The sequence below is a fragment of the Capsicum annuum genome, chromosome 7, assembly GCF_002878395.1.
Source record: "Capsicum annuum cultivar UCD-10X-F1 chromosome 7, UCD10Xv1.1, whole genome shotgun sequence".
Classification (NCBI taxonomy): Eukaryota; Viridiplantae; Streptophyta; class Magnoliopsida; order Solanales; family Solanaceae; genus Capsicum; species Capsicum annuum.
Window position 1 is genome coordinate 122,110,611 of NC_061117.1, and position 72,089 is coordinate 122,182,699.

At 36.1% G+C, this 72,089-nt stretch overlaps 1 protein-coding gene across 8 annotated transcripts; it reads right to left on the reverse strand.

The window, feature by feature from the left end:
* Positions 1–18,925: 18,925 nt before the first annotated feature.
* LOC107878022 (probable LRR receptor-like serine/threonine-protein kinase At1g56130) lies at positions 18,926–24,679 on the reverse strand. 8 transcript variants are annotated; one of them, XM_016724884.2, is made up of 9 exons: positions 24,508–24,679; positions 24,224–24,399; positions 22,524–22,594; positions 22,362–22,433; positions 22,165–22,236; positions 20,750–20,821; positions 20,575–20,646; positions 19,308–19,598; positions 18,926–19,190 (listed from the first exon to the last, which is right to left on the reverse strand). In XM_016724884.2, the coding sequence occupies exons 2-8, from the start codon at positions 24,269–24,271 to the stop codon at positions 19,496–19,498; spliced, it is 510 nt and encodes a 169-aa protein (XP_016580370.1). In that variant the 5' UTR covers positions 24,272–24,399; positions 24,508–24,679; the 3' UTR covers positions 18,926–19,190; positions 19,308–19,495. The 8 variants fall into 8 exon arrangements, 7 of the variants coding, with proteins under 7 accessions (XP_016580370.1, XP_047249637.1, XP_016580369.1 ...); XM_047393681.1 differs by having other exon boundaries at positions 19,308–19,647; positions 24,224–24,678; XM_016724883.2 differs by having other exon boundaries at positions 24,224–24,676.
* Positions 24,680–72,089: the final 47,410 nt, after the last annotated feature.

Genomic DNA, 72,089 nt, shown 5'->3' on the forward strand with positions numbered 1-72,089 from the left:
CTGGGCCAAATACCTATTTAAGGTATTTTTGGCGATAGCAGTTCCCACTCGAGTAGGGTGACTGAAAAGGATGCTGTGGATTTCCCACTTCCAGCACGAAAGCATCTGGGGGAAAACCCGTCCTACACTAATGCAACCTCTATTATTTTTTTGACCAAGAACTTCTTATCTAGTATGCCAAGATATATTCGGAGCCTGGACTCATTCCTCTATTAAATGAAGAACGCTATCCAGGTCTAAAGCTCTACTCTCCCTTGCCTATCTGAAAGAAGAGGGCGCTCTAATTTTAGAACCAGGATGGCATACGGAATGGGATGAACCTCTGGCTGGGGAATTAGTGGCTTCCCATCTCTTTGGGAAGGGTCAAAATGGTCAAAGGAGGGAGCCCTCCTCCCGTCACACGCAGAAATGAATCCTTCGAGAATCCCCCTTCCCCTAGTACCAATGAAAAAGGAGGACAAGGAGAAGAGCAAATACCATAAGGTATTTTCTCCAAATTATATCCTCAGTCTTTCATTTCAGATCAATTATTAACTGAAATCGCTTAAATCCACCCCCTCGGTGAAAAACCGTAATACGTCTTAAGGAATTCCTACTAGCAGACTTCCCTGTACTTAAAGTGAATTGGCTAAGTGCTCTCCTTTGTCTCATTGTTTATCTCGTAATTAATCGATTCCACCCCTAAGGCTAGCTCTTACTCCTCCTCCTTCTCCTGAAGGATAGGATCCTCCTTGGTCCTTTTTACATAACACTCTCGGCCGCCCAAAAGGATTGGCTATCTTTCTCTTTACTTACATAATTTTTTTCTTTATTGTTGAAGGAGTCTCTTCTTTTTTGGTTTCTCCCACGACAAGTTCTTTCCGTATTGTAATAATATTGCTTACCACTCTTTGGTCTGGTAAACCAACTCGAACCAAGCCCAACACTTAAGACGACACTAAATCAACATTCAATCGTACAACATTAAAGGTAGCGAGGCTGATAGATTATAACATCAGACCATTGAAAACTTACTTAACCGATCAAGAACTAGACAAACTGCAGCTTGATATAATAGTAGTTCCTTCTAAAGATAAAGTGAAGTTCCAACATTCCTCATAACACCAGACATCTCATACGAGAGATTCCAACAAAGAACGGCTGCTTCGTAACTACTTCTTCTGTAATGAAACATATTACTTCTTAAAGCAACAAAGAATGGCTAAAGCTCATCACAAAATCAGAAAGAACACTAGCCCGTACAGATAATAACGACATGACTTCAAATACAGGTAAAAAAGGGATAACAATTAACTAATAATCCATCCGCTATACTATATAAAACCTAAGATGATAGGAAAGGGTTGTGGCCACCAGGCGAGAAGGACACCAAAATGTGTCTATAGTCTATACCAGTTTCGGCAATAGTGAGGTTTCTTTTTCCTTAGCCAAAGACAAATAAGGCTAGTAGACAACCTTTTTAAAAACCATAAATGAAGAAAGAGCCAATTGAAAAGGCTTTAAAGAAGAGATGAAAGAATTTTTACAAACAAAGCAAAGGGCTTGAAGGACGCCCTCTCATACTTTCTTAACTGATAAAGCGAGCTAGGTTTGAGGGGAATCAGAAAGGGATCAAACGCTCTATTAGTGGTTGACTGCCACCTTTCCTCTTTGGATTCACTATTCCCCCAAAAGAAATATTGATCGTCCTTACCATTTCAGTCCCCACCCTCAAGTGAGAAGGACTCTAGTGATATTATTCATTCGTAGCCCTCAATCAAACAAGCGCAGGGGGCTAGGTTGTAATATAAAATCATAACCATTGATTACCCTATAATTTCTTACCTAAAATGATGGGGTAAGCCAATAAAGGAGGAAGGTCTAAAATGCTATAGTGACTCATCGAAAGAGCTAGAAAAATAGAAGAAAACCGTACTACTATGAGAAGGACAGCTTCATGCTTGGGCTGCGCTCTTGGAGTATTAGTTTACCTTGATTTAAGAGGTTTGTAAAGATCTTTCCATCGATCTTTCCTAGGATATCAAATCCTTTACCAATAGATGGGCTCGATCAACTTGATTCACTCATTTCTGTCTTTACTTTAAAAGAAAAAAGCCTTAATGAAATAGGAGGGATAAGAGTTTATGATAAGACAACGAGAAGGATAGAGTAATAATCAGCTAAGGGAAGAATCTAAGTTGAAAGCTTCCACCATTTGTCTATCGAGAATCTTGCCAATATTGCCTCATGGATCAACTTTTTCTAAGTCTTCCTTAAATGCTCCAAGGATTTCCCCCATCCAAAGCTTTTGTTGGTTTCAGATAGAAACTCCAATTTCTCTTTCTACTCATTAGGAGAACTCTCATTAGCTGATGCTTATTCCTCATATACCGTCATTGCTTCTTATCCAGGAAAAGAAGTTCATGACCCATGGGCTTTCTACCTCCACGCGGCATTGCTCCGTCAGGCTTTCATCCATTGTGGTAAATTCCCCACTGCTGCCTCCCGTAGGTGTCTGGGCCATGTATTAGTCCCAGTGTGGCTGATCATCATCTCGGACCAGCTATTTGCTCCTCAACCTACAAGGTATTAGCAACCGTTTCCAGCTATTGTTCCCCTCCTAAGGGCAGGTTCTTACGCATTACTCATCTATCCGCCACTGGAAACACCATTTCCCATGTTTCCTATCTGACTTGCATGTGTTAAGCATGCCACCAGTGTTCATCCCGAGCCAGGATTGAACTCTCCATGAGATTCATAGTTGCATTACTTATAACTTTCTTGTTCGTTGAAAAAGCAGATTTGGAATTGTTTTTTATTCCAAGGCATAAATTTTATCCATGTGCTTCATATTCGTACGAAGTTATCTCCCATAAATATAGCAATCCCTGACCCCTTCACGTCAATCCCATGAGCCTCTTATCCATTCTTATTGAGAGACGGTGGGGGAGCAAATCCAACTAGGAAAACTCACATTGGGCTTAGGGATAATCAGTCTCAACCTTATGACTTCCACCACATCAAGGTGACACTCTACCACTGAGTTATATCCCTTCCCTGCCCTATCGAGAAATAGAACTAACTAATCCTAAGTCAGTGGGTCGAGAAACTCAACGCCACTATTCTTGAACAACTTGGAACCGAACCTTCTTTTTGCACTATTACGGATACAAAAATAAAGGTTAAAATCAGAATCAATTGTCACCTGCCCCTATTAAAAATAGGATTGACTATCGATTCTGAAGGAACTAGAGTTAATCTCTTTTCCATTCAAGAGTTATTATGCGTTTCTATGCCCCTTTGAGACCCCAAAAAAATGGAGAAATTCCTTTTCTTTGGAACACATATAATATTCATCACTACGAAAAAGGATAATAGTAACCCTACCATTAACTACTTCATTTATGAATTTCATAGTAATACAAATACATGTCCTACCAAGACAGAATTTGGAACTTGCTATCCTCTTGCCAAGAAGGCAAAGATTTACCTCTGTGGAAAGGATGACTCATTCAGATCGATATGAGAGTCCAACAATATTGCTAAAATCTATGTTGTATATTTGAAAGAGGTTGACCTCCTTGCTTCTCTCATGGTACACTTCTCTTCCCGTCGAGCCTTTTTTTTCATCAGTCCACAGAGACAAAATGTAGGACTGGTGCCAACAGTTCATCACGAAAGAAAGGACTCACTAAGTCGGGATCACTAACTAATACTAATCTAATATAATAGTCCAATATATCTAATATACGAATATATCTAATATAATAGAAAAGAACTATCTTTTTTTGTGTACTTTCCCTGGTTCCGTTGCTACCGCGGGCTTTATGCAATCGATCGGATTAGATAGATATCCCTTCAACATAGGACATTGCAAGAATCTTAGAGACCCACCAAAGTACGAAATCCAGGATCTTTCAGAAAATGAATTCCTATTCAAAGAGTGCATAACTGCATGGATAAGCTCATACAAACCCATCAATTTGGGATCCAAATTTGAGATTTTCCTTGGGATGTATCGGGAAGGATTTGGAATGGAATAATATTGATTCATACAGAAGAAAGGGTTCTCTATTGATTCAAACACTGTACCTATGGGATAGGGATCGAGGAAAGGGAAAAACTGAAAATTTCACATGGTACTTTTATAAATCTGATTTATTTCATACCTTTCGTTCAATGAGAAAATGGGTCAAATTCTATTGGATCAAGCGTATGAGACTTAAGGAATGATATAAAAAAAAAGAGGGAAAATATTCATATTAAATAAATATGAAATAGAAGAACCCAGATTCCAAATAAACAAATTCAAATTTGAAAAGGATCTTGAGGTACCTCAAAGGTTATCTTGGCAAAGGGATTGATCAAGAAAGATCTTTTGTTCTTCTTATATATAAGATCGTGATTCAATCCGCATATGTTTGGTAAAGAGAATAATCTTATCCTTTGAGAATGATAAAAAATGGACAGTGTTCAATTGAAACATAAAACGTGACTAAATGGTCCTAGTTACTCTTCCAGGCAGAGTGGAAGAAGGGGTTTATTCCCTCACTTCCTTGAAGTCGGTCGCTAATCGGTTGTTAGCTGATACTTATCTCGCAAACAAATAAATACCTTTATTCATTGGTCTACTATCCGTTGCAACTTGTATTTCTTGTGTAGTACCATACCTCACTGAATGATTATTTTCCCTTGTCTCTGTGAAAGAACTCCCTTGTTTCGTTGGTGCAGCTGCTATTTGGTGATAAAACTCCTTGCTTGTTGATAAGAGGAAATAAGCAACTGTAGTAAGCGAGTAAGGAAGCAAAACTAGTCTTAGATGTCAATAATCTGCTGCTTTTCCTTCCTCTTAGCTCTTAGAATAGCTTATAAATGAGATCGTATAAGCCTAGCCCAATGGTCATCTAATATCGGTAGAAGTGGCTATGGTAAAAGTGCTTTCCAACCCATCACGTCATCCCATACTCCTAATGATATATTGCGAGGAGCTTTACGAAGCCATTCGTGGTCTATTTATATATAGCTTATCCTTTCTTGTTGTGACCTGGGAATAATAAACATATCCAAGACAAGGGGTTAGACCAACCCAAATAGACCATTTTATGGCCGATAGGATAAGGAAAGAAGAAACGGATTGATTAAGCGCACTAGTACGACAGCTGTTGCGCCTTAGTGCATCCCTTTTCTTGCTAGGGCAAGCACGAGGTCTGGTTCAAGGCAAGGTACCCAACCGACTATTATTTTGATGAATGAATGGGGCTTGATTATAGGCCTTATTTAAGCATTCAATTTCATTATCATTATCTTGATGCCCAAGAGAGGGTCTTTGGATTTAAATAATATTATTGATGTTTTACATGACTATTTATTTCAAGGATGCTAGGCGATGACTTATATCATGATTATTGACATGAGTTGATTCTATGCTTATTTATACCTATATTAAATTGATTATTATCCTTTTACTGACTAGTTGTGAGCATTACTTTCTTATTTCATCCATACATATTCATCAGATTTGGTACTACTGAGAAACACTAATTTTGAAAGAAAATTGAATACTTTATATAACCCTTGAATGAGGATGTGCTGGTAAGGTTATTGAGATATAAGAAACACTAATTTTTAAAGAAAATGAAACATTTTATAAAATCCTTGATCGAGGGAAGTACAAGCAAGATGACTAAGATATGAGATTGAGATTGTGAAAGTATATGGGTTGCGAACTCCCCATAGATCGTGTCTTAAAGAGTTGAGGCTCAGAAGGTGTATATAAAGACATTCAATGACTTATTAACATGACCCAAACCAAGGCGTAGTTTTGTCGGGAATCTCAAGTCCAACCAGGACTGGAGACCACCCCTAATACCCATTCATAACCGCCCTGCACCGTATAACGGATGAATTTCGAACATATAATAAGATTTATCAATAACAATTCAAAGACATTAAATAAATTCTATAATCATAATCCAATAAACTCAATCAAGTATCCAAACAGTGCCAACCCTAATGCCAATACAATTACCAACGTTGACATCAATACCGGCACCGTCCATACCCATAGTAGTCTGATAAAGCCTCTAACCAAAATCATATAACATCTGGTCGGGACATACCCCCAAACATAGCCAAAACCAAAATCCAAGAAACAGAAATAATGAAAAGAAGTTCATAGCTTGAAATGGAGTCTTTTGGAGTATGGAAGCTCACCACTTCAATCTGACTCAAAGCTGTCCCCTAAACTAAGTCACAAAGAAAGAGGAATGGTAGTATAGTTGGTTCTTGCATCGCGTGTGGAGATACAACGCCTGAAGACATTTAGCGGACTAAATGCTAGCATATACTCAGGGATAAAGATAAAATAATGCCATTATTCAAAACCAGCCCAAATAGCCAAATGCAATCACACATATACATATTTATCGTGCCGGGATAGGGAACCAGATTTAGCATGTATTTAAAACCTTAACCTAGTCTGAGTATCTTGACCGTCCTAAAACCATCCATCGGCTATATGGGTTCATCTCCCTCTGCTAAAAGGGCCACAATACGTGTTAGCCATACGGCCGGAGAAACTGAACCTGAGATGACTAGTACATCTCCTAAAATATAACGTGTGTCATTATGCACACGGTCACTAAGACTACCTCACATTGGCAAACGTGATTTTTCAGTGTCAGTTCCCTGGAACCCCCACATTCCATGGTTTTGATCCTTAACCCTCCTTAAGTTCATATTAAAACAATTTATATATTCTAACCATTTACCAAGGAGTTTTTTAATTAGGCATTAACCATTGGTATCGTCATACTAAAATTAGAGCTTCGAGTCTATCCTTTTATGCCATACCAAAGCCATCAAACCAAGTTGACTCCAAGTTCCAATTAAACCAAAACTATGTCCACCAAGTCCTTTTTAATCCATTTAAAATCAACCAGACCAATTCATGTTCTATTACCATTTATACAATGTAATGATTTAAAGAGTAGTCAAACTATGTGATAAAATCATTCTCATTGGCATTTTAACAACCAGGTTGAGGGAACCTATGTTTCAAAACCATAACCAAGTAATTGGGGGAAAATCCATAATACCCCAAAATCTATTTACCATTAACATGCATCCCACAATGTCAAAATCACACTAGAAACATGAAGGAAAACATAATTAAACCATAAGAACCATTATTCAACCATAAATATTCAAAACCCCCAACCATTATTTAAAACCACAATAATATCATGAAAATCATACATTAAAACACATGCTCTTTGTAAAATAATAATGAGGGAGGAATAACATGCCTTAGACACCAAAGAAGATGAAGAGTACCACCCTTGAAAGCCTTAATTGATGATCTTGATGAAACCCTAGACTTTTGCTTGAGAGAGATTTTAAGAGTGTTTGATTGAGAATTCACATTTTGAAAATTTGGCACATAACTGTTGCTTTTTCAGGGCCTGCAGCACAATGTAGAGGTGATTAGAATGATCCACCTCCCTCTTAGAATACAACAAAATATCTTCCATGAACATAATAACGAGCAAATCTTGAAACTGTCAAAAGACATTATTCATCAAATCCATGAATGCCAAAAGACATAACTGGAATCTCAAAATGCCCATATCGAGTATGGGAGGTAGTCTTAGGGATATTTGCCTCCCCAATATTTAGCTGATGGTACCTAGCCAAAGATCAATCTTGGAGAAAATCTTAGCACCCTGCAGCTGATCAAACTAATCATCTATCCTTGGAAGAGGATACTTATTATTTACTGTCACCTTATTCAACTACCGATAATAAACACACATCCGAAGGAAACCATTCTTTATATGCATGAATAATACAGGTGCAACCCAAGGAGACACACTAGGGTAGATGGAACCCTTATCTAAAAGATCCTTTAGTTGCTCCTTAAGCTATTTTAACTCAACCGGAGCCATTCTATATAGGGGAATAAAAATCAGACGAGTGTTCGGAACAAGATCTATCTCAAAATCAATCTCCCTATCGGGAGGAACACGAAGAAGGTCGTCAGGGAAGACCTTAGAAAATTCATTTACCACTAAGATGGAATGCAACGAAGGACCCTCTAAGTTAGGATCTTTAACCTGGACTAGATGGTAGAGACACCCCTCGGAGATTAATCTCTGAGCTTTAAGATACGATATGAACCTCCCCTTAAGAGCTAGGAAACCACCCCCCATTCAATAATCGACTCATTAAGGAATTTAAAGATAACCTTACATATTCAACAATATAGAGAAGCATAGCACAAGTGCAACCAATCCATCCCTAATATGACATCGAAATCACCCATGTCAATTCAAACAGATCTACCAAAGTCTCCCGACCACCAAAAAAACCACACAATACCTATAGACTCTTCTAGCCACCACAGAGTCACCCACCGAGGTAGAAATAGAAAAAAGGTATGGAATACACTCGGGACCAAAACGAAAATGCATAGCCACAAATGGGGTCACATAAGAGAGAGTGGACCCTGGATCAAGTAAATAGTACACATCATAGGAAAAGAGTATCAACATTTCAGTAACAATATTAGGCAATGCCTCAAACTCCTGGCGGGTAGTAAGAGCATAGAGATGGTTTTGACTAGTGCCGGAATATATGGTGCACCCTTTGGTGCCGGAGCTAAGAAAAGGCAACAAGAACCTTGTTTGCCCCAAAGACAACTTAACAGCAGGATAGTTTCTAATCATGTGTCGTGGCTGACCACAGTTGAACCACTTGTCCTTTCCTTTATCATAGTAACCCCGATCAATCGACCACAAAATCTGCAAGAAGGATATGATGGAGCTGATTGGGCCCCAATAGCTTGAGATTGTGCACTCTATGTCCTAAAATTATCGCCACCATAAAAATACTTGTCTCTCAATAGTTTATAGTAGGGAGAACTAGCTTTTGAGTAAGACCTAAAATTTCTCCACTTTGTTGAGTAAGACATAGAATTTCCGTACTTCTTCTTAGGCCACTTCCCACCATTCCTTTCACTCTATTGTTTGCCACCACCCTGCTAAAAAAATATGAACTTCTTGCTCTGCCTCTCCACAATCTCCACCTTCTTCTTCTTCACTTTCTCAACCTGCTGCATGTACACAACCAACCTAGAGATGTCCATATCCTTATTCAACAAGGTAACCTTACTCTCAAAAATCTAGTCTCGAGATAACTCAAAAGCAAACTTGCTCATTCTAGCCCTTATACTAGAAACCAACTCAGGATCATACTGAGATAACTGGTGAAACTTCAAGGCATACTTTTTGACTATCATCCTTATACTTCTGAGAAAAGAAGCGGTCCAAGAAAATGATAAAGAAATCATCCCACAGGGCTGACTCAACGTTGTTATCCCTAGTCTTCTCTCATTCCTCATACCATTGCTATGCTACATCCTTCAGTTGATAGGTAGAAAATTCCAAACCCTCCACATTATTAACATGCTTAATGTGGAAGATCTTTTCTACCTCATCCACAAAAGCTTGAAAATCCTCTTCAACCTTAAGACTAGTGAACACAAAAGGGTTCAACCTCATAAATTGGCCAACCCTTGTGGCCTCAGAAAATGGAGTTATAAAAACACCACACTCATCTTAGGAATCTACAAACTGAGCCAACATATGGATAGACTGACGAAACATAAAATTTGTCACATCAGCCTGGGCAGCTCGAGAAGGACTGGAAGGAACTGGTTGAACTCCTAGAGGGTAATTAGAAATTGGTCCCTCAGACCAATTCTGCACCCTATAAGTTGGACGGGTTCCATCAACATTGTCCTTGGGTGGGACGGAGGAGTTTCCATAAACTTCAGATCATCTGGGAGGCATGATCTGAAAAGCAAACAAATGGGTATTAGAGAATATTTTCAAGACCTTAGACTCTGCAGCTTAAACACAGAGCACAAGAAAGAGAAACATTCCTAAATTCCTTGTAGCCTCTCTCTTATGAGTGTGGTGTGCTACACACCCCTAAAAGAGACCCTACTCGACATGGCTTTGTCAGACACCTAATTGACCATAAACCTAGGGCTCTAATACTAATCTAACATGACTAATCGACCATCCTACAACCTAGGCAAGACTAATCGAGAAAATTTTAGATTCAACACATAAAGAAGACTAAGTAGTATACCACACACACATGGCACAGAGTCACATCACAAGCTACTACATATCTAGTTCATGCAATTGTTTACGATGATTATCATATCCTTAATCTTAATTCCATAACAAGATCCACAATGGTTACACATACATACACATCACACAGGGGTACCATTTTTCTCAAAATCAATAAAACAAAACATGTCAGTGGCCCTAGATACTCAATTTTCTCCCTGTTAAACACAAAATATCACAAAATAAAGCACAATATGCCTAAACATAGCAACTCTAAAAGGAACAGAACTCCGGGGGAAAGAAGCACAACAACAAAAGCCCCAAGAGGACATCAAGACCTATAAGTAGCCCCACCCTGAACTTAAAATCATGTATTGTCCTCAATGCATTAGACTGCTACAAAGCAAGAGAGTTAGAAACATACCTATGGCACCATAGGTGAAAAGATCTGATGTTAATCATAATAACTCATAGAAAAAGCAAAATAACTTGACATCGTAGCATGACATGGCTTGGTTGGGTACTCAGACTTTCCCAACAAGCCCATGGGTACCTTGATACTTAGACTTCATCAAAATAGCCCAAGACTTGGCCTCCATTTTTCTATTTTAACTTTGAACTTATGAATTTTACCCTTAATTATTTTTTTGATTTCCCATTATGCTCATGGGGCAGAGGTATAAAAATAAAGGACTCAAGAAACAGAAGTGGCATGTTGTACTTCTTAGCCCTTATATGAGGAATATAATTCTTTGATTCTAGCTTTGTAAATTCAAGAATGTAGACATATGTTTCCTCCTTCTTACACTCCCCTTCAGGTTTAGATGGCTTGATCAAGATCTAACTATCCAAACATAATGTGGAAAAATACTTCGAATGAGGTCCAATATGCCCTAACTCGGGAATTAAAGTCTTATTTACATCCCTACATAACTCTAGTATGCTCTCCTTAAGAGTGATATTATCTATAAGAGTATGAGCAATTTTAGACTCCATCAATTTTAGCTCCTCAAGTTGGCTTCTGAGAAATTTTTTAGTCTTGGACCACCCATAACTAAGTTTTTGGACATTATATGCAATAGCTTTTGCATCCAACTCTATTTGTATATGGTAAATATCCAAACCAACCCTATCAACCTTTTGAATAAGAACATGATTATTATGGACAAGGTATGTCAATGTTTCCAAAAAGCTATCCTTATGTTCACAGACTATTTGCCACACTGCTATAATAACATACTATATCAAAAGGATAAAGATCAATAATCAAGAAGTCTTCATCACCTCATAGTTCCTCTGTCCACGTTGTCATATCAAGAAGAGTAGGCATACACTAGAGTATGCCTAAACAAGAAAAAAAGATAAGAAACTAACCACTTTAACAACTCCAATCAGTTAATCTAGAACAGTATTCCTTGGCAATGATGCCAAATTTTGATAATTCCTAAACTGCCCCTTCTTAGAAGGATAAAGCGATCATTGTAATTGTCAAAATATAGTAACACAACTAGGTTGGGTTCCATACCACAGGGAATACATCAGATATCTTGCTTGAACTTGTTGAAATCACCAGGCAATGAGGAATAGGAAAAAAAGGGGTTTGTAGTAACTAGCGAGAAGTAACAAGAATTGGATACTTTTGGATCTAAACAACCTAAGATGAACACTAGGGATTGTGTTCTCCCTATATTTTAATACCGTAGATTTATCGTGCACTGTCAAACTATTCCAATACCTTGCATGTAGAATCTGATAAGTTATATACAATTAGTTGTCTTATTGACTCATTGACGGATTTCACCCTTTATTTTTGAGTCTCGGGGTTTCACTTTACTAACCTTTATCCTGGATCCCAGTTAACTATTACTTTCAGAGTCTTAAGTTATTACATTAGTCTTACATGGATGATACTAGTTAGGCTAGATCGATAATTAATCTCTAAATTACTATTGCTATTTTTTTTCCTCCCTTTATTTCTCTTGTGAAGCAAGGAGTAAATATAGGCGAGATCTTAATGTTGGCCACCACTAAGAAATCAATAAGGACGAACAAAACCCAATTCATGCAAGAACCTTTATCTTGAACGACTTGACACATCCTCTACTTTGTTAATATGTCAGGGCTCCCACAAACCTAGTTAAGGGAATTAGATGCTCAAAGTTATGAGATTAATCATGGAATCCACAGAAAAAATTATAGAATCAATCTCACAATAATGAAAAAAGAAATCCCAAATTCATATATTAAATAACAAACCAAGAACAGTAAGATCCCAAGATTACAAGTCAATCCTCAAATCAAAATATGTTTTGAATAATGCAAACTTAGCCCCAAAGGGCCTCTCATATCTCTCTAGCATATATCTAACTAAACAAACTCTAAAGAATATTTAAAGATTACTAGAAAATCATAGAAATTAAATTCTAAATAGAATAGGAAAATTGACTAAACGTACATAATAATGACTAAAAACATCATAGAAGTATATATAGGTTACATGGAACCCCTAGGAAATGATGATCTGGGAATTTTGCATTTGTGGCCACTTACTTAGGTCACCTATGGACCAAATATTTTCATTAATAAGTTTCCACCAACCTTTAAAAGAGTTTCAATCCCTACGGACTTTGGCCCTCTTCAACTTACTTTGACACCTATGGACCGTAGATGCTCTTAGTAAGTGTCAAGGTCTTCTTTTTATAGATACCAAGCCTCTGTATTTCAGTATGACACCTACTTAGATACCTACATAAGTACACAACACCTACTCTGAGTAAGTACCCAGGTAAGTGGCCCAAAATGTTCACTTTTCATCTTTTTTCTTTCGTTTAGCATCCAAAACCTAGTTTTTCTTCTGTTAAGCATCCCAAACCTAATTTATTGTGAAATAACTCCAAAAATACCGTACCCATCCTGAACAAGAAAATAAAAGTTGTGAAAAAGAAGTGATTGTAGAAAAGACCGCACCCATCCTGAATATATGTGATCAAGAAAAGAGAAGAATAGAAAAAGGTTAATAAGTGAAACTCCAAAAGCTAGTGTAGTGTCAAGAAGGCTTAGTCACTTTATATATCACCGAGTATCATATCAACCCCTAGCATACATTACAAGCCAAAGATAAGACCTATAGTGATCCTAGATGACCTATCTAAAAATCTTAGTAATGAAAATAAGGGCAAGCCTATGGTATTTGGCATACATTGATTGGAACTTCATTCTGAGAGTGAGTGTCTTTTGATTGTCCCCATGGTTACATATGTGATGTCTGATATAAGTGAAGTGGGACTTCTTTATAGTGAGGTCACATTGGTTACGTTGCTAGTTGCTAACTTGTTTGGATAGTGTAATCTTGGTACATGCATGGTTTTTGTTGCTGAATTGAGGCCATATCTTCATTCCTGTGTGTCGCGTTGTTCTTCAATAATATGCACAGTTGTTGTTTTTGAATTAATTGACCTTGGAGATGGTGAAGATGTTTTGAGATAATATGGATGATTGACTGTCGAATGTACTCTGTATTCTCCTGGTTGTGTTTTAGTTGCTTGAGGACAAGAAATTGTTTTAAGTTGAGAGTGTTGATGTGTGAGCAGATGCTAACATATTTGAGGCTTTTAACTAAGAATAATTGCAAAGTCTTAAGCAATTTTTTGTCGTTTTTGATTTTTTTCTATTTGATATTGTTGCAAAAGTCAAGATACAAAAGAACCAGCAATAATAGAAGTAAAAAAGTTGATTTATGAGCAAGTAGATAAGGAACTATAGCTAACGACTTGTCTAATAAGTCGTCAGCCTTATGATAAGCTATTAGAGTTGTTGTCAGCCTTAGACAGAGAATAAGCTTCAACTGGACTTTATGACGATATCTGTGGCCGTCAGATGTGTGATAAGCCATCAGGCTCGTCTTTAGCCTTAGACAGAGAATGAGCTTCATCTAGAATTCGTGACGACATCTGTGATAGGCCGTTAGAAGTATGATAAGTCTTCAGGCTCATCATTAGGTTTAGGTAGGGAATGGGATTTAAAGTGAAGAAGCAACGACAATTCTAATAAGTCATCACATATCTGATAAGACATCACGTCTTATCGTCAATCTAAGGTAGGGATTTTCAAAAATGAAGAGGAGCTGACGACATTCTTGATAAGTCATCAGACTCCTGATAAGCCGTCTCACACATCGTCGCCTGTCCAAGAAATACTGTGATCTATGATTTTGTTTCCATAATTAGGCTGAAGTATTTAAAGCATAAGTTAGTGCTTTCTAATGATATAGAAAAAGGGGAACTGACGTTTTGAGAATCTCTTCTCTCGAGTTTTCTGACTTAAACTTTATAATTATTTTTTGAGAGATTATTACAATTGTTTTGGGATTTTCTACTGTGAATCAAATCTGAGAAACACTTGTTGCTATTCATCTTGCTGTAAGTTCATATATCAAACTATGAATTCAACTTATTTTCTTGATTATTTTATTATGAGTAGCTAAATTCCTTAACCCGAGTTGTGGGATCTATGGATTTGGGTTTGTAACGTAACTAAGTGTTCAAGATTCTAACGGTGGTAGAAACTTCTTATTAATTCCATTATTTTATACTCTAACTATTGGTTACAAACAATAGGCCTTGCTTACTGGTGATTTGCTTGAGATAAAAAATCAACCCTAGTAAGAAGTGAATTATTAACAGGGACTTAGAAGCATTAAACTTTCATTTAATAATTAATGATGTAACAAGATTAATTAACTTGAGATAACATCCTGTTATAAAATATAAATTTCCTAAGTTTGAGAGAATTAGGTGGTTAAATGTCTAAATAGGTTGAGAAACATTTAGACATAACTTCAACATGGATAGTCTACAGTTCCTACCTACCACAAGAATCTCGAACCGTTACTAGCGTCTGTCAAATCCCAACACCCATGTGAACATAACTCTAGTTTTTCTTATCATATTGATTTCAAACACTGAATTGATAAGTAATTATTTGTTACCTTTCCAAAAAAACCCATTCACATAAAACTGATAACTATCAGTTGATTAACCTGCAGATAACTCAAATTCACACCATATTCCATGTAGGATTCTACCCCAACCTAGTTGGGCTATATATTGACAACGATCGCTTACATTCTCGTAAGAAAGGTATAGTTTGAGCATTATCATTGAACCTAATTTAAAACACTCATAATTTCTAGATAATTGACTCTGTGAAGGAGGAATTCACTTAATTTCTCCCTAGAAAAAATCAAAAATGAAGAGAAAAGGTTACACAATAATAAATGAAAAGTGTAAACTCAAGTCCTATGTTCGTTGGATCCTCCAAAAATGTCGATAAGTGTGTGTTGGACTCTCTAAAATTAATACATTTTTAGAGTCTTTGACATGAGTGAGGCAATATTTTGGGAGGTTTTGAGAAACATTGCTTTATTCTCAATAGTCTACTGAACACTGAGAAAAGAACTTACATTAAGTAAGGAAAGTTCTGATTAATTTTAGTCATTGCAAGTCCTTTATATCTGGCAGTTCCAGTTTTGGATTTTATGATAGGTCTTTCCTCAACATCATTGGAGTGAGTAGGACCACTTATATATGCATCCTAAACAAAAAACAGCAAAACAAGATTATCCCATCTTCTTAAAATAGTTTTCTGATAACTTAGAAATTACCAAAGGCTAGTGCGATAAGGTTTGAAACTCAATTGATAATGAGCCCAACCCTCTACCATTCTTTTTTAACACTAGGATTTTGTTTATTATAGATTCAAACCTGTGATACGCACCTACCCAACACATCATGTGTTGAGCTTTTACTACTAGATTAAAGCATGGGGGCTAAGTTATTCAATTTTATATAGAAAGCTGATTTTGCAGGAAAAAATGACACCTAGATTAAAGGTATTCCTCAGATCGTTCACTCAGTTATAGCATTAAAATCTTAACTTACCACCCCATAGTTTAAAAATATACCATGAAAAGATTGGAATATGCGTTTGGGTTCTGTTTGAGAAGCATTTTCTTCACAGGCTACCAATGGATGAAATTCAACAGCACCGCACCTGTATTACAATGTCATATTAGTCACAAGATATCAGGTTAAGTAACATATCCTTTTGGAGTAAAATAGTATAGTCTAAAGGTACCATTTTCTTTCACCTTTTTCTAGTGTGTCTGTCAATGTAATGACCCTTCAGGTCATTTTTCATATTTATGCTTATTTTCTCCATTTGATCTTCTCAATATCTTCCCCAAGACATTTATGACTCACTGGGACCGACGATTCGGTCACCGAGAAGTTCGTTTGACTTTTAGAACCAAATCTCTGTTTAGAAGTCTTCGCTAGTTTCAAATGCCCACCGAGCAAAAACTTCAGTGAAACAACTTGAATTGAAAAATTAACTTCTCCATCGCATTTGAAACATCTATTTTAGGCTAGGGAGACCCTTGGTTCAGTTCCTAAGGCTTCCGAGCTTATATTAGGCTATTGAGTGGATTTTATTAAAAATAGAACTACAGAAGTGGGGCCCACTTTTTTGCCAAAACATTCTTAAATGAAATTTTTTATGATTCCAATAGATTTTCAATGTGATTTACACTCAAATATCACTATTATATCATGTTATTTGGGTTCTAAATGAGTTTCGAAGGTCAAAAATAAGTTTTTAACTTAGCTGCCACGGGGTCTATAAATAGACCCCAAGGTCATGAATTTGGGGATTTTCCCTACATCTTTGAGATCCTAGAACCCTAAATGGGTATGATAACTCAAAATTAAGTCTTGTGGGTGTCTAGGGAGCTTGGTAAACATCTATTATTATGATTTTACCCGAATTAAGGTAAGATATCATCACTTTATTGGTGAATTTCTTAGTTCTTGACCCAAGATCCTAATTTAGCTTAGGTCTTATCCCCAAATTTGGTTTGTTTGCACCCATTAATTAAGGGTTAATATTCCATGTTGATGTATGACCATTGGATTGACCTCGAAAATGCGATTTCCGTACGTGGGACCCACTTGGGGTTTTTTGGTGTCATTTTTGGACTCAAAGCACAATAGTGAAATATGGATATCATTAAACTTGTATTGATGAGTAGATTATGATTTTGATAGTGTGATGACATTTTGGGAATTGTAAAGTGAAGATGGGTGTGTGGTGCATGAAGTGAGGTTTTGCAGCTTGGCCTTGAGGTAGGCTTCTATCTATTTTTTTTCATAGATGATATGTGATATATGTTACGTGTGAATATGGATGTTATTCTTGATTATGAGTAGGATAAATTGGCTTTGATATTTGATTTTTGGAGATTAGATAAGGGCTTTGGACCCGTAAAATTACATGTTTATAACCCTTTTGATTCCTATTGCTTTTCCTCTCAAGTTTAGAATTATTGTAGCATGGTTATGATGTAAGCCTATGTTTGGGATGTATTTTAGCATTTGAAGCATGATTTGTATATTTGACTTATTTGGACTAGTGTGATAGTCTTGAAATTGTAATTTGGGTAGAGTTGACTTGAGCACCCTTATTTCTTGTCAAAGTTGCTATCTTAGGCTTGAATTTGGCTTAATTGACATCTATAAGATGAACTAGATACCTTATCCTAGTTTGTGTCATAGTGTTCTTAATTATGGAAGTTGAGGATTAGAAGTAGGATCATCCGACCTACTTAGGACAAGACTTGTGTTATCCCTTATAGGCTTAGTTGTAGATAGTAGGCCTAGTTGAGACTAATGAGCCTTATGTATGAGATTTACTTGGTGAATTGATAAATTGTGATGATTTTTACCAAATTGTGTTTAATGGACTATAGAGATATTAATTTTCCTTAGATGTGATATTGGGCCTTTAGAGATGTTATTTTCTCTTAATTGTGATATTTGGCTCATAGAGATGCATTTTCATCTTAATTATGATATTTGGTCCATAGAGGTACATTTTCCCTCTTAATTATGATATTTGGCCCATAGAGATCCATATTTCTCTTAGTTATGATATTTAGCCTATAGAGATGCATTTTTCTCTTAGTTGTGATTATTGGGCTTATGGAGATGATTTTCCTCTTGGTCATGATGTATGACCTATAGATGTAAGATTTCTAATAGAGTTGATATGCTTATTGATATTATGCCTATGAGATATGAGATGTCTCTTATATGTGAGATGATTATATATATGTTATGGCTTATAAATATAATTATTGATATGATATCTGTATATGTATATGTGCCTAAGGCAGTGATTATGATCTTGGAATTATTTCAAATATATTATTAAGCTAAGGGTTGTGTTATGATGATGATTGGATATCCGAGAAGTGTTTATTATTATAAAGTATGCAATTATAGTTTATGAGTATACATATATCTGCTTTTATACACATCTTTATGGTATGAGATAGAGAAAGATGTGGTATGTTGCTTACAACTTTATTAATTAAAAACTGGTGATGGTTGTACAGATTTGGTATATTCATGATTATTATACCGGCAACATATGTGATTTCAGATGAAATATGATCTTATGATTGTTCTTCTTAATTAAAGGTTAAACTATGTGGTAGTTAGTTTTCTTTTAGGAGACTATAGCACTTGAAGGATAGGAATCAAATATATTAGTTAATGAGTCTTTCTTAGTTGAAATATGGTAGCTATCGATGGTTGATGTGTGGCTAATGATGATGTTGGGTTTAGCATAGGTGAAGACTAGTGATATTGATAACTAAGTTTATATTATCGATTATTTGTCAAATGAGGGGTTGTGTATTAATGAGGATAGATAATAAGTGATGTTGGTAATAAAGAGGTGTCTAGTTAATACGGTAGAATAGTTGCTAAATAGTTGATTAATGAATTATCACAAAGTAATTGTAGTACACAGATATTTGAGAGTTATCTCTTAAATTTTCTTCATATGTTTTTGTACTGTTATTTCTTCATTACATGTCAAAGTGCGGACTTTATGTTCTGGACTAAAAATGTAGCAGCTGCTCACTTAGAAGTGCATGTATTAAGTGTCCTGGTAAGCTCGCAACACAATATCCAATTAGCTCTATCCCGATGGTAATTCAGGTCTCAGCTGTCAGCAGTAAGAAACCGAGATATTAGTTTTTTTAAATAGGATCTGCACAGGGATGTAAGCATCATAATATCACATTGCCGACACTTGAGAGATAATCAGTGGATCTGGAGTTACCTTCTTAATGTCACCTTTAGTTTAGTTGAGAGTTTGTAATCATCAATACGTGAGTTGTCAATTAGCTGCTCCAAAAATTTAACATCTTCTTGACATCTTGATAGGTGCTCACTAAGACCAACAGGAGGAGAAACACCATATGCTAATGGAAGTAGAGGCATGAAGATTTCAAAACTATATGTCAGACTCTATCTGACAGAATAATCTGAATCACTCATACACCTCAGAAGGGGAACTACTAAGAGGGGAGCATATGGAACCAGCTCGATACCAAGTCCTTGGACAAGAAAGCTGAAAAGAATGCCAGCTCCTTGTTTAGAATGAATAGATATAATGTCACCTAACATAGGCACCACATTATCAATAACCGAACCCATCACATCCAATGTCATTGAAATGGCCATAGCTGTAATACATTTATATGCAGCTAATCTCACAACAATATGCAAATGATGAACAGATCTAAAAATGCATGGAAGGAGAGTGAGGAAATTAGGTCTTAATGTCGCATCCAGCATTGGTGCAAGGGAACGGACCACTTGCCACACAAAGAAAAAGAAGTAAGAAGACAAATACAATTTCTAAGTCTAGGAAAGCAAGAGAGTATCCAACTGAAATAGGCTTGAAACTAATAAAGTCTTCATGAATAATTTTGAAATAGTAACAAAGAAAGTAGTAGGAAATGCTAATTGACATATACTCCCTCTAGCCCCATTTATGTGACATACTTTCCTTTTTGGTTTGTCCAACATGAATGACACTTTTTCCACATTCAGAAACAATTTACTCTTGCACTTTCCACTTTACCCCTAATGAAATGTGATATATAGTAATACAAACATTTATGACTTGTTTAGATCAAAAGTTTCAAAAGTTTTTCTTTCTTAAACCAATGTCACATGAATTGGGTCGGAGAGAGTATATTTCTGGTGAATATGTTTCTTCCTAAAGCTGGCAGTTGTTACCTCAAAAATAACTTCTATTTTTCTATATTTGATAGATTCTCTCATGTATTTATATATGTTGTATTGTTTGGCATCTGCTTGTGGGTTAATCGGAGCTTACCTTAGTAAGACAATTAGAGATAATAGAAAAATGCATTTTCTTCGAACCTCCTATGACAATAGATAAATCTGAGACAGACTACACTAGAGAATAGATACAGTAAAGGCATTATACCAATGTTGTAGGAAAAAAGTAAGACAATATTTCTTGAAGGAATTAGAGAATAATAAACTGGACATAGTTCAAATAGCTGTTGTCTCACAGTGCAGTAACACTTGACCAACTATGAATGAAATCTAGAATCCTCTCTATAAAATCATTATCTGAAGCCCACCTGAAAGCACGGATAGTTAAGTTTCCAGTGAGATTTACAACATAAATTTGTCCAAGTAAAAATTAAGAAGCAAGAGAAGGAGCATGTGACAGAAAGCTCTTACACCATATCCATGTTCCGCAATTTTGCAAACGTCAATGGTATTGGAGCACTAACACCAACACTAGTGACATAACTACGCAACAAAATAGTTTTTTATTTAAAAAAAGATGAAAAAAAATGACAGAATAATTAAAAATAAAGAAATATAAGCAATAAAGAAGTGACATATTACGTTATAAGAAAAAAGTTTCATACTTTGCAAAAACCATATGAACATATGAAATTTCAACAATCAAAGAAAGGCCTATCCAAGAGAAAAATTAACTTATCAACCTCAAAAATAACTTATATTTCCTATATTTGTTGGAAATTCTCATGTATTTGTATATGTTGTATTGTTTGGCATCTACTTGTCTAGATGTGTGCTAAATATTTCAAGTTATGCTATATGTTGTTTCGTGCAGTTCAATTGTAGTATTACTCTACTACTATCTGGTGTTTTTTAAACTACCTATTATCTCTTCTACTTCAATTAAGTCTTTTTCTAGACTGTTTTTGTCTTGAGACGAGGGTCTACCAGAAACAACCTCTCTACCTTACATATAGGGTAGAGGTAAGGAATGTGTACACTCTACCCTCCCAGACCCTACTTTGTGGGAATATATTATGTATATCATTGTTTTTACTTGCCCCTATTGACCTGGAATACTTTTTAATGAGCCAGGCTTTCAACATCATAAGCCACCTCCCTGGAAAGTGCCTTCCTTTCACATAATCTGTAGGAAATTAGAGGTGTATTTTACTAAAATAACCTTATTAATGATGCTTGGTAATTCTAAAGTTATGTAGTTATTTAATACTATAAATAGCACGGGAAGTAAGTAATAAAACTCTATTTTTGGTATAAGGGCCAACATAAATAAAACAGATAGAGTACTATTTTTCTTTACTTTCTATTTCTGTATGTTACAAGTTCAAATTAGAATTTTAAAGCTTCAAGTATGTAGAATGGAAGGAGAAACGAAATGAAAAGGGGACAAGGAAGATAGATACTAATGTGCGTAAAATGAGAGTTATATGTCTTGACCTTGTTGTATTTTGCATTGTTTGTGAAATTCATGTGACAAATATTTAAAACCTAACCTAGTTTATCATACTTTTCAAATAAGGAATGATTACTTTATACAGAAAACTAGAGAAGGGATTAATTAACTATACTCCTTTGCTAGCATGAAAATAAACCAAGCATAACATAGATTGCATTAGATCGTGGAGACATTAACAACCTCCTACTCTACTAATATAATTTTTAGGGCCTTGCATTTGATGTATAAATTAAAAAAACATAGCACCATATAGATTTTGTATCATGTTCATAAACAGATAACAAATTTCTCATGCAAACTGTAAAAATCAAACAATTAAAATGATGTGGTAGTGGTTTTGTAAGATGTAAATCAATGCATCATAACTCACATTTGTGTCAGTTTTGTTAAGTCTCCAAGCTCTGGAGACAGAGGCCTAGAGAAGTTGTTTGTGCCAAAACTTCTGTAACACGGGAAAATGACAAACAAATGAAGAGGAAACGACAAAGATTGATGCTTTTCATATAAAATTGATACATGATATCTCATGAAACCAAAGGTCCAACAGACATAATTATAAGAACATACAATGATTGTAACTCAGTCAACAATCCAAGTTCCTGTGGAATCTCCTCTGATAAATCATTGGTCCCAAAGAATCTTTATACACCAAATATCTAAATTATTCCAGACATTTTGATACCAAGCTATCACGATTGTGCATAAATAACTGAAATAGATTAGACTTACAGCCATTTCATCCTAGTCAGATTACTAATGGATGGGGACAGTATGTCTGTCAAGAACTTTGGGCTAAATTTCTGCAATTTATAACTAAAATATCAGTAGCTGAGAGATAAAACACAAAAGTATAGGATGAAACTATAGTTAGAGAAAGCAAGTACAGATCATCGAGGAAGGTAAGACCCCATAATTCATCAGGAATTCCACCCCCAACGTCCATGGCATAAAATCTCCATAAAGAATGGTTGGAAAGAGAAATCAAAGTTACACATTAAGTAAATACCCCAAACTATATCCAACTGCATAGAACAATAAGAAGAAGAAGTAATATCAAGAAAACAAATCTGACATGGTCAATACTAGTAATTAGTAATTAAGTGTTTGTGCATCAAGGACTACATAAATGTATAAAGAAAATCTAAGAAGCACTTAACAAATCTCTATCCAGTTATATAGTATATATTAGAAGAGCATCTATGACCTCTAAAGTTTTAATTTATCTCTTAAGACAAATATCATTAAAGTGAACAACGCAGTAAAAAAAAACTAAGGGATGACAAAATGCATAGGGTAAGAATAGGAGTGCGATTGAACAGAAGTTGAGCTAGGAAATGGAAGGGCTTCATTTGAATCCATTTTATCAGACAAATACATTGTAAATACTACACGAGATCAAAACTATTTTTTGCCTATATTTAACAGATATCGAACATTGTGTAGGGGAAAAAAGTGACTTACAAGCCAGTGATATGACAAAGAGTTCGGTTGTTAGCAGAACAGTTACATTTGATGGCGAGTTTAAAATCCAAGATGGAAGTTGAATCAATGGTTGCTCCACTGCATAACTCACCACTAATATTCCATTGATTTGTTGCAAAAATCCATAATCTTTGGAAGATGGAGTTCAATATGACAACATGACAATCTAATGGATAATGCTAACATATAAAAAAATATTCTAAACAATGAACAAATACTAATACAGATACAAATTGAGATCCTACTTTTTAGGTAAATTTGGGATTGTTAAATCAAAAATTCAAATTGAACTTCAAAATTTGTTCAAATATCATAAACAAGCAATGATCTCAAATCAAAACTTTTTATACATGTGTATATAATATAGACACACAAGACAACTTCTTAAGGAAAACAAATTTCATTGTCACCTCCCATTTTCATATTATTTGTTCTTGTTGCCATTTTTCTCTTCATTATTTTCAACATAACTTCTTCACTATTCGTATTTCCATTTAAAACCTACTTTTAAAAATACTTTACTTGAGTCAAGAATCAAAAGTCAATTTTGCACATACAGAGAAAAAACTCCAATCTAATTTTTGATAAAAACCCAATTCCACACTAATTTCTGGGAAAATCTTAATGGCATGCTTCAATCTTAACAACCGTATGCTTCAATCTTAATATTTACTAGCACTCTCAATTGTACCTACCCACTTTAAGATAAATAACACTACAATTGTACCTCTTTTTTTTCCATTATTGTTTCCCATCTTCAACACACTAGCACACCACGACAATACTACCTAAGTATCTTATAGTAACAATGTAGAATTAAACCACTTAGTACTATTTTATTTAAAAATATGAATCACTAATTATAAGGAGAAAATAGAAATAGGGAATCAAAATTATGAAGAATGGAAGGCAAATAAAAAGAATTGAGAAAGGGATGAAAACTTTACCTGTGAAGATCCATATAAAAGCAGAGAAAGAATAATGAAGAGTATCATCTCTTCACTTTCAAGAAATAAGAAAATAAGAAATTTCTCTTCAGTTCCCTGGATGAAATGTTGTTATGCTTCAATTCCTTCAAGACCAAAGGGATGAAAAGTATACGAAGCTTCAATTCATTCAATTCCTTCAATGTTGAAAAAAATTTTAATTTCTATTTAAGAAAACAAGAAATACACAGATGCTTCAATTTCACACAAAAGACAGATGAGAATAAACCCTAAACTTGTGCAACCTTAAGATTCTCCAATTCCATACAATAAACGGATGAGAATAAACACTAGAGTTGTGCGACATTAAATTAAAATTGAGAATAAACCCTACACGGATGTTTCATGATCTCTTTTTTGGGTAGTTAGAAATTAGAGAGAATAAAATATACTGGAGAGAATATAATATTTTAGTGTTAAAAATATTGGAGGGAATATCATATTTTTATTTAAATTTTATAAAAATTATAAGACAACACTTATAATTGTTGTTTTAAAATAATAAAAATAGGCACATGTTAAAAGTGTAACCATATATGTAAAAGGCATTGTCAATTATATAGTGATATGGCAACACTTATAAAGTGTAGCCTATAGCATTAAAGAGCACGCTTTGTAAGCGTTGTCAAAATTATTGTGGCTTAAAGTTAAAACTTAAGCAACATTTTATTGTGGCAAAACTATTTTAGGAAACATTTTATAAGTGTTATCTAGATTTAATGTGGCCTAAGGCATAAAATATTGTAGTGCATTCTTTGAGATTATGACATCCCTCCAGATCGTCGGGTACCATTGGTGGCATATAAATTGAAAATAGGTGTTGCATCTTGGTGGAATCGTCATCAAGAAGAGCTTTATTTGAGGGGTGAAAATCGTTTAAGATATTGGCCATAAATGAAAGCACTTCTAAAGGCTAGGTTATTGCCTGCGTATTATGAATAACTCTTGTACCTACAGTTCCATAACTATGTTCAAGGTAATAAATCTGTTTCTAATTATACAGAGGAGTTTTTCATATTACAAGTAAGGTGCAATCTTTCTGAAAATAAAGACAAATAAGTCACACGGTATATCAATGGTCTCAATGATTCTATCCATGAACGTCTTGGCATACAACAAATTTGGTCAATAGACCAAGCTCAAACTATTGACTTGAAAGATGAGAGATATATAAAGACCAAGAAGTCTTATAAATCTACGTCTTATTCTCACCCAAAAAGTATATCAAAAAGATCTCTACACCAAGAGGAGGACAAGTTTATTCCATCTAAAGCAAAGAAAGATGAAAAAGCACCATCTTTTAGCAAAAATAATGATAAGCAACCATTTAATATGATCAAGTGTTACAAGTTCCGCGATGAGGGACACATATCAAGCAACTGTCCAAGAAGGAAGTTTATCAACACCACTCGTCATGATGAAAGTAATGAAGAAGTGGACAACTATAAGAGTAAAGGTGAACCTGAACTATATAAAGAAGAGGGAGAAGAAATAGTATGTGTTGTCAAACGCCTTCTATGCTCAACCATGTAACTTAGAGAGACACAACGAAAGAGGATATTCAAAAGCAAATGCACTGTGAATGGAAAGGTATGCAAGTTGGTAATTGATTATTGTATTTGTGAGAATTTAGTTTCTGAAAACATGGTTAAACACTTAAATCTTGAGACATATGATCACCTGAATCCATATACTTTTAGATTTGCTCAAGAAAGGAGTGAAGATCAGGATCACCAAATAAGGTTGGTTACCACTTTTTTTAGGTAAGTATTATCGAGCAATGTTCTATGTGATATGGTTGATATGGATGTATCTCATGTTCTTCTTGGAAGACCCTGGCAATATGATGTGAACACCATACATAAAGAAAGAGACAATTGGCATTCTTTTATTTGGAATGAATGAAAAATTATTATACTTCCAAACAAGACTACTAATAATGCCTCTGAAGTAGAGGAGAAGAGTATGTTAACCATCACTCAAAATCCAAAAGAATTTGCTCAAGACTTGAAGAAATCAAAATTATGTGCCGCATTATTCATCAAAATAGATGAGCAACTAATAAAAGAAATTTCAGTGGAGATACAAAGTCTGTTAGTTGAATACCAAAGCATACTTAGAAAGCCTCAACATCTACCTCCTATGAGGTATATTCAACATCCAATAGATGTTGTTCTAGGTGCTAGTATTTCTAACCTACCATACTATAGGATGAGCCTCTAAAAGAGCATGAAATTCTAAGGAAGAAAGTAGAAGATTTATTACATAAGGGACATATTAGAGAAAGCATAAGTCCATGCACTGTACCAGCACTACTCATGCTAAAGAAATATAGATCTTGGCAGATGTGCATAGATAGTAGGGCTATCGATATAATTACTACAAGGTACAGATTTTCTATCTCACAAATGGATGACATGCTTGACCAACTTAGTGGAGTAAAGGTTTTTTCAAAGCTTGATGTAAGAAGCGGATATCACCAAATACGATTAGACCTGGTGATGAATGAAATACTGCATTCAAGATAGAAAAGGGGTTGTATGAATGGCTAGTTATGCTATTTGGACTTTCTAATGCTCCTAGTACTTTCATGCGCCTAATGAATTGGGTTCTTTGTCCATTCTTGTCATAGTTTGGAATTGTCTATTTTGATGACATATTGATCTATAGCAAAAATATGGAGGAACATTTTGAATATGTCAAAAAGGTGATGGATGTATTGAAGGAGAATGAGCTCTATGTTAACCTGAAGAAGTGTGTATTCCTTGAAACAAAACTAATTTTCTTAGGCTTTATTATCTTAATTGAGGGGATTCAAGTTGATGAGTCTAAAATAGATGTAATAAAAGGATGGACAACTCCAAAAACTAAATAGATGTAATAAAGGGATGGACAACTCCAAAAACTATCTCTGAAGTAAGGAGCTTCCTTGGTTTAGCCACTTTCTATAGAATATTTGTGAAGAAATTTAGTACTATCATGGCACCAATCACTGAATGTTTAAATAAAGGAAAGTTCAAATGGGATGAAAAAACCGAAGCTAGTTTCATAGAGATTAAGGAAAAGCTGTCACAAGCTCCTGTATTAGTGTTACTAGATTTTAACTAGACCTTTAAGTTGGAATGTGATGCTAGTGGAGTAGGAATTGGGGCTGTTTTATCACAAAAAATGAAATATGTTGCTTTCTTCAGTGAGAAGCTAAGTGAAGCAAGACAAAAGTGGAGTACTTACCAGCAAGAGTTATATTATATTTATAAAGTATTGAAGACATGGGAGGTCTATTTAATGCCTAAAATGTTCATTGTCTACACTGATCATCAATCCTTGAAACATTTTAGAAGTCAAAATCATGTGGATCACATGTTAGAAAGATGGGTGGCATACCTAGAGAGATTCAATTATCTTATTTTCCATAAGTCCAGAGTAACTAATCGACTGGTGGATGCTTTAAGCCAACGTGCAAGTCTTATGGTTTCTTTTGAATCTGAGTTACCAGGAGTAGACCAAATAAAGAAACTATATGAAAATAATGAAGACTTCGGGCGAATCTGGGTGAAACAAATGAAAGGTTTACCATTAGAAGAGAATTTTATGGTACAAGATGGATATCTCATTAATGGAAACCACTTATGTATTCTCAGAGGTTCTCTACGAGACAAGTTAATTCAAGAGATGCATTCATGTAATCTTAGCGGCCATATTGGGCATGATAAAACGATTGTTAATTTGGAAGCACACTACTATTGGCCATAACTTAAAAGAGATGACGGTAAATTTGTGCAAAGGTATCCCGTTTGCCAAACATACAAAGGTCAGGTTCAAAACACCGGACTCTATATGCCATTACCCGTTCCAAGTGCACCTTGGGAAAACCTATCAATGAATTTTGTACTTGTCTTACCAAGGACAAGGCAAGGACATGATGTTGTTTACGTGATAGTAGACAGATTTTCTAAAATGACTCATTTTATCCCTTTCCATCTGACAATGGATGCCTATCATGTAGCTAATCTTTTCTTTAGAGAAGTAGTCAGACAACATGGTGTTCCAAGATCAATTATTTTAGATCGAGATAGCAAATTTCTTGCTGCATTTTGGCTTACTTTATGGAAACAATTCAACATAGAATTAAAGTTTTCAAGAACTGCCCATCCACAAACAGATGGCCAAACAGAAGTGGTGAATAAATTTCTAGGAAATTTAATTTGATGCATCTGTAGAGATAACAAAAGACAATGGGATTTAGCTTTATTCCTTGTGGAGTTTGCCTACAATAATTCTAAGCATAGGTCTACAAGTTGAATCCCTTTATCCATTATGTACACTAGAGTTCCAAGACATGTGGTTGATTTAGTGAAGCTAACAACAAGAGAGAATTCAAGATTAGCTATGACCTTTGGTGACGACTATTCAGAATTATTTAAAGAGGTTCAAGATGTATTAGAAGCATCAAACAAGAAATACAAGCAGTTGGCAGATAAGAATAAGAGGCAAATGTCATTCCAAGTTAGTGACCAAGTAATTATATACCTTTAGAAATGAGAGATTCCTACTAGTGTTCATGAAAAATTAAGGCAAAAGAAATATGGCCCATACACTATTATAAAGAAGATCAATGACAATGCCTCTGTGGTAGATTTACCAAGTGAGATGAATATTTTAAATACTTTTAATGTGGATAACCTATCACTCTATCATCCAGAGCAAACACTTCAAGAAGAAAACTCGAGGTCGAGTTTCAAAGAAGTAAAGGAGAATGATGAGGAACATTAAAATTTTAAACCTAGTCCAGAACCTTTATGAATCAAAAATCAATTTTTCTACTTCTAGAAAGAGAAAGTCAATTTGAATTTTACTACTAGTTTGCAAGTTTATCTTTTACATAATTCTAGAATACTTTGCTATTAGGAAAATAAGTTGTCAACTATGAGTTGTGTATGAGTTATACAAAGGCTTTTGAAGCCTATAAATAGAGGGAATAACCTCTAGCTATGTAGTTTTAGTTCAACTCTTCTATTAATGAAACTTTGTGTTTTCTTTTAAGATCTTGGATTAGATCTTATATTTTAAGGGCTTTGGATTAAGCTTTTGTTATCCGTGGATTCGAATTGCCTTTAGAGCGTTATCTTACAACACGTTGAAGTTGTTTCTTTAATAAATTATGTGGTTTACTTTATTTAGCACATTATAGAGTTCCTCTAACATTGTGATACATCACTATCATCTTGTTTGGGTTAAAGATTCTAACTCAGAAGGTCCTTCATTGACATTCGTACCCGTGGTTAGTGAATTCCCAAAGGTATTTCCTAATGATCTTCCTAGTGTCCCTCTTGATAGAGAGATTGACTTTTGTATTTACCTTATTTTAGACACTCATCATATCTCTATTCCCTCATATAGATGACTCCAGATGAGTTGAAGGAACTCAAGAAGTAGTTGAAGGATACTTTAGAAAAGGGCTTCATCCGTCTTAGTGTGTCCCCGTGGGGTGCACCTGTTTTATTTATTTGTAATAAGGATGGTTCCCTTTGGATGTGTATTGATTACCAGAAGCTAAATAAGGTAATAGTGAAGAATAAGTATCCTCTTTCGAGAATTGATATGTCTTTGATCAGCTTCAAGGTTTGAAGTTTTTCTCCAAGATTGATCTTCGATCTGGGTATCATCAGTTAAAGATTAGGGAGGTGGATATCCCTAAGATAATTTTTTGTATCCGGTATGGGCATTTGAGTTCTTGGTGATGTCGTTTGGCTTGACCAATTCTCCTGTGGCATTCATAGACTTGATGAATAGGGTCTTTGATTATTTTCGTGATTTGTTCATAATTGTCTTCATTAATGACATTTTTGGTGTACTCTAAGAGTGAAGAGGATCATGATGATCACCTCTGTATTGTGTTGCAGACCTTGAAAGACCAATAATTGTATGTTAAGTTCTCTAAATATGAATTCTGGTTGAACATTGTTACATTTCTAGGTCATGTTGTGTCTAGTAAAGGTATAATAGTGGATCCTCATAGAGTTGGTATGGTTAAGAAGTGGCCTAGACCCACAACTCCAACCGATATTCATAGCTTCTTTGGTTCAACTAGTTACTATAGGAGGTTCATGAAGAGTTGTTCTTCTATTTCTGCTTCATTAACCAAGTTAACTTAGAAGAAGGTAAAGTTCATGTGGTATGATGCATGCGAGGGTAATTTTGAGAAGCTGAAAGATAGGTTGACTTCAGCTCGATCTTGACTCTACCTGAGGATACCGAGGGTTTTGTCGTCTATTGTGATGCATACCAGGTTGGTTTGGGTTGTTTGTTGATGTAGCATGGTAAGGTGGTTGCTTATGCATCTATGTAGTTGAAGGTTCATGCGATGAATTATCCGACTTATGACTTACAATTGTTGGCTGTGGTGTTCGCGTTAAAAATTTGCATCATTTTCTATATAGGGTCCATACTGAAATATTTTTTGATCATAAGAGACTGCAATCTATGTTCACTTAGAAAGATCTTAATCTCAGGCAAAGGAGGTAGATTGAGCTTCTAAAGAACAATGATATAAGTCTCTACTACCATCCAGTTAAAGCTAATATAGTTGTTGATGCTCTTAGTAGGTTATCCATGGGGAGTCTGGTCATGTAGATGTGGATAACCGGGAATTAGTGAAGGATATTCACCATTAGGCTAACCTTGGAGTTCGTCTCTTGGACTCTGAGGATGGTGGTGTGTTTGTGCAACAGGTGGCACAATCATCTCTTGGTTTAAAAATAAAGAAGAAGCAGGTATTAGATCCTCTCTTAAAAATCAAGGATGATATGGGTAAGAAGAAAGTTATGGCTTTCGAGATCAGCAGTAATGGTATCTTAAGGTACCAAGGGAGGTTGTGTTCTTAACGTAGATGGATTTCAAGGAAAGATGTTTCATGAGGCCTATGAATCACGATATACGGTTCATCTCGATTCAATAAAGATGTACCATGATCTCAAGTATATGTATTGGTGGAATAATATAAAAAGGGATGTAGCAAACTTTGTGGCTAAGTGTATAGTGTGTTAGCAGGTAAAGGTGGATCACATGAGGCTTGGTGAGCTACTTCAAGAAATTGAACTATCGGTGTGGAAGTGGGAGGTATTTAATATGAATTTCTTTATTAGCCTTCCTCAATTGCGGAATCAGTGTGACTTTTTTTGGGTCATTATGGATAGGATGACTAAGTCAGCTCACTTCTTGCTAATGAGGACTACTTATTTTGCAAAGGATTATGCCAAGTTGTTCTTTTAGTAAGTTGTAACGTTTCATGGTGTGCCTATCTCGATTATTTTAGATCATGGTACTCAACTCTCATTGCATTTAAGGTGCTCATTCAGCATGGTTTAGGGATCAAAGTGAGCCTTTGTACCGCTTTTCACCCGCAGTTTGATGGGCAAGCACAAATAACTATTCAGACTTTGGAAGATATGTTGTGAGCTTATGTAATCGACTTTGGTAGTAGTTGGTATGATCACTTTCCTCTCATTAAATTTTTCTATAACAATAGTTACCATTCTAGTATTGGTATGGCCCTGTTTAAGTCATTATATTGAAGGAGGTATAGATCTCCTATTGAGTGGTTCGAGATTAGTGAAGCAGAGATTTTTGTCTCGGATTTGGTTAACCAATCTATAGAGAAGGTGAAGGTGATTTGGGATAGTATTAAGACTGTCCAAAGTCGCCAAAAGTCCTATGCGGGCATAAGGTAAAGGGACTTGGAATTTAAGGTTGGAGATTGGGTATTCTTAAAGTGCCATGAAGGGAGTAATGCAGTTTGGGAAGAAGTGGAAACTCATTCCCCTGCATGTTGGCCCATACTTGGTTTTGAGAAGGGTTGGCAGTGTTTCATATGAGTTGGAATTGCCTTATAGCATAAGTTCCATTTATTCGGTATTCCATGTGTCCATGTTGCAAAAATGTGTGGGTGATACTTCGTTGGTTGTTCCCTTAGAGAACATTGATATTTTGGATTCTTTATCATATGAGGAGGTCTCGATGAGGATCTTGAATCGGAAAGTTCGTCGATTGTGAACGAAAGGCATGGCTTCGGTAAAGGTTCTATGGCGGAACCAAAAGTCTGAGGAAGCTACTTGGAAATTTGAGGAGGACATAAATTCCAAGTATCCATTCCTATTCCCTATTCCAAACATTCATGCTTGAGGTATGTATGCACTCTTAACATCTTTGTTTTCTATCTTTGTTAATGGTAGATTGCGAATTACTTGGCATCTTTGTTTTCTAACTTGGATAAAGGTAAGAGTATAGGCGCATAGAGTCCAAATCGTGCTTGTATTGCCTTAATCCATCATTCAAGGAAGAATGATCCTAAGTGGGGGAGATCGAAATTCCTCAAACTTTGGCCCTTCAAAATTTCTCTAGTGTTGAACTTTTTGTTCATATACGACTCACACCACAAGTCGTATGGTGTGGTGATGGTTCTAGGGACCCTAGTCGTATGTTGGTTAGTGTGTTTCTGGCAAAGTTCTGTCCTAGTTACGAGGGACTCCATACAAGTCGTGTGGTCTTTTGATGGGAAGCTTAGGGTCCAATTGTATGTTGTCCAGTATCTAGCCCTTGATGTTCTGCCTTGGATACAACTTGACGGTACTAGTCGTATGGTCTAGTGATAGTTGGGCAAGGGAGTCGTATGTTGGACAGAATATGGTGTCCAACTTTCTGATCTTGTGACGACTTGAAGGTACCACTCGTATGTTGTGGTGACGAGTTGGAGGGTCAACTCGTACCTAATTGTGAGTTTTGAACAGCTTTTAAGCTGAGGGTATTTTAGACGTTTCCCTTTCTAAGACCTTAACACCCCATGTCTTATAACACTTATTGGGCATTCAGTCTAAACTTTATAAGATCAAACACTCTCTAAACTCTCTCTAAAACTTCTCAAGAAAGATTGGGCTAGGGTTTCTTCAAGGTGATCATCTAGAGGCTTAAAGATCAAATACTCTCCATGAATCTTTGTGACGTAGGCATGTGACTCTGCCTTCATTGTTAGTTTACAAAAATCATATGTTTTAAATATAGTTCATGAATCATAAATAGTGGTTTTGAAAACCATGATTGAGGGCTTGAATGGATAATGTTGAGTATTGTTTTCTCATGGTTTAAATTGTGATTATACATGTTTTGATAATGGTTTTGCACATGTGGGTGCTTGGGAGTTGTGACTTAAAGTAAGGGGTCATGGATAACCCTAACCTTATGGTTTTTGACGAATGGTTTGATGATGCTATATTCCCTCAACCTATTTGTGAAATTTCCTATGAGAATGATCTTGTCACATGTTGAATTATGTTTTAAACTAAGACATTCGCCTAATAATGTAAGTGGTTGGTAAATGGTTTTGTGAAAGCCTTGTCCATAGATTGATTTGAACTATAACCTTGGTGGTTTAGTTAGCTAAATGGGTTTGAGCCCCTAAAATGTTGAATTGAATTGATGTCTTTATTTAGACAATGGGTTCGAGTCCCAATTTGATTAATAATGGTTATGGCATGTTGTACGCTTGTAAGTAGGGTTGGTATGACGATACCAATGGAGGTAAGATTTGTTGTGAAATCGATCACCATCACCACTAATCTTGAAATCGATCAGCTTTTGCCTACCAGCATCATCCTTGATTTGCATCAAGATAGGGTCCAACACCTGCATTTCCTTCACCTCAGCACCAAGAGATGACTTCACCACCTCTTGTAAAAACACACCACCATTCTCAAAATCTAAGAAATGAACTCCAAGATTAGCCAAATGGTGAACATCCTTCACCAAATACCATTTCTCCTCTTCCACGTCAGACAAGCTCCCAATTGATAACCTTCTAAGAGAAACAACAACCACATTAGGTTTACCAGGGTGATAGTAGAGACTTATGTCATTATCTTTGAGCAACTTAAGTTATCTCTTTTACCTGAGATTCAACTCTTTCTAGGTAAATACATATTGCAGACTCTTATCATCTGAAATGGTGTCAACATGGACCCTATATAGACAATTCTGCCAAATCTTCAATGCGAACACCATATCCAACAACTCTAAATCATGAGTCGGATAATTCCTCTCATGAAATTTCAACTGCCTAGAAGCATACACCGTTATTTTTTTATGTTGCATCAAAACACAACCATATACCACATGGGATGCATCACAATAACCCACGACATGATATTACCCTCAGGCAGGGTTAAAATCGGAGCAATAGTCAATTTATTTTTCAGCTTCACAAAAGTAGCTTCACAAGCATCTAACTATTGAAACTTCACCTTCTTCTGAGTTAACCTAGTCAATGGTGCACCAATCAATGAAAATCTCTTCACAAACCTCTTATAATATCTCACTAAACCCATGGGCCTAGGCCACTTCTTAACCATCACAACCTTCTGTGGATCCACTATGTTTGTTCACTCAAAACAATATGACCTTGAAAAGTAACAACATTCAACCAAAACTCACACTTAAAAAACTTAGCATATAACTGTTGATCCTTTAGGGTCTTCAACACAACACGGAGATGATTGCCATAATCCACCCCACTCTTTGAATATACCCGAATATCATCTATAAACATAGTCACAAACAAATCCAAAACCTGACAGAATACATGGTTCATGAGATCTATAAATTTCACTGGGGCATTGGTCAACCCAAAAGACATAACCAAGAACTGAAAATGTCCATATAGGGTACAGAAGGCAGTCTTAGAGATATCCTCCTCCCTAATATTTAAGTTGATGATAGCCTAAATGGAGGTCAATTTTGGAGAATTACTTAGCACCCTGAAACTGGTTAAACGGATCATCAATCCAAGGAAGAGGGTACTTATTCTTCATAGTTACCTTATTCAACTGATGGTAATCAATGCACATCTGAAGAGAACCATTCTTCATATGCACAAAAAAACATAAGCACCCCACGAAGACACACCAGGGCAGATAAAACCCTTGTCAAGAAGATCCTTCAACTTCTCTTTAAGCTCATTCAACTCAGCCGAAGCTATTCTATAAAGAGGGATAGAGATAGAACAAGTGTCCAAAACATGATCAATCCCCAAATCAATTTCCTTATCAGGAGGAACATCAAGAAGATCATCAGGGAAAACCACTGGAAATTCAATAACCATGGTAATAGATTGTAAAGTAGGACCCTTCGAGTTAAAATCTTTAACCTAGACCAAATGATAAACACATCCGTTGGAAATCAATTTCTGAGTTCTAAGATAAGATATGAACCTTCCCATAGGCACAGGGAACTCCATTCCCACTCAATTACTGCCTTATTAGGAAATTTAAAGATGACCTTATAGGTTCGACAGTCTAAAGAGGCATACACGAGTGCAACTAGTCCATCCATAATATAACATCAAAATCTAGCATGTCTAATTCCAATAGATCTACCAAGGTTTACCTACCACCAAAAGTTACTACAACCCCTATAAACCTATCTAGCAACCATCAAGTCATCCACCGGGGTAGAAACTAAAATACATAGCCACAAATAAGGTCACATAAGAAAGAGTAGATTCTAGGTAAAGTAAACAATACATATCATAAAAGAAAAGTTTTAAAATACCAGTAACGAAATCAGGGGATGCATCAGATTCCTGACGAGTAATAAGAGCATAAAGGCGATTCCGACCAGTACCAAAGCTAGAAGTGGTACCCTTTGGTGCAGGAGTTAATCAAGTAGAAATAGGAACCTTATTGGCCCCAGAAGCATCCTTTGAAGAACAAACCTACTATAAATGGCCAATATGAACACAACAAAAAAGCTTATTCTTCCTCTCATCATAGAATCCACGATGGAACTAGCCACAAATTTTGTAAGAAGGATATGATGAAGATGACTGGGCCCCACTGGCCTAAGATTAGGCACCCCATGCCCTATAATCATCACCACTCTAAAAATGACAATCCTTTGAATAAGGAGCACTAGCTGTCGAATATAAACTCGAGTTGCCCCACCTGTTCTTAGACCATTTCCCATAATGTCTACTACTATGCTACTGACATCAACCCTGATCTGAAAATCAAAATTTCTTACTCTGCCTCCCCATATTTGGATGCCTCTTCTTTTCCTCCTTAACCCGCTCCATATACACTACCAGATGAGAGATATCTATATCCTTATTCAACAAGGCAGCCTTACTCTTCAAAATCTACTCACGAGATAAACTAGAAGAAAATTTCCTCATTCTAGCCCTCATGTTGGACACTAGCTCAGGAATATATCATCGACAACTAATGAAACTTCAATGCATAGTCCTTTACTGTCATCCTGCCTTGCTTTAAATTCATAAATTCCTCAACTTTAGCCTCTCTCAACTCCTGAGGAAAGAAGAGATCTAGAAAGGCACTAGAGAAATTATCCTACAAAGAATATTTAACACCATCATCCCTAAGATGATCCCACTCCCCATACTATTGGTATGCTACATCCTTAAGCTAATAAGCAATGAATTCCACTCCCTCTACTTCAGTAGCATGCATAACTCAAAAGATCTTCTCCATCTCATCTATAAAACTTTAAGGATCTTCCTTAATATTAGTACAAGTGAAAGTCAGAGGGCTCAGTCTCATAAACTGGCCAACTTTAGTAGCCTCAGATGAACTCCCAGCAATACCAGCAAAACCCATCTGATATGACTGAGATGTCACCAACTGAGTCAATAGATTAATAGATTGACAAAATACAACATTAGTAATATCTCCATGAGGTAGCTGAGTTTGAGTGCTACCAGCTGGAGAAGGATTAGTAGAGATAGGTGGAACTCCATGCGGATAATTAGAAGAAGCGACCTTAGGCCAGGTTTGCACCCCATAAGTTGGATGTGATTCACAAAAATTTTCCTCAGGTGGACAGACTAGTTTCCATTTTCGTGAGCTTTAGATTGTCTGGGAGGCATGATCTGAAAGGCAAATATGCTAGAGTTAAAGGAGTCCAAGACCTTAGAATCTATACCCCATAAATCAGATAACAAAAAAAGGGAAGTATTTCTAAATGCCTCATAGCCACTTTCTTATAAATGTGGCACGCTACATACCTCTAAAAGAGACTCTACTTGACATAGGTTTTTGGACACCCCATGACACCAGAGCCTAGGTTCTGACACCAAATTTGCCACGACTCAAAATTGGGGTTGGTCATGACGGGCATCCCAAGTCCACCGAGGATCGAAGACTGCCCCCTGAGCCTATTCCAATACAACTATGAACATCTAGCAATGGACGAATACAAATGAAAGATAAAATGTAATAAGAAATTCAAGAAGGATCCGTACCAGATCAACATCCAAAAACCATCCACAATACCCAAATCCACAGTATCATAAATCCTCTAACAAAAAATGAGTACTAATAAAGTATTGGGACATGCCCCCGACTATAGCCAAAACAAATAAGAAATAAAGTCTGTGACATAAGAAACCAAACATGAAATGAATCCTTCTGAAAGATGGAATCTCACTACTTTAAGTCAACTCACAAAGCAAAAATGACCCCTAATCACTATGTAGGAGAAGTAGAATTGTAGGCAGTTCCTGCATCGCATGGGGATACAGCGTCTAAAGACGTTTAGCGGTTGGAGCGCTAGAATGTAACTCAAGGATAAGGGAATAAATAATGCCATGCGTAATGATTCAAATCCAATCAAAACTCATGCACACTTTCAAATACAAATATATATATATATATATATATATATAACATGCCGGGGTAAGGAATAAGGATTAACATGGATGTTTAAAAATATTAACTTAGATTGTGTAGCTTAAACATCATATAATAGTACCCACAGGCTATATAGGCCCCAGCTCTCACCCCCTAGTCGGGCCCCAGTACATGTAGCTGCACGAACTGGTGGATAATTTCACATATATACATGGGGGACTCGAACCTCCCAATCATATACTAAGGAGACTTAAGAACCCAATCATGTAATGTAATATGGGGGACTAAAACCATCCAGTCATATAATAAGGTGGACTCAAATCACCTGGTCTTAGCAAGGGGAGTCGAACCCTCAAGCCATATCGACTCCCACATCGGCTAGCGCAGTTTCCAGTATTGGTCCCCCAGGACTTCCACCTTCCATGATTAGCTATACAACCCTATTTTAAGCCCAAGAAACATATTTGACACACATTACCATTACTTTAACCAATTATGCATTAAGGTATTTCATCGATATCGTCATACAAACATCACTTGCAAGTTCATTATTATGCCATATCAACTCTTAGCCATGTAAGACTCTAACCAATAAAATCAACTTGGTGCATCAACCTTTTATACCAATGCATTAGCTCAAGTGAACAAGCCAAACTATGTGACAATATCACATTCACTGTCAATTTCACAAACAGGTTGAGGGCACATTATTTTTAAATCATAAATCAAGGCAAAATCATCAAATTGGGGTTTAAACATGACTCCTCAGTTTATTCACCCTTCCCATTCACCCTAAAATATTTAAAATCAGTAATGATACATAAATATTTCATAAAGAAACCGTGGAGAAATCAGTTTAATGACCAATCATGTAAAAAGACCTCAACTATGCCAAGACTTATATTAAAACCATGCTTTTATAATCAATTCATGCCATTAAGAAAAGTATAAGTATAGGGAAAGAGATACATGTCTTACAAACCCAAAGATTTGTGAGCAATTGAGAATTTGGAACCCAAATGATGAACATAAGTTGAAAACCTTATGCTTTCTCGGTGTTTCAAGTTTTAGAGCGAAATAATTGATGTTGTGTCATGAAAACTGATGGGAATATGCTTAAGTAATATTTAAAGGTCATATATTAGTGAAAGGACCTCATTACCCTTTATCCCAATTAAAATAGAACAAAACAACCAAAATTTGCAAAGTTTTGTGGCACAGAACTCATCGCGGAGGCTATCCTCCTCGCCGTAGACCTATCATGGACAACCAACCTCTATGACACAGAGGCTATCGCAGAGACTAGATTACGTGACATGGGGTTATTGTGGAGGCTTAAAACCTTCGTGACCCAAAACTGCCCCGAACCCCATCTAAAAATTCAAAAAAACTCTCGGGTTACCCTTATAGCATCCCCAAACATAACTTGAGTCAAAAACTGATATTTCAAGCATGAAAAGTCCAAAAAAAAAAACAAAATTTTAAGGGTGTTACAAAAATGGTAAAAAAATTACAACTGATAAATTTTTTATCCAATAGATTTAAGAAATTATACTTGTTCCAACTGTTTCATTAGGCTGCATAACTTTATTAGTAGGATAAATTGGACAATCAGCTTACATGCTCTTTGTCATGAACCAAAGGTTTTTCTTTGTTATATGCAATCCCTGAGTAGCAAATATGGTATAATCCGATCTTGCACTACAAAAAGATCCCAACATACTCTGAGTAGAAAAAGATCATTCTTATGAAAAGACCCCTCCACATTTTCAGCATCCTCAAAGGTGCACAGAACTTGAAGATGACTTCGTCCATTCACTAGAGTATCTAGTGTAATATACGATGTTAGTAAAACATAACTATTAGAGTAAACTAATTGCTGAAAATAATAGATTTTAGAAATCATACTTGTTCCAACAGTTTGGGTGGACTACAAAACTTTATCAGTAGAAAGAGGATTTGGAATATCAGCTTGCATATGCTCTTTTTTTTGAACCACAAGTTTTTAGTCCATTGTTCAAAATCCCTAAGCAACAGGGATGGTAGAATTTGATTCTATGTAGCTAGAGTTTTTTTATCATTCTTTGACTTGCATGATGAGCATTCTGATGAAAAGATTCCTCCTCAATTTCAGCATCTTTAATGGAGTGCATAACTCTAAGATGCCCTTATCCCTTCCTTAGATCACCTGGTACATCAAATCATATTAGAGTTCTCTCTAAAGGGTACCATCATAAGAAATGAGAGAACACAAATCTCATTCAAACATGGAAGAGCACAAATCCTATTCAAAAAAAAACACAACACCTACTCAGCTATTTGGATATGACTATTTGGTGAACCAGTAAAAAATCAAATTCTTATGTGAGACCAAACAACACATATCATGCAGAAAAATAGATTACAAACACTATCAACTAATCCAAGAAGGATGTATAGATCCAAACCAAACTTCAGAGAACACACAAAATAGAATAAACAATAGACAAGAACATAGGAGCCATACTGACAGATAATGTCTTTTGAAAGAAGAAAGAAAAAATCACTGGCAAACATGGAATACAAGGAAACAACCATCCATCAAGGGGAAGAACATCACAACAAAGGTATAAACGTTAGAAAATTTTATGCAACAATAGTTAAATTCCTCATATCTCAAGTTTAGAAATAGATGAAAGGAACTCCCAAAAAAACTCATTAACAAAAAATTCTGGAAACGGTAGCAAAGAGCTAAAAGAAAAATTAGCCAGGGAGAAACCATATTTTTTCCAACTGTTTTGGACGTATTGAACAAGTTCTTCGGTAGATGAAAAAGATGGAATATTAGATAGCTTAATCCCTTTCTTACGAAACAACGGGCTTTTATTCATAGTTTTTGTTTCTTGAATAGTAGACATAAACTTAAGACCTTTCCCTTGTCTTTGTCCCTTCTTTATAACACCTAGTATAAGAAATCAAATCAGTAAAAATTTTAGCACTAAAATTTAGTTGTACAAATTGACAACAGAATAAATTTAAGAAACCTTACTTGATTGGTTACACTGGATAACTTGATTAGTGGATAAGAAAAAAGGAATAGTCTTTCTAAACACCCTCGTTGAAGTGTTCAAAGATTTGAACCCTCTTCCTTGTCACTTCCCTATAGCACGTGGGGAAACAAACCTATATTTTGTTGTAGATTTTGTAGAAGATTCCACCTCATTTTTGTTCTTTGAAAGTTTCATACTAACCCTACAATAAAATAAGAAAAATTTAACATTATTATGATGATCTACTAAAGAAAAATAATGAGTAATAACTTAGACAAAGACCACACTCATATTTCCATTACTTAACCTTTTACTGCAACATTGAAGACAAAGACCACAATTATGACCCACATAATCACATAAGTAGCTGGACTAACAAGGAAGGAGCCCACCTGAACAAACTTTAATTTCTTAGAACTCTGAAATAACTGGGCCTTAGAAGTTTACGACACTGATGAAATAATCTTATTTTATTAGAGAATTTTGTTGGATTTCTCATATATTTTACTGAACCACATTGACATTTTCCACTTTACTATTTAGTTCTTTCTTTGTGCGCAACAAAACTTATATAAGACTCCTAAATTTATTCATACAAGCTCCATCTAAATTAAGAAATCGTTATCTTTCATAATGACACTACTAAAGGTATATTGTTCACAAAAGTCCCACATGTAGTCTTCCTTACTGATTGCTATCAAGAAACAAAAAACTATGAAATTACTCAATCCGAGAAAGCATTGGCTTATAGAACTAACTGGAAAAAATAGATTATACATCATAAGTAAAAAAAGTTTGCAATTTCCTCAAGTAAAACATAGCATTCTAATTTATTTAAAGAGAAACAAATCAAGGAATAAGTATGATTAAAACTAAATGAGGAGTTGAACATCTTTGTAAAATAAAATATAAGCTAGTAAAAATAGCAATTGTGAAATAGATTAAGACAAAAATAGCAATGACAAATAACAGAAAATACCAGCAGCTTAACATGCCAAAATGTACAGGGAACAGTAAGCTTATTACATAAAGGAAAGAGAATAAATCTATCTTCGAACTATGCAAAATGAAACACATATACTGTCTATTTGTTTTTGGTATCAAAACTGCCCTTGAACTATGCAAAATGAAACACATATACCCTCCACTTGTTTTTGGTATCAAAACTACCCCTCCCGTCTAACTATAAGTTAAAATATACTCATAATAATATCATCAATACCTTGTAGCAAATGTTCCAAAGAACAAAAACAGAAGGCTAAAATAATGTGAATTCACCTTTAAAAAATGATCAGATGCAACAACTTATTTAGGTCCGCTGATAAAACAAGCAACAAACTTTATGCTAAGAACTCAAGAACGTATTGTTCATACAATCGAGGAAAAACCTTCATCACAAATTAACATGAAAATTACTACTTAAACAAGACAAACCCTTATCAATACACATGAAAACAAGAAGATGCATTACTAAATTTTTTGAAATCACACTTTCTCGACGATCAAAGTGGTGACTATTAAAGACAATATAAAAAATATCCACAAATAAATGGCACAAGAATAATTAGAAAAACTTCAAAAACTTACCAAATCCTTATAAAAAGAAGATAATCAATCAACATTTTAAACTAATTTAACCAAAATGTTCCAAAATAAACAGTTATGAAATACAATGAACACACATACCTACATGAAATTGCAAACAATATAGAGCCTCCATTGTAAAAACTCTATATATTTATATAAAATTACTTCAATAACATAGTTGAATAACCTAGTCACACATATTCTACCAGCGCGCAAGAAAGAACAAAAAATTTGATTTTAATCAAAAAGAAGAAGGAGAAGAAACAGATGATGGAGGACAACCTTACTCATAGATGAGCAACGAGCAAGAACTTCAAACTTTAAGAGACGATCAATAAGAGATTTAGGAATTTAGGCAATGAGATTTAGGGATCTTACTTCAAAAGAGGGTTGGCAATTTTTGCAATGAAAGAGAGAGAGTCAGTAGAACTTTCTAGAGATAAACAAATATTTTATTGTTTATTCACTTATAATATAAATTTATTTCATATCCGCACCTATGACTCCCGCTGAAATTTTCACATTTGGCAACCAAATAATTTTTTCCTGTAGACTTCATTGAGTTTTTATATATGTACAGAGAATAAAACAATAATTTAGAAACCACTAAATAATGTCATTCCTGAAAGTATATTTTTACGGACCATATTTACAAGTTGTCCCTAAATCGTGGTCTCTAATAAGCAGTTTTCTTATAGTGATATCCTCTAATGTCTGAATGATTCTCTCCGCTTGCCCATCCATTTGTGGGTGGAAAGTGATACTAAGGCTCACCTTAGTCCCTAAATCTCTCTGAAATGAGCGTCAAAAATACAATGAGAACTGAGTACATCGATCAGAGATAATAGAAACAAGTGCACCATGCAACTTCATGATCTCTTAAATAAACAACTTTGCATAGTCCTTGGCATAGTAATTAGTTCTCACTGGCAAGAAGTGAGCAGACTTAGTCATCCTATCTACGATGACCCAAATGGAATCTAACTGATTTTGAGACCGCGGAAGACTAGTAACTAAATCCATATTAATTATTTCTCATTTCCACACAGGCAACTCAATTTCTTAAAGCAATCCATGAGGCTTCTAGTGCTCCACCTTTACTTGTTGACACACCATTCACTTAGCCACAAAATTGGCAACATCCCTTTTCATGTTATACCACCAATATATCTCCTTAAGATCATGATACATCTTTGTTGAAAAAGGATGAACCATATAATGCAACTTATGAGCTTCGGCAAAAATTTTTCCTCGCAACCCATCAAGTCAAAAACACACAACCTCCCTTGGTACCTCAATATACTATCACCACCAATCTCGAAAGCCATCACTTTCTGCCAACCTACACCCTTCTTGATTTGCACCAAGATAGGGTCCAACACCTGTTTTTCCTTTATCTCAGCACCAAGAGATGATTTTGCCACCTTATGCACCAACCCACTACCATCCTAAAAATCTAAGAGGCAAACTCCAAGATTAGCCAAATAGTGAATATCCTTCACTAAATCCACTTTCTCCTCATCCACATGAGATAAGATCCCAATGGAAAACCTACTAAGAGCATTAGCAACCACGTTAGATTTACTTGGGTGATAGTGGAGACTTATGTCATAGTCCTTTAGTAATTCAAGCCACCTTCTTTGCCTGAGATTTGCTCCATCCGAGTGAACACGTATTGCAGGCTCTTATGATCAAAATAAATATCAACATGGATACCATACAAATAATGTCGCCAAATCTTCAATGCAAACACCACAGCTAACAATTCTAAATTATGAGTTAGATAATTCTTCTCATGAACCTTCAACTGTCTAGAAGCATAGGCCACAACTCTACAATAATGTATCAAGACACAACCAACTCCTACTTGAGATGCATCACAATTGATGATGAAGCCATCAGTAACCTCTGTGACATGACCCAAACTAGGGCCTAGACATGTTGAGTATCTCAAGTCCAACTAGGACCAGAGACCACCCCCAATACCAAACTTTTACCCGCCCTACACCCCATGTCAGGAGAATTCTGAACTTATAACAAGATAGAACAATAATAATTTAAAGACATTAGATAAATTGTATAACCATGACCTAACAGTCACAACCAAGTGTCCAACCAATACAAATTCCAATTCCAACGCTAATACTAATACTGACACCGCCCATGCCCATAGTAGTTCGATAAAGCCTCTAACCAAAGTTAAAGAATATCCAGTCGGGACATGCCCCTGACCATAGCCAAAACCAAAATAAAAGAAATAATACGACCCAAACCATTTCCTAGTCATGTAGGGTATCTCAAGTTCAAGCAGGATCGGAGACCACCCCTAATACCCAACCGTTACCCGTCTTACACCCCCATGTTGGGAGAACTCCAAACATATAAAAAGATGGAATAATAATAATTTAAAGATATTAGATAAAGTCTATTACCATGACCAAACAGTCATAACCATGTGTCCAACCAATACCAATTCCACTATCAATACCAATAGTAATGATAATACTAATACCGACACCGCCCATTCCCATAGTAGTTTGACAAAGCCTTTAACCAAAGTTAAAGAATATTTAGTTGGGACATGCCCCCGACCATAGTGAAAACCAATACCAAAGAAATAACGATAATGAAATGGGGTCCATAACATGAAATGGGGACTTTTGGAGTATGGAAGCTCAACACTTCATTCTGACTCAAAAATTATCCCCGAATCCAAGTCTCTGAGCAGGAGAAATAGTAGTATGGCCGGTTCTTGCATCGCATGGGGATACAGTGCCCGAAGATGGTTAGCAGAGTGAACTCTATCATATAACTCAGGGATAAAGATAAGGTAATGCCAATAATTCAAAACCAAACCAAATAACAATAAGCAATAACATACATACATATACATATATACCATGCCAGGATAGGGAACAAGGTTTAACATACATTTAAAACCTTAACCTGGGGTGTGTAGCTTTTTCTTCCTAAAGGTACCCACGGGCTATATGGGTTCAGCTCTCCCTACTGTAAGGGCCCCAGTACGTGCTATCCATACGTACTGGAGAAAAACCTGGGATGACTAGTACATCCCCAAAAATATAAGTGTGACATCATGCACACGGTCACCTTGACCAAACCTCACATTGGGAAACATAAGTTTCCAGTGTTCGTCCATTATACTTACACCTTCACGACTAGCTATTACAACCCGCCACTATTTCCTAATTAAACCTTTTATAATAACCAAACCACAAATTCCAGGAGTCAATTGTTAGGCATTATAAAGTTGTATCGTCATACCTACTATAGCTTGCAAGCAACGTTGTAGCCAACTCTTAGGGGATTCTAATGTACCCCGCAGACTCCATTGTTAAAATCACTTGGGGGATTCCCATGTACCCCAAAAGATTTTCAATTCAATTCAATTTATGGCCATTAAAGCCTTTGTAACGTCTTTCATTCATTATTACCAAAGTTATTGCAAAGCCTTACTTCAAAAACACAATTCAACTTGTGATAATGTCATTCTCATTGACAATTTCATAAACAGGTTGAGGGCATATCATTATCAAAGCCAAACTCATCAAATTTTAGGGTTCAACCATGACCCCTCATTTAAATCACCATTACCATACACCTACATGTTCAAAACCATAATTAAAATATGCAAAATCATAATTTAAATCGTAGAAAGCAATATTCAATGATATTTATTCAAACCCCTCAACCTTGATTTCAAAATCGCCATTAATAATTCATGAATACTACTTTAAACATATGCATTTAGTAAACTAGCAATGAGGGAAGAGTCGCATGCCTGAATTACATAGATTTACGAAGAGAAATTGATCCTTAATCCCTTAGATGGCCACTTTGGATAAACCCTAGCAAATTTTGCTTGAGAGGATTTTGATAGAGTAAAGAGAATGGTTAATCTTTAAAGTGTGGAATGAATGACAAAAAATGATATAGGGATGTGGAGTCTTAAGGGTTTTTGAATGATAAATGTCCAAAGGGCCCCTTACTTAAAACTATAAAAGGGTCACATGTGGTTACGAGTCGACCCCCTTGACTCGTGACCACAACATATGACTCATACCCATGATTCGCCACTAAGACAGTGAGTTGGACACCTATACACTATCCACCGTATGACTCTATGATCCCCACTCATTACCAGACTATACGACTCATCACCACCCTTAACGACTCGTACCACAATGTCATTACCAAGACCAAAAACCCAACCACCACTTATTGGAATCCTAACGACTAAGGTCACCTGACCCATACCCACACCATACGACTCATATGATTAGTCATTGCTATGATAGTGAGCTCAAAGCTCAAGAATTTTCCAAGGTCTAAAACCCAGGGTGTTTCAATTCTCCCTCACTTAGATCATTCATGCTCGAATGATGGGACAAGGCATTGACCAACACGATTAAACCAACCAAAATGCCTACTCTTACCTTTAAGATAGAAAACAAAATACCAAGGAATTTTATATTTTATCTTTATTAAAGACAAGAGACAAAAATTTTAATAACATTACATACCTTAAGCATAATTTTCCGATATAGGGAATAAGAATGGATACTTTGACTTCTTTTCCTCTTCAGCTTCCTAAGTAGCCTCTTAACCTTGTGGTTCCTCCATAGACCTTTTATCGAAGCTACGTCTTTTTTCTGCAACCGATGAATTTGACAATTTAAGATTTCAATAGGGACTTCTTGTTATACAAGGAGTCTAAAATACCAATATCCTTGATAGGCACAATCTGCAATAGATCACCCATACACTTCCTCAACATAGACACATGGAACACCAGGTGAATGGAGCTCAAGCTAGAAGGAAACTCAAATTCATATGAAACATTACCAATCCTTCTAAAAACCAAGTACGGACCAATATACTGGAGACTAAGCTTCCCCTTATTCCTAAACCGCATCACTCACTTCATAAGGGATACCATTAAGAACACTCTATCCCCAACCTCAAACTCTAACTTCCTATACCTCATAGCTATATAGGAATTTTGGCAATTTTGGGCAGATTTAAACCTATCTCAAATCACCTTCACCTTTTCCGTGGCTTGGTGAACCAAATCAATGTTGAACACCTTCGTCTCACCAACCTCAATCCACCCAATAGAAGACTTACACCTCTTATAGTACCAAGTTTCAAACGAGGCCATCCTAATACTAAAGTGATAGTTATTATTATACACAAACTCTATAAGAGGTAAATGCTCAACCAACTACCACCGCAATCAATCACACAAGATCGAAGCATACACTCTAATGTCTGAATAGTCTTTTCCATTTGCTTATCGAATGTGGGTGGAAAGCCATACTAAGACTCACCATAGTCCCCAAACCTTTCTGAAACGACCGCCAAAAGTGCGATGAAAACTGCATACCATAATTTGAGATGATAGAAATAGGCACACCATGCTACTTCACAATCTCTTGGAGGTACAACCTCGCATAATTCGTTGCCAAAAAATTTGTCCTCACTAGCAAGAAATAAGTAGACTTTGTAATCCTATCCACGATCACCCAAATGAATTAAATAGATTCTGAGACTGAGGAAGACTGGTAACAAAATCCATATTGATCACTTCCCACTTCCACACAGAAAACTCAATTTCTTGGTATAATCCCCTGAGCCTCAAGTGCTCAACTTTCAATTGCTGGCACACCATGTACTTAGTTACAAAACTAGCCACATTTCGCTTTATTTTATTCTACTAATATATCTCATGATACATTTTCATCGAACAAGGATAAATAGCGTAGCGTGACTGATTCACCTCAACTAAGATCCTCTCTCACAATCCATCTATGTCGGGAACTCATAACCTCTCTTAGTACCACAAGGTACCATCACCACTAATCTCGAAGGCCATTACTTCTGCCCACCTACATCACCCTTAATCCTTATCAAGATAGGATCCAACACTTATTTCTCTTTTATTGCAGCACCAAGAAATGAATATGCCACCTTCTATACAAATACACCACTATTCCAAGAGTCCAAGAGATAAACTCCAAGGATAGCCAAATGGTAAATATCTTTCACCAACTCTCACTTCCTTCATCCACATGTGCTAGACTTCCCATGGATAACCTTGTAAGAGCATCAGCAACTATATTAGCTTTACCTGGATGGTAGTCAAGGCTCATGTCATAATCCTTGAGCAACACAAGCCATCTTCTTTGCCTGAGGTTCAGCTCTTTTTGAGTAAACACATATTGCAGGCTCTTATGATCGAAAAGATATCCATATGTACTCCATACATATATTGATGCCCAATTTTCAATGTGAGTACCACAGCTAATAATTCTAAGTCATGAGTAGGATAATTCTTCCCATACACCTTCAACTGTCTAGAGGCATAGGCTATCACTTTGCCATGCTACACCAATACGCAACCAAGACCTATACAGGATGTATAATATTAGACCACAAACCCATCAGTTCCTTCAGGCAAGGTCAAGACTGGATCCAAAGTTGGCTTATTCTATAGCTTCTCAAAACTACCCTCACAAGAATCAGACCATAAGAACTTCAGCTTCTTTTGAGCCAATTTAGTCAATAGGGTAGCTATAGAAGAGAAAATTTCTACAAATCATCTGTAAAAATTGGCTAAACCTAAGAAGATATTAATATTAGTTGGAGTCGTAGGTCTAGGCCACTTCTTAACCACTTCAACTTTCTATGAATCCACTATGATCCCTTCACTAGAAATGACATAACTCAAAAAAGTGATAATGTTCAACTAGAATTTGCATTCTAAAATTTGGCTTACAACTGCTAATCTTTCAGAGTCTCCAACTCAATGTGGAGGTGATCCGCATGATCCACCTCACTCTTAGAACACACCAAAATATCATCTATGAACACAATAAAGAACAAATCTAGAAATTGACTATAGACTCTATTCATCAAGTCCATGAATGCAACTGGGCATTAATTAACCCAAAACACATGACTATGGACTCAAAATGACCATATCAGGTCCAAAAGGCATATTTGGGATATCCACTCCCTAATCTTTAACTGATGATGCCCCGATCGAAGATTAATCTTAAAGAAAAACTTCACACCCTAAAGGTGATAAATAAAATCATCTATCCTTGGAAGTGGGTACTTATTTTTTACTGTCACCTTATTCGAAGAGAACCATCCTTATTACGCATGTACAATATCGGTGCACCCCATGGAGACACACTAGGATAGATGAAACCTTTTTCTAAAAGATCTTTTAGTTGCTCCTTAAGTTCTTTTAACTCAGCCGGAGCCATTCTATACAGAAGGAAATTCATTCACCACTGGGATGAAATGTAAAGAAGGACCCCCAAGTTATAATCTTTAACTAAGACAAAATGATAGAGACACCCCAGGGAGATTAATCTCCAGGCTATAAGATATGATATGATATGATATGATATGATATGAACCTTCCCTTAGGATCTAGGGAACCACCCTCCCATTCAATAACCGGCTTATTAGGGAATTTAAATACGACCTTACAAGTTTGACAGTCTAAAGACACATAGCATGAGTGCAACTAATCCATCCCTAATATTACATCGAAATCTACTATGTCTAACTCAAACAGATCCACCAAATTTTCTTAACCACCCACAGATGCCACACAACCCCTACAGACTCTTCTAGCCACAATAGAATCACCCATCAAGGTAGAAATAGAAATAAGGTCTGCAATACACTCAGGACCAAAACAAAAATGCACGGCCATAAATAGGGTCACATAAGAAATAGTGAACCCCAAGTCAAGTAAACAATGCATATCACAAAAAAAGAGTTTTAATATACCAGAAATAATGTCAGGTGATGACTTGGATTCTTGATGAGTACTGAGAGAAGAGAGGCAGTTCTGAATCATGATAGATCCAGATGGTGCACCCTTTAGTACTGGAGCTGAAGATGAGGCACCAAAAACATGGTTTTCCCCAGAGGCAACTTTACCAATAAGACAACCTTTAAGAATATGCCCTGGCTTACCACAGTCAAAGTACTTGTCTTTTAATTCATCACAGTAACCCCGTTGCAATCGACCATAAAATCTACAGGAAAGATAAGATAAACTTGATTGGGCCCCACTAGCCAGAGATTGGATACCTTGTGCCCTATAATTTTTGCCATCCTAAAAATGCCGATCACCAGACGGCTTTGGGTAGGGAGCACTAGCCATCGTGTGAGACCCAGAATTGTCCCACCTCTTCTTAGAATACTTTCCACTATCCTTGCCACTCTTATACTGACCTACACCCTAATTAGCAAATCTAAACTTCTTGCTATGCCTCTCTCCTATATCTACCTGCTCTTTCTTCTCTTCCTCAACCTGCTGTATGTAAATAAATAACCTGGAGATGTCCATGTCCTTGTTTAATAGGGCATCTTGACTCTCCAAAATCAAGTCTTGGGACAATCTTAAAGTGAACTTTCTCATTCTAGTCCTCATTCTAGAAACCAACTCTGGAGCATACCGAGATAACTGGTGAAACCTTAAGGCATACTCCTTGACTGACATCTTACCTCGTTTCAAGTTAACAAACTCTTTCACCTCCAATCCCTCAACTCTTGAGGAAAAAATATCCAAAAAAGCACTAGAGAAATTATCACACAAGGCTGACTCAGCATCGTCACCCCTAGATTGTTCCTATTTCTCATACCATTGGTAGGCTATATCTTTCAGGTGGTAGGAAACAAATTCCACACACTCCACATTAGTAGCATACATAATGCTGAAGATATTTTCCATCTCATCAATAAAACCTTGAGGATCCTCCTCAACCTTAACACCAGTAAAGGTCAAAGGGTTCAGCCTCATAAACTGGCCAACCTTTGTGGCCTCAAAAGATGGGGTAACAAAAACACCACACTCAGCCTGGGAAGCTACCAACTTGGCCAATATATGGATGGACTAGCGAAACTTAACATTCATCACATCATCCTGAGGAGCTCGAGAAGGGCTGAAGGGGATCAGTGGAACTCTAGGAGGGTAATCAAGAATTGGACTACTAGACCAGGTCTATAACCCATAAGCAGAGACATCCCATTAGCATTGTCTCCAATTGGGACAGAGGAATTTCCATGAGCTTTAAATAGTGGGGGAGGAATTATCTAAAAAGTAAACAAATGGAAAATAAATAAAATTTCATGACCTTAAACTTTACAGCCCAAAAATAGAACTCAAGAAAGAGAAACATTCTTAATGCCTCGTAGCCTCTCCATTATAAGTGTGGCACACTACATATTCATAAAAGAGACTCTACTCGTCACGATTTTGTTGAACACCCAATTGACGATGAACCTAGGGCTCTGATACCAATCTAACATAAACCAAACTAGGGCCTAGTCATGTCGGGTATCTCAAGACCAAACAGGACCAGACCAAACATCTAACAAGATAAAACAATAATAATTTAAAGACATTAGATAAAGTTTATAACCATGATTGAACAGTCACAACCTAGTGTACAACCAATACCAATGATAACACTAATACCGACACAACCTATGCACATAGTAGTTCGACACAGACTCTAACCAAAATTAAAGAATATCAGTCAGGATATATCTCTGACTGTAGACAAAACCAAAACCAAAGAAATAACAATAATGAAAAGAGGTCCATAACATGAAATAGGGTCTTTCGGAGTATGGAAGCTCAATAGTCTAATCTGGCTTAAAAGCTATCCCCAAATTTAAGTCACTGAGTAGGAGGAATGGTAGTATGGTTGATTCCTGCATAGGGATACAACACGTGAAAATGGTTAGCAGAGTGAATCCTAGCATGTAACTCAGGGATAACAATAAGATAATGCCATTAATTCAAAACAAATCAAATAACTATATGCAATTACATACATACATATATATACATACTATGTCGGAATAGGAAATAAGGTTCAGCATACATTTAAAACATAAACCTGGGTTGTGTAACTCTACCATTCTAAAGGTACCCATGTGCTATATAGGTTCAGCTCTCCCTACTGAAAGAGCCCAGTCTGTGTTAGCCGCATGTACAAAAGAAAGACCTAGGATAACTAGTATAACCCCCAATATATAAGTGTGACATTATGAATATGGTCACCTTGACCAAACCTCACATTGGCAAACATAAGTTTCCAGTGTTCGTCTATCAGACTCACACCTTCACAGCTAACAATCACAACTTGTCATTATTACCTAACTAAATCTTTTACACATAACCAAACCACCAATCCCAGGAGTTAATTACTAGGCATTATAAAGTGGTATCATCATACCGACTATAGCTTATAAGTTATGTTGTTAGCCAACCCTTAGGGGATTCCCATGTACCCCACAGACTACATTGTTAAAATCACTTGGGGGATTCCCGTGTACCCCATAAGGTTTCAATTTATGGCTATCAAAGCCTTTATAAAGTCCTTCATTCATTATTACCATGGTTATGCCAAAGCCTTAGTTCAAAAACATAATTAAACTTGTGACAATGTCATTCTCATAAACAATTTCACAAACAGGTTGAGGGCATATCATTATCAAAGCCAAACTCATCAAATTTTGGGGTTCAACCATGTCACGAACCAATCCGATACCAATTTGACATGAACCAAACTAGGTCCTAGTCATGTCGGGTATCTCAAGTTCAAACAGGATCAGACCGAATATCTAACCTGATAGAATAATAATAATTTAAAGATATTAGATAAAGTCTATAACAATGATCAAATAGTCATAACCTATTTACAACCAATACCAGTTCCAATGCCAATACCAATACCATTGATAACACTAATACTGACACAACCTATGCACATAGTAGTTTGACAAAGCCTATAACTAAAGTTAAAGAATATTAAGTCAGGATGCTGACCATAGCCAAAACCAAAACCAAAGAAATAACAATAATGAAAAGAGGTCCACAACATAAAATGGGGTCTTCTAGAGTATGGGAGCTCAACAGTTCAATCTGGCTTACAAGATATCCCAAAATCCAAGAAACTGAGTAGGAGGAATGGTAGTATGGTCAATTCCTACATGGGGATAAAATGGTTTGCGGAGTGAATGCTAGCATATAACTCAGGGCTAACGATAATATAAATGCTCTCAATTCTAAACAAAATCAAATAACCATATGCAATGACATACATACATATACATATATACTGTGTTAAAATAGGAAACAAGGTTTAGCATATATTTAAAACCTTAACCTGGGTTGTGTAGCTCTACCGTCCTAAAGAAACCCACATGTTATATAGGTTCAACTCCCCCTACTGAAAGAACCCAGTTTGTGTTAGCCGCATGTACCAAATAAAATCCTAGGATGACTAGTATATCCCTCAATATATAAGTGCGACATCATACACACGGTCACCTAGACCAAACCTCACATTGACAAACATGAGTTTCCAGTGTTCGTCCATTAGACTCACACCTTCATAGCTAATGATCACAATCTATCATTATTACCTAATTAAATCTTTTACACATAACCAAACCACCAATTCTAGGAGTCAATTACTAGGCATTATAAAGTGTTATCATCATACCGACTATAGCTTGCAAGCAATGTTGTTAGCCAACCCTTAGGGGATTCCCATGTACTCCACAGACTATACTGTTAAAATCACTTTGGGGATTCCCATGTACCCCATAAGGTTTTCAATTTAATTCAGTTTATGGCTATCAAAGCCTTTATAAATTCCTTCATTCATTATTACCATGGTTATGCCAATACCTTAGTTCAAAAACATAATTCAACTTGTGACAGTATCATTCTCATAGATAATTTTACAAATAGGTTGAGGGCATATCATTATCAAAGCCAAACTCATCAAACTTTAGGGTTCAACCATTAACCCTCATTTAAATCACCATTCCCATTCACCCACATATGCAAAACCATAATTAAAACATGCAAAATCATAATTTAAACCATAGAAAATAATATTCACTGATATGCATTAAAACCCCTCAACCTTAATTTCAAAACTACAATTAATGATTCATGAACAATGCTTTAAACATATGTATTTACCAAAATAACAATGTGGGAAGAGTTACATGCCTGAATTACATAGATTTACGAAGAAAATAGATCCTTAAGCCCTTAGATGACCACTTTGGAGAAACCCTTGCCAATTTTTCTTGAGAGGATTTTGATAGAGTAAAGAGGTTGTTTAATCTTGTAAAGTGTGGAATGAATAACCAAAAACTGATATAGAAATGTGGGGTCTTAAGGGGTTTGAATGAGAAATGTCCAAAGTTTCCCCAACTTAAAACTATAAAAGGGTCGCAGGTGATTACGAGTCGATCCCCTAGACTCGTGACCACAACATACGATTCATACCCTTAAGTCATCACCAAGGCAGTGAATTGGACACCCACACACTATCCACCGTATGAATCTATTATCCCACTCATTACCATACCATACGAATCATCACCACCCTTAACAACTCGTATCACTAAGTCATTGCCACACCATATAATGAGTCATTACTAGGACAGTGAGCTCAAAGATCAAGAATTTTCCAAGGGCCAAAACCCAGGGTTTTTTACTCTAGCAGAGTCAAAATTAGGGTAGAAGTCAATCTATCTTTTAGCTTCTCAAAACTTTCCTCACAAGCATCCGACCACAGAAATTTCATCTTCTTTAGGTCAACTTAGTCTGCAAAGCCACAATTGATAAGAATCCCTCTATAAACCTTCTATAATTACCGGCTAAACCCAAGAAGCTCTAAATATTGGTTGGAGTTGTGGGTCTAGGCCACTTATTAACCATTTCCACCTTTTGTGGATCCACTATGACCCTTTCACTAGATATAACATGACCCAAAAAAGTAACAACGTTCAACAAAAATTAACACGTTGAACACTTAGCATACAAACACTAATCCTTTAGGGTCTACTATACAATACAAAGATGATCAGCATGATTTGCCTCACTCTTTGAATATACCTGAATATCATCAATAAAAAAAATGATGAACAAATCCAGAAAGTGATAGAATACCCAATTCATGAGATCCATAAGTGTCGTCAGGGCATTGGTCAACCCAAAAGACATGACCAAGAAGTCAAAATGACTATAATGGGTATACAAGGCAGTCTTAAGGATATCCTCCTTCTTAAAAAATAGTTGATGATAGCCCGAATGGTGATCAATTATGGGGAAATATTTAGCACCCTGTAGTTGGTCAAATAAGTCATCTATCCTTGGAAGAGAGTACTTATTCTTCATCGAAACATTATTCAACTAGTGGTAATCAATGCACATCCAAATGGAACCATCATTTTTATGCTTGAAAAGAATAGGAGAGCCCCACAGAGACACACTAAGGCGAATGAAACCCTTATCAGGGAGATCTTACAACTGCTTTTTAAGCTCCTTCAACTCAGATGGTGCCATGCTATAGAGAGGATAGAAATAGGATAAGTGTATGAAAGAAGATCAATTCCAATATAAATTTCACTATTAGGGGGAACACCAGGAAAATCATCAAGAAAGACCTCAAGAAATTCATTAACCACGAGTGCAAATTGTAAAGAAGGACCTTTAGAGTTAGAATCTTTAACCCAAACTAGGTGATAAAGATATCCATTGGAAATCAATTTCTAGGCTCTAAGATATGATATGAACCTCCCTTTAGAAACTAGGGAACTTCTTTCCCACTCAATAATTAGCTCGTTCAAAAATTAGAAAATGACCTTACGGGTCTGATAGATTAAAGAGGCATTGCATGGGTGCACCAACACATTCCCAAGATGATATCGAAATGAACCATGTCTAATTCAATCTAATACACCAAAGTTTCCTAACCACAAATAGATACCACACAACATCAATATACTCTTCTAGAAACCACATAGTTACCTACTGGGGAAGAAATAGAAAAAGGGTCTGAAATACACTCGAGTCCAAAACAAAATGTACAGCCACAAATGGGGTCATATAATAAAGAGTATACCTTGGATCAAGTAAGCAATACACATCAGAAGAAAAGAGTTTAAACATACCAGTGATGATATCAGGAAATACCTTAGACTCCTAACGAGTAGTAAGATCATAGGGACGGTTCTAAATAGTGTTGGAGCCAGAAGTGGCACCCTTTGGTACAGGAGCTGATGAAGTAGCAATAGGAACTTTGTTGGCCCCAGAAGCAACCCTTGAAGGATAATCCCACTACATATGACCAATCTAATCATAATTAAAGCACTACTTTCTTCTTTTCTCACTCTAACCATGGTGCAACTGACCACAAAATTTGCAAAGAGATATGATGGTGCTAACAAGTCCCACTAGCTTGATATTAGGCACCCTGTGCCTTAGAACCATCACTACTCTAAGAATGTCGATCACTGGATGGCTTTAGGTAAGGAGCACTAGTCATCGAATTAGAGTTAGGACTCCCACAATTCTCCTTCTAAGACCTTTTCCCACCATCTCTACCACTCTATTGTTGGCCTTCACCATTCTCTAATTGTCTAAATCTCTTACTCTATCTTTCCCCTATATCAGCTTGCTTCTTTTTTTCCTCTTTAAATTATTAAATATATACCACAAGTCTAAAGATGTCCATATCTTTGTTCAACAAGGTAGCCTTGCTCACCAGAATTAAATCACGGGATAACGCAGAAGCAAATTTCCTTATTCTAGCCCTTATAGTAGACATTAACTTGGGAGTGTATCATGACAACTGGTGGAATTTTAAGGCATATTCCTTTATCATCATCTTTTCTTGCTTTAGATTTATGAACTTCTAGGTTTTTTCCTCCCCTAACTCCTGAGAAAAGAAGCAATCAAGAAAGGCACCCAAAAAATTATCCCACAAAGTTGAATCAACATCATTACCCTTAGACTCTTCCCACACCTCATACCATGATATGCTATATCCTTAAACTGATAAGTGGCAAACTCCACACCTTCTACATCAGTAGCATGCATCACATGAAATACCTTTTCTATTTCATCAATGAACCCTTGAGGATCCTCTCCAACCTTAGTACCTATAAAAGTCAGAGGGTGCAACCTCATAAACTAGACAACTCTAGTGGCCTTAAAAAAACTCACAGCAATTCCTGCAGGACCCAACTATTATGACTGAGATGTCACCAATTAGGTCAATAAATGAATAGAGTAACGAAACTCAGCATTAGTAATATCTCCTTGAGATGACTAAGCATGAGTGTCACCCTTAGGAGTAAGATCGGTGGGGACCAATGGGACTCCACGAGGGAAATTAGAAGCAGCGGCCCTAGACTAGGTTTGTACCCTAGAAGTAGGATGAGCTCCATACACGTTGTCCTTAGATAGGACAGAAGAGTTTCCACGAATATCAGATCTTCTTTGAGTCATGATCTGTAAGGCAAGCAAATAGTAATTAGAGAGATTCAAGACCTTAGACTCTATATCCTGAAAATAAGACAACAAGAAAGGGAAATATTCCTAAATGCATCCTAGCCTCTCCCTTATAAGTATGGAATGCTACACACCCATAAAAGAGATTCTACTTGACATACCTTTATGGACACTTAATTGACTATGAACCTAGGCTCGATACCAAATTTTTCATGACCCAAACCAGGTCCTAGCCATGAAGGTCATCTCAAGTCCACCGAGGATCGGAGACCACCCCCATTTCCTAGTCAACAAAACACAACACACACTGACATAGACTAAAGTTTGAAAATATAATAAGATACAGTAACATAAGTTCAAAGATTCTAAGTTATATCAATAACCACCAACCAATGATGATAACCAATACCAACTACCAATACAACACCCAATTCCAAAGTACCAACAAAACCTCTAACGAAACTAAATACCAATAAAGTATTGGGACATGCCCCCAAACAAAGCCAAAAATAAGTCTGAAATAAAGTCTAAGACATAAGAAATAAAAACATGAAATAAAGTCTTCTGAAGGATGGAAGATCAAACACCACCTAAAGTCAACTCACAAACTATCCACAAACACCTGATCACTACATAGGAAAGGTAAAAGAATTTTTGGTGCCAGCATCATATGGGGATACACGTTTAGAGATGGTTAGCGGTTAGAGTACTAACATATAACTCAAGGATAAGGGACAAAATAATTCCATGAGTAATAATTCAAAACCAGTCAAATCTAATGTATATCATCAAATGCAAGTACATACAAATATATATATGTATATATCAAATATTAAGGTAGGAACAATGCTTAGCATGAACTTCTAAAATTATAACCTGGATTGTGTAGCATAACCATCATAATCAAGGCACCCAAGGGCTATATGGGCCCAACTCTCCTCTAGCTGGAAGGGCCCAATGTATGTAACTTCATGAACCAATGGATAATCATATGTCATATGTCTAATGGGGGACTCAAACCTCCAGGCATAAATCAAAGGTGACTTAATCACCAATTTATAGAACATGGGGGACTCGAACCTCCCATTTATATGATAATAATATGGTGGAATCAAACCTTTGGTGTTGGTCCCTTGGGACCACCACTTTTTTGTCCTAGATACATAAGCAGATTTTAAGCCCCAACATTAACCATCACACGGGGCTGATAACAAATTTACTCATACAAGCTCTAGAGTCAGACACCCCAGTAACAAATTTACTCATACAAGCTCTAGAGTCAGATAACAACTCAAAAGCATACTTAGACAACTGAGTGAACTTAAGGCATTACTCTTTTATAATCATATAGCTTTGTCTCTGGTTCATGAAATTCTCCACCTTAGCCTTCTTCATCTCACATGGAAGGAACCTATCCAAGAAAGCATTCTAAAACACCTGTCAACTTATAGGGGCTGCATTCTCACCTGTACTTTCTTTTCATATAACAACCGAATCATAAGAAATATCCTTCAGCCTATAGAATGCCAACTCCATACTCTCCTCTTCAGTTAAATGCATAATCTCAGTAATCTTTCTCACTATATTAACAAAGAGTTAAGAATCCTCAACCATTTATGACCCATGGAACTCAGGTGGATTCATCTTCATGAAATCCCAAATCCTGGCTGTAGCTAAATTACTATTTTGTTGAAGTGTGACTACGACCTGTTGATTTCCTTAAACACTGGCATTTAGTACTTGGTCCAACACCTGAAAGAAACCCAAAATTTAGCATTAGATACATTTTTATTCAGAGAGTCTGCGTATATAGGTAGTTGATCACCATTTTTGTGGGCTTCAGCTCAGCGAAAAAACATTTTTTGTCATGTAAAATAATGAGTTAAGAAAGATAGAGACAACTATAAGCATAATATATCATGAAGGAAATGGTGAATTCCTAACTTAGATCATAGCCTCTTGCTCATAAATATGGCGCGCTTCACTTTTATGATTAAAACTCCACATAATATGGCTTGTATGACTACTTAGGACTCTTTAAAGGTTAGGGTAGGATACCAAGTTTGTAACACCCCGAAAGTGCCCCTAGATGTCACACGGTGCTTAAGGCTATGAATAGCCCTAACCTTAACCCATGATATTTGTTTAACTTAAAACTCACAGGAAAAATGGACTGGCTTATATAGAAACTAAAAGTATGTGATGCATATCTTAATAAAAGTCTTTAACTTGGAAACTTTAAACAAACTTGTTGACCTTAAAAATATAAATAGTCAGACAAGTCTCTACTACTACAAATTAGGGAGCCACTGGGATAGACCCCAGCTGGCTCGAACATAAACAATAATCAAATCACTAAAGTACTTGTGTCACTTAAAGAAAGTCTGATAATCTGGGTCCTCAAACCATTAGGACTCACCAAACTTCAAGATATAGGTGATGATGCCTGTAGTCAATTATGTTGTTGGAGACAAGCACCCGAACCAATATTATAAGACAATGTTACACATAGACATATATGTGGGTCAATACCTCTGGAATGTACTTAGTATATATGTGGGGGTGAATGCATAGTAAAAAGAATAGGGATGAATGTGTATGTGCACTTTTAAAAGATGCATGCTAAGTGTAAATGGCTCACCTTGGAAATAAGTATAAATAACAAATAAAAGATCATAAAACATGTATATCAAAGCATATATAAGCTTAGTGTCATAACACTTAGATTCTAAAAAATTTACTTTTAGTATTTCTTAAAAGAGATTCTTCTAACTAACATAAACCATGTGAGCTATCATGGAGTCCAACGTCTTACCCACATTGGGAAGAGTTGTTCTACCTTGCTATCAGAATAGGTACTTAACTTAAGTGATCACTAGACTTCATTTATATAGGGGAAAATCTTAACCTATGGTGGCTCGTAGTTTCCAGGAATTTAGAATATACTCATCCGCATTCCCTTCTCAGTGCTAAGTACTACTCTCAAAATACATATATGCTTATACTTAAGAAATCCACCTTAAAATAGCATAAGGGTTTATAGAAATGAAAACTAGTTATGATTCTCTTTACTTTTAAATCATAATCAAGATGAACAGCTATGGATTTCATGTCTTATCTTTAGATCAAAAGATCAAGCTTTTCCTTAAATCATGTAATAGAATATATCAATGGATCTTAAGAGCATAAACATCTTGTAAACTCAGTACTAGTACTTAGGACTTGGAATTCATTCTTTATTTCATAGAAATTCATAGTAAAACATTATGCTCAATAATCACATTGAAATATTTCAACAATATCCTAGTCAAGATAATGAAATTTAAAGCACAATATAAATTTTTCAAGTCAAAACATGAATATATGCAAACCATGATATACTTAAAGCTTTCTATCTCATGGTAATGTCATTCTTCAAAAATATAGTAATTTGGGGATGAACCCTAATTTAAAACAAGTAAATCAAATTTTAAAATCATGTATTTTGGGCACAAGGATGAAAGAATAACCTTTTTCATAAGCCCCACATACCTGAAATTTCTTAACTTATTAAGAGAGCTTGAACTTTGTGACTTGAAAAGTGACTTGCCGACAGAAATCCTAATCTTGATGTTCTTGAGTATGGAAGAAGAGAGGATGTTCTTAATTGATTAAAAAGGAGAGGAAAAATAACACTCCTTTGGGAAAATAATTTATGGGTTGGGAGTTAATAGAGGGAAAAGACCAAAAGTCCCTTTAACTAAACTTCTCAGAAATTGGTCATTAGTTTTCATGACTCAACCATACTACTCTTATGGTGAGGTATGACTAGGCCTCATAATTCGTACACTTGACAGAATCCAAGAAAGTATACATTGGTCAACTTATGAGTCTAAACCTATGACTAGTAATATCTCCATATGACTTGTAGCCCCCCACTCATAACTTGGACAGAATTTTAGGAAGCTTACACTACTCAACTCACAACTTCAAATCATGCAACTTATTTGATTCTTGATGACTTCTAAGGATAACTCATACCTAGAACACAATGTGAACCATCTTACACTGTCTTGGATGTGACTATAACATACTACTTAAATATTATAGGTACGACTCAAAGGAATGAGTTGTATAATGCACCAAGGCCTTCAGACATGGGGTATTACATTACTTTTATGGAGTTTATGTTGACATATATTCAGACCATAAGAGCTTGTACTATGTGTTCACCTAGAAGGAGTTGAATCTCAGGAAAAGGAGATGGCTTGAGATACTCAAGAATTACGACATCAGTATCCATTATCACCCAGGTAAAGCTAATATAGTTGTTGAGGCTCTTAGAAGGATGTTCATAGGGATCTAATCTCATGTTAATAATGAGAAGTGAGGTTCAGTGAAGGATATTTACTATTTGACAAATCTTACAGCTTGAGGATATTCATTATTTAATGATGTAGGTGTGATTGTGCAAGAGGCAATGAAGTCATCTCTTGGTGTTAAGATGAAGGAGAAGCAGGATTGGGATTCCATCTTGATATAAATTAATGATAATGTGGGCCAGCAGAAGGTCATAGCTTTTGAGATTGGTGGATATGGTATCTTGAGGTACCAAGGTAGATTGTGTGTTCCTAATATTAATGGGCTTTGGGAAAGAATCTTGGCTGAGGCTTATGAGTCAAAGTACATTGTGTATCCTGGTTTAATAAAGATGTACCATGATTTGTAAGATATTTATTGGTGGAATAACATGAAGAGTGATATGGCCAAGTGTATGGTTTTTCAATAAGTGAAAATGGAGTGCTTAAGGCCTGGTGGTTTGTCTCAAGAGATCCATTTGTCCCTGTGGAATTGGGAAGTAATTAGCATGGACTTTATTACTGGTCTTCCACTATCTTGAAGTTAATTTAATTTAATTTGGGTCATCGTAGATAGGATGACTAAGTTTGCTCTCATCTTTTCAGTGAGGACTAATTATTCTGCAAAGGATTATGCTAAGAGTATCATGTAGGATATCATCAAGTTTCATGGAGCACCTGTTTCTATTATATTTGATTGAGGTACACAGTTCTCATCGCACTTTTAGTGATCATTTCAGAGGGGTTTGGGAACTAAGGTGAACCTTAACATCGCTTTCCACCTCTGACAAATGGAAAAATGAAGAGGACTATTAAGACATTGGAGGATATGTTAAGGGCTTTCATGATTGACTTTGGTGGTAGTTGGCTTTAACATTTTCCTCACAAAGAGTTTGTGTATAATAACAACTATCATTCTAGTTTTCTGTTGGCTCTATTTAATGCTTTCTATGGTAGGAGATGTCATTCTCCTATTGGGTGGTTCAAGGTTTGTGTGACTAAATTATTTGGTCTTGACTTAGTTCATCAAGCCATGGAAAAGGTGAAGGTGAATCGGGATAGAATTAAGTATGCTCAGAGTCACCAAAAGTCCTATATGGATGTGAGGCATAGGGAATTAGAGTTTGATGTTGGTGATTGGGTGTTCTTAAAGGTGTCTCCAATGAAAGGGGTAATGAATTTTGGAAAGTGGGGGAAGATCAGTCCTCGATATGTTACCCCATACTTAATTTTAAGAAAAGTGGGTAATATGGCTTATGAGTTAGAATTGCCTCCAAATTTGGGTTCTATCCATTCGGTGTTCTATGTTTCAATGTTGAAAAAGCATGTGGGTGATCCTTCCTTGGCTATTCCCTTAAAGAGTATTGGTGTTTCATATTCTTTGTCTTATAAGGAAGTCCCGATTGAGATTTTGGATAGGCAAGTCCATTATTTAAGGATGAAGTATATGGCTTTGGTGAAGGTTCAATGGAGGAATGATAATGTTGGGGAAGCTACTTGGGAAGCTGAAGAGGACATAAAGTCCAAATATCTATTCTTGTTTCCCAATTTGAATAATTGTGCTTAAGGTATGTGTATTCCTAAATATCTTTGTTTTCTGTCTTTATTAAAGGTAATTATGGTTGCATTTTTATGTTAAATCATGACAAGTGACGCCTTGACTCATTCGGGGATGATTGATCCTGGGAGAGAATTCAACACTCTACATTTTGGCCCTAGAAAATTCTTTGAGTTCTTGGACTCATTTCTCTGACTACGATTCACCAAATAAGTCATAAGGTCTCCTTACAGGTCATTGGGATCGAATTGTAGGGTGACCAAGGAGGGTTATCTTTGTTTCTGCCCTAGTTATAATTTGATCATTTTGAGTTGTAAGGACTCATTATGAGTCATAAGGTATGACTCATAGTCAAACCAATATTTATGTCAAACTCTCTGTCTTGATCAAGACTAGGCTTAACGAGTCGTATGGTGTGGTCACGAGTCATAGAGTACGACTCATGACCAAACCAGTGTGATGATCCAATCTTCTACCCAGGGTACGATTGGGACCCTATGAGTTGTAGTGTGTCCTTACAAGTTATAAGGTGACTTGTGGTCACTGGTGATCATTAATAGTGTTTTAATTAAGGCACTTTAGGTATTTCTCTCTTTTCTCACTTAAGATCCATGACTTAAAAGCATATTGGTGACCCTATTATCTACACTTAATGAATCAAAAAATAGTCTTCTCTCTCTCAAATTCCTAAGTCAAGAATGCTAGGGTTTCTAGCAATTAGAGCTTCTAAGGGTTGATTTCTCTTCGTAATTCTTGATATCTCAGGCATGTTACTCTTCCCTTAAACTTGCTTTACTTAAAACATGTATTTAAATGGTTGTTCATGTGGATTTGAATATGGGTTTTGATATGATTGGGATTTTTCGAAATGAATGTTATTTGAATTGAATTCTTATGATTTTATATGCATTATTCATGCTTTATCAATGGTTTTTGAACTAACTAGGTGCATGGGTGTGGAAAACTAGAAAGGGGTCGAGACATTTCCCTAAATTGATGATTTTTGTTTAAATTTTGTTTTGTAAATTGTGTTCCCTCAACCTACTTGCGTAATTGGCTTCGAATACGATTTTTCACATGGTTTGACTTACTCACCCATATTATTGCATTGCATAAAAGGTTAAATGGGTGAATGGTTTTTAAGGCCTTGTAAATGCTATTGAATATAATTTTTCACATGGTTTGACTTACTCACCCATATTATTGCATTGCATAAAAGGTTAAATGGATGAAAAATGGTTTTGAAGGTTTTGTAAATTGTGTTCCCTCTACCTACTTATGTAATTGTCTTCGAATACGATTTGTCACATGGTTTGACTTACTCACCTATATTATTGCATTGTATAACAAGTTAAACAGATGAAAAATAGTTTTGAAGGCCTTGTTGGCCATGCTTTGAATTTAAAATTAGAAGCTCAGGGATCAAGGCATTCCCTTGGGTTTAATTGATAAGCAAAAAGGGGTCAATGCATTCTCCAAATTTGATTTAATGAACAAAGGGGGTATGGCATTTCCCCATATTAATTTAATGAACAAATGGGGTCGAGGCATTACCCCAAGTTAATGGAATTGTGATGGCATAAGTATAAGCTTACAAGCGTAAGGTTATGATGATACCTATGGAGTGTCTTAATGGTCAATTCCCAAAGAACGGATATTGGAAACTCGCATTTGCCGATGTGAGGGATTGGTCTTTATAACTGTGTGCATGGTTCGTATTACTGATGTTTATTTGTATCTTGTATTGACATAGGGTTGGGCCATTTCTTAGTCTTCATTGATCCTCTAGTTCATGTGGTTAACGCATACTAAGGCCCTTTAAACAAGGAGAGTTGGAAACATATATCCTATGGGTGCCTTTTTTTTATGGTTAAGCTACATAGTCCAAGCTAATGTTTTACACACATACTAAGCCTTGTTCCATATCCCAGCATCTTATATATATGTGTGTGTATGCATGTATGTGAACATGTACATTTAGTTTGGACTGGATTTTGAATTGGCATTATTTTACCCTTATCCAGAGTGACATGCTAGCACTCACCCCACTAATTGTCTTTGGACATTGTATCCCTACACTGCAGGAAGCAAAGGCAGTTCTACTTTTCCTGCACAGTTATAGGATTTTAGGTTGTCGGCAGTTAGCTTTGAAATGGTGATCTTTCATTATCCGGAAGGTCTATCATTTTGAAGTCTTGTTTTATTTTTATCTTAGACTATTTCTACTTGACTCTTTTGGATATTTTCAGGGGTATATCTCGACTTAGAATGATTTTGGTCTAATTAGAGGCTTTGTGGATTACTGTGGATTGGGATATTGTTAGAATTATGAAGTTTCTTTTTCTGAGTTGCTTATCTTATTATATGTTCAAAATTCATCCCCTAATAGCTTAGCTAGGTGAAGGGGGTGGCCTTCGGTCCTCGACGAACTTGATATACCCGTCACAGCCATGCCCTAGTTCAGGTTGTGTCGTTATGCCCATAATTAGGAGTTTCATATCAACAGTTTCATAATTACATGAAATAGCAAGTTGTATTTTGTATTTTAGGCAAAGTTCTCTAGATAAATACATATACAAATGAAATTACAGCCCCTTTTTTAACTCAAATTAGTTGAGTTAAATAAGGAACAACAAGCCCTTAAATCATGCCATGTATTTAATTCTAAGGATTCTTTTTCCATAAATAAATCTTGTTCTTTGATGTTATTTTAGAACTATTGAAACCAATATACATATGTGATTTTACTGAACAAAATTCAGCAACTCAAATCAATCTCAAAAGTAGATTGAACAAAATTTAGCAACTCAGATCAATCTCATTGATGAGCTTCTAAATTTTAAAAAAAAAAACACCACTGATTTTAAAGGTATTGAATAACAAAATTTGGAATGTATATGAATTTCAACAAAGTAATTAGAGTTGATTGTTTTGTGCAAAATTATTTTTTGCAACATAAAAATTTTCCTTAGTGGTGTGTAATGTGAAAAATTGATCGATTTCTATTATTTGCTTAATGTTAACATTATTCGATCTTAGTTATTTCCTGAGCAAAATTGATTTTGCTATGCAGGAATTTAGCAACCTCAATTTAATTTTTTTAATGTATTTGTAGATTCTGCAAAGTGTAATTGTGTTTTCATGTCTATATTGATAATTTCTGAGTTTATTTGAATATATCAATTTGATTTGTATATTTTGTTTGAATTTGTATATTTTAATTATGTTTGTATAGTTAGAGTGCCATTCTTATGTATTGATTATAATTGTATATTCTGAATCATTGTTGGTGATAATAAAAATGTATAATTGTGGTTAATGCTTGAAAGATATAATGTTAACCCAAATATATTTGTTTCTATATTTGAAAAATACATTGTAATACCCCGGGTTTTTGGCCCTTGAAAATTCCTGAATTTTTGCACTCACTGCCTTGAATATGACTTGGCCTATGAGTCGTAGGGTGTCTTGACGGGTCGTTGGGACAAGTTGTAACCAAATTAGTAAGTTTATGGCTAGATTATATTATGAGTATGAGTGCCTCACTAAGAGCCATAAGGATTTGTTATGAGTCATTAGGTGTAATCATAGGGTGTCCAGTGTATACCCCGATTTGGGTTCTGTGTTGACTACGACTAAAACCTATAAGTCATAGGGTCCTATTACGAGTCATGTCATTTGGTCATAAGGTCAGAAGTGTAAAGTCCCTTGGAGGTTCTGTCTTGGTTACGACTCGTGGTGACGAGTCGTAAGGAGTGGCTATGAGTCAATGTTGACCCATAGTCAATGGAGGCACTTTTTTAGTTTTTAAGTTAAGGGCATTCTGGATATTTTCCCTCTAACCTAAATTAAAACCGACGTCTTATAACCCCTTTAGAGTGTCATTAGCACTTAGAAATAAAATCTAAGTAACTTCTCAAACACTCCAAAAGGCTCTCTAAATTCCCTCAGGCAAGTCAAGATAGGGTTTCATTAAGTTGGTCATCCAGGGGATCAGAGTTAAATTCTCTCCATGAAACTTGATATTTCAAGCATGTGACTCTACCCTTAAACTTAATACCTCTATTTCACAAAATTACATGGTTGTTTATGTGATTAAAAGTAATCATTTTGACATTATTGAGGGCTTTGACATGAATGGTAAATTAATTATTTTCCCATGGTTTTATTATGCATTGCTTATACTTTAAATATGATTTGAACTTGTGGTTGCATGGTTATGGTGAATTAACTAATGGATTGTGATTTCCCAAACTTATGACTTTTGAAGTTATTATGACCCCAACCCCAAATTGTGAAGTTGTTTTTAGTTATGACAAACATGGGAATTTAACTACTCTGGAACTATTACATTATTATGTGGAATTAAACCATGTAGGTTGGTGTTTTCAAAAGTTATTGCATAATTAAACCAATTGGGGTTGTGAATTCCCCCAGTAATGAATTATTTTGGCATGTTGATGTTACCTTGTAAGTGTAGTTGGTATGACGATATCAACAATGTATGTCTAAATGAGTATTGTGGTTTAATGAATGGGATTGTGTGGAAATTATTTTAACTGGGCATTAAAGAGGGTTGTGCAGCTGAGTCATGAAAGTTGAGGTTCAAGAGACCAACACTAGAAACTGCGGTTGCCGATGTGGGGATTTATATGACCAGGTGGTTTGAGTCCTTTTATTATAATTATTATATGATTGGGAGGTTCGAGTTCTCCATATCTCATTACATGATTTGGTGCTCATGTTACCTTGATATGTAGGGAGGTTCAAGTCCCCCAAAGTGCATATGTATTACCTCTATTTTGTACTTCCACACGCACTGGGGCCCTACCAGCTGGGGGAGAGCTGGGCCTATATAGCCTATGGGTTCCTTATATGTTATGACGATTGAGCTAAAAAGTCCAGACTAAGATTTTTAAAATACATGTTAAGCCTTGTTCCTTATCCCGGAATGTAATATATATATATATGTATGTATATGAATTTGACTATGTGCATCATATTTCAACTGTTGATCTTGGCATTATTTTTAATCCGTATCCCTGAGTTTCATGCTAGCGCTCCAACCGCTAACTGTCTTCGAAAATTATATCCCCATGTGATGCAGGAACTTGCCATACTTCTACTTCTCCTGCTTAATGGTTAGGATCTGGGATCATCTCGTGAGTTGGCATTAAAGTGATGAGCTTCTATACATCACAAGACCACATTAAATGTTTTGGTCTCTTGTGTTTTAGACTATTTACACTTGTTTTTTGGCTATATTCGAGAGCATGTCTTGATACTTTATTGATATACAGATTTGGTTCATGTCTAGAAGGTTTTGTTGGATTAGTATGGACTTGGGTGTTGTTGGCCGATTATTTTGGTCGATGGTTAATTATTAAACATAGAAGTATCTATAATTGTTCTTGAATCTATCTTGTTATATGTTTGAAATTCATCCGACATTGGGAATATTATGTTGACTTAGTTAGGTATAGGGGTGGTCTCTGGTCTATATGGGACTTAAGATATCCGTCATGTCCAAGCCCTAATTTTGGTCATTACAAAGATGGTATCAAAGCCTAGATTTAGTGTCATTGGGTGTCCAACAAAGCCGTGTCAAGTAGAGTCTCATTTATGGGTGTGTAGCATGCCATACTTATAAGGGAGAGGCTATGAGACATTTATGAATGCTTCCCTTTATTGCTATTCTAATTTCAAGCTATAGAGTCTATGGTCTTGAATATCTATAATCCCCATTTATTCTCTTTCAGATCATGCCTCCAAGAAGATCTGATAACCATGGAAACTCTTTTGTCCTGTTTGAGGATAATATGGATGGAGCTCGTCCAACTCCAGGAGTTCAGACCTGGTCTAGGGTTGCTGCTTCTGATTGCCCTAATGGAACTCCATTGGTTCTTTCTGTCCCTCCTTGGTACCCTAGGATGGCGTGTCTAATTTTGAGTTTTGCTAGTGGAGTCATTTGCTTACCCATTTGGTGGCCTCTAAGACTGGGCAGGGTACTTTAGTTGCTCTATCCTCCGAGGACACTAGAGTTGGCCAATTCATGAGATTGATTTCTCTTACTTTCACTATCTCTAAAGTTGAGAAAGATCCTCATTATTTTATTGACGAGATGGAAAAGATCTTTCGTATGATGCATGCATTAACATGGAAGGTGTGGAGCTCACTGTTTATCAATTGAAAAATATGGCATATCAATGGTCTGAGGAATGGGACCAGTCTGGGGGCGATGATTTTGAGTTCTCTTTGTGGGATAATTTCTCTAGTGCTTTTTTGGACCGCTTTTTTTCTCAAGAGTTAAGGAGCAAAAATGGAGGAGTTTATAAACCTAAAGCAAGACAGGATGTCAGTCAAGGAGTATGCTTTGAAATTCCATTAATTATCTCGATATGCTCCAGAGTTGGTGACTAGCTTGAGGGCTTGGATGAGGAAGTTCGCTTCTGAGTTGTCTTGAGACTTGATTTCAGAGTGGAAGGCTGCCTTATTAAATAAGGGCACGAATATTTCTCGGCTTGTGGTTTATATACAACAAGTCAAAGAGGAGAAAAAGAAGAAGAAGCAAACTGATATTAGGGAGAAGCAGAGTAATAAATTTTGCTACTTGAATCAGGGTAGAGGTCAACAGTAAAGTGGTAGAGATTGAGGAAAATAGTCCAAGAAGAAGTAGGGTAGCTCTGGTTACTACTCTATAGCTAGTGCTCCTTATCCAAAGCCTTCGAGTGATTGTTGTTTCCAGGAAAGTGTTGGTCCCTGGCATAGGGTGCCCAGTCTTAGGCTAGTGGGGCTCAGTTAGCTCTGTCATATCATCCTTGTAGATCTGCGATCAAGTGTATTATGGTGTTTGTGAAGAAGGGAGTAATAAGAGCTTTAAATATGGTCAGATTGGTCATATACAGAGAGATTGTCCTTCTAGGTTTGCTTCTGGGCAAATAAAATTATTGTTGCTACTGCATCAGCTCCTGCGCCAAATGGTGCTACTTCAACTTCTGGCTCTGGTGCTGGTCAAAACCATTTTTATACCCTTACTACCCGTCAGGAGTCTGAGGCATCCCCGATGTCGTTACTGGTATGTTGAAACTCTTTTTCCATGATGTGTACTATTTACTTGATTTGGGGTCCACCCTCTCTTGTGTGACCACATTTGTAGCTATGTATTTTAGATTCGATCCTAAGTGCATTTTCGATTCCTTTTCTATTTCAACCCTGGTAAGTGACTCTATGGTTGCTAGAAAAGTCTATAGGGGTTGTGTGGTGTCTGTTGATGATAGAGAAACTTTGATAGAGTTAGACATGGTTGATTTTGATATCATATTGGGGATGGATTGGTTCCATTCATGTTATGCTTTTTAGATTGTTGGACCCGTAAGGTCATCTTTAATTTCCCTAATAAACCAATTATTAAATAGGAAGGTAGTTCCCTGGTTCCTAAAGGAAGGTTCATATCATATCTTAGTGGGCAGAAATTAATTTCCAAGGGGTGTCTCTATCATTTGGTCTAGGTTAAAGATTCTAGCTCAGAAAGTCTTTTCTTACATCCATCCTAGTGATAAATGAATTTCCTGAAGTCTTCCCTGATGATGTTCTTGGTGTTTCTCCAGATAAGGAGATTGATTTTAGGATTGATCTTGTTCCAAATAATTGTCATATCTCTATCCCTCCATATAGAATAACTCCAGCTAAGTTGAAGGAGCTCAAGGAGCAATTAAAGGATCTTCTAAACAAGGGTTTTATCCATCCTAGTGTGTCCCCATGGGTTGTACCTATTTTGTTCATGTGTACAAAAGATATTTACCTTAGAATGTGTATTGATTACCGTCAATTAAATAAGGTGACGATAAATAATAAGTACCCTCTACCAAGGATAGATAATTTATTTGACCAGCTTCAGCGTGCTAAATTATTTTCCAAGATCGATCTTCGGTCTGGGTACCATCAGTTGAAGTTTAGGGAGAAGAATATCCCTAATACTGCTTTTCAAACCTAGTATGATCATTTTGAGTTTTTCGTGATGTCTTTTGGCTTGACCAATGCTCCAACAATATTTATGGATCTTGTGAATCGAGTTTTCCGTTAATTCTTAGACTTGTTCGTGATTATCTTTATCGATGATATGTTGGTGTACTCTAAGAGTGGGGCGATCATGCTAATTACCTCCTCCTTGTGTTGCAGACCTTAAATGATCAGAGTTTGTCTGCTAAGTTCTCTAAGAGTGAGTTCTGGTTTAATGTTATGACTTA

What these genes read in the sequence shown, in the direction of transcription:
- LOC107878022 (XM_016724884.2), bottom strand. Translation starts at nt 24,271, where the DNA reads ATGATACTCTTCATTATTCTTTCTCTGCTTTTATATGGATCTTCACAG. An exon ending in CTGACTAGGATGAAATGGCT is followed by an intron (nt 22,434 to 22,523) that starts GTAAGTCTAATC and finishes TGGTGTATAAAG; the next exon opens with ATTCTTTGGGACCAATGATT. An exon ending in TGGTCAAGTGTTACTGCACT is followed by an intron (nt 19,599 to 20,574) that starts GTGAGACAACAG and finishes CATTCTTTTCAG; the next exon opens with CTTTCTTGTCCAAGGACTTG.